General features: G+C 35.7%; 1 long non-coding RNA gene across 1 annotated transcript; it reads right to left on the bottom strand.

Moving 5' to 3' along the window:
• Nucleotides 1-18,476: 18,476 nt before the first annotated feature.
• On the bottom strand, nucleotides 18,477-23,801 carry LOC147361727 (uncharacterized). Its single transcript, XR_015137554.1, has 3 exons — nucleotides 23,646-23,801; nucleotides 22,937-23,046; nucleotides 18,477-18,694 (listed from the first exon to the last, which is right to left on the bottom strand). It is a non-coding gene; the product is annotated as an uncharacterized LOC147361727 (long non-coding RNA).
• Nucleotides 23,802-72,089: the final 48,288 nt, after the last annotated feature.

Raw genomic sequence — 72,089 nt, forward strand, 5'->3', positions numbered from 1 at the left:
ATGTCGACATTCACTCTTCCCATCTCTTGTTTGACTACTTTCAATTTGCCTTCATTCATGGACCTGACATTCCAGGCTTCTATGCAATATTGCTCTTTACAGCATCGGACCTTGCTTCTATCCCCAGTCACATCCACAGCTGGATATTCTTTTTGCTTTGACACCATCCCTTCATTCTTTCTGGAGTTATTTCTCCACTGATCTCCAGTAGCATATTGGGCACCTACTGACCTGGGGAGTTTCTCTTTCAGTATTCTATCATTTTGCCTTTTCATACTGTTCATGGGGTTCTCAAAGCAAGAATACTGAAGTGGTTTGCCATTCCCTTCTCCAGTGGACCATATTCTGTGAAATCTCTCCACCATGACCCTCCCGTCTTGGGTTGCCCCACGGGCATGGCTTAGTTTCATTGAGTTAGACAAGGCTGTGGTCCTAGTGTGATTAGATTGACTAGTGTTCTGTGAGTATGGTTTTAGTGTGTTTGCCCTCTGATGCTCTCTTGCAACACCTACCATCTTACTTGGGTTTGTCTTACCTTGGGCGTTGGGTATATCTTCATGGCTGCTCCAGCAAAGCGCAGCCATTGCTCCTTACCTTGGATGAGGGATATCTCCTCACCACCGCCCTTCGTGACCTTCAACATGGGATAGCTCCTGTAGGCCCTCCTGTGCCCGCGCAGCCACGGCTCCTTGGACATGGTGTTGGTCCTCCCAGCCACTGCCCCTGGCCTTGGTCATGGGGTTGCTCCTCTCCATCAAAAGCATTATAGAGAGAATATGTTTTTTAAAACCTGATGAGAGTACAGAAAGAAGATATTAGAAAAGAGTAAGGTAAAATCGAGTGGAAAATAGTAAAGGTAGACATAAACACATACATGTACTAAAAAACAAAATAAGGCAAGCATCTAATAAACAGCTGTGAGATAATTATTGGACAGTTATTATGCTCCAAAGTATAGTGGCTATACATGAACAATGTCAGTATTATATTGGATGACAGTGCTTTGAAAATTATTGAGAAATTTATATTTGTCTAGTGCTTCCTGACATTAAACATTTCATAGATTTCTGGGTACCAGTACTTTTCTTAGTTTTGCAAGGAATTCTGCAGATCTTATTTTTTCAAAATTTACAGATGTTTTTGTGAAAACAGAGCTTTCTTTTGACCTTAAAAGTCTTTTGACCCCTAAATACTGACAGCAATAACATTTAAAGATTAAATTGTCTTTCATGACAGGGAAATATGATATCTTATTAGTTTCTTCTGTTATTCAACTTTAAAAACAATTACTTTTGCATAGTGATTTTATGTAATAATCCCTTTCTAATGCAATGTCAGTTTATGTATTTTTGAACCATTTTCTCCAGGAGCAATGTCTCTCCTCTCCATAAAAATAAATAAATAAATAAATAAAAGCAAAAGTCTCAATGATTGTATCCACATTTTGTTTTAAATACAATTTATAAAACACCTTCAAATATATATATATATATATATACATGCTTATGTATGTCTATATATATTAAAGAAAGAAAATCATTTTCAATACAGGGAAAATTTTCAGACTGCATCATCTTAGATGATATGAGGGTGATTATTCTGATGTGCTTTAAAGAAGCAGTAATCTGGAGAAAAGGAAGTAATTGGTAATACCAGGTCAAAGTATACGATGTTCTATGTATGAAAATATTACTCTTCCACCCAATTTAAGATAAAATTTATGACAATTATTTCCCCTTCCCTATAAGTCCTCAATTTGATCTTTATAATTTATTTTTTAATTAAATTTAATTTGAGTTTTACTTCACTTATTTGACAACTTGATATTTAAATCATTGTTGCTTATTTCAAAAGAAAAAACAAATTATCTACAGAATATTCTCAAGAAATATGTTATAATTGGGAGCCACAAATGAGAGACTGAAAGGTGGAGGAAAATGGACATCACATTTCTGTGCTTCTGGAAGTGACTGATAATAGTAGTAGTCACACAAGGTAAGCAACAGTGACTGCAGAAGGCTGAAGACAACAACTATATTAACACAGTTGCAACCACAGCAGCAAGAAGATTGAATCCTTGCATCCTGCTCAGTAGCCGTGGGTACAGTTATAGCATGGCAACCTCAGAATCTCCAGTAACTCAGCAAGTGTATGGGCTCAGGAATTCAGGATAGGCAGCAGATTCCTGAGCTTGATGTAACCTCTCTTTTTCCCTTTTGCTCCTTTAGCATATGCCTACAGATAACAGGATCTTAATCAATTTTCTTTCTACTGGAACTATTAAGAGTAGTATCTCTTACAATGACAGGATATCAACTGATAGATGTGCTAAGGAACATCCCCATGGAATAAGCCATTAAATCTGAAAATCTGAGAGTACTTATCTGACCTGATTGTAAATATTGACCTTATCACATTTGGAAAATGAACCATAGGTAATCATGACATACACAGGCAAATGGTCATTTATACACCTAATTCCTGGGATAAAGTGACTAGTAAAGGCAAGACTGAACTAAACTGTTAGGGTGGATACTGCTTATAAGAATTATAGGATGTTTACTATTTTTGACTGTACTGGAGAGTTTACTTAAAAATAATACCAAAGTAGTGGTAAAAGAATCAACCTGCTGGATGCAGGAGATACAGGAGATATAGGTTTGATCCCTTTGTTGGGAAGATGCACTAGAGGAGGAAATGGCAATCCACTCCACTATTCTTACTGGGACAATCCCATGGACAGAGGATTCTGGCAGACTTACAGTCCATAAGGTCTCAAATAGTTGGACACGACTGAGTACGCACACCATGCCAGGCTGTTAAACTCTTAGATCAAGATCCAATCAGAGAAAAAGTTTGTGTGATGACACTAAAATAAGATCAAAATATAATCATGCAAGGCAAGTAGAATTTAGAGCATCACATGTGACTTACATACCATGTTATTTAGTAAGAACTGGGGACAAGAGGGTAGGAATTGAGGACATGTCAATAAGATTCCTATATTTCTTTTCCTTGATCACTGAAGAAGGCCTTCTTGTCTCTCCTTGCTATTCTCTGGAACTCTGTGTTTGGTTCAGTGTATCTTTTCTTTTCTCTTGCTTTTCACTTCTCTTCTTTCTTCAGCTAATTGTAAAGCCTCCTCAGACAACCACTTTGCCTTTTTGCTTTTCTTTTTCTTTGGGATCGATTTGTACACTGCCTCCTGTACAGTATTATGGACCTCCGCCCATAGTTCCTCAGGCATTCTGTCTACTAGATCTAATCCCTTGAATCGATTCATCACCACCACTGTATATTCAAACAGGCTTTAAGTCATGCCTGAATTCCTTAGTGGTTTTCCCTGCTTTCTTTAGTTTAAACCTGAATTTTGCTATGAGAAACTGATGATCTGAGCTACAGTCAGCTCCAGGTCTTGTTTTTCCTGACTCTATGCAGTTGCTCCGTCTTCAGCTACAAAGAATGTACTCAGTCTGATTTCAGTATTGACCATTTGGTGATGTCTATGTGTAAAGTTTATCTCGTATTGTTGAAAAATGGTGCTTGCTATGATCAGTGTGTTCTCTTGTCAGAATTCTGTTAGCCTTTGGCTTGCTTCATTTTGTACTTCAAGGGCAAACTTGGCTGTTACTCCAGGTGTCTCTTGACATCTTACTTTTGCATTCCAATCCCGAGTGGATAGGATATCTTTTCTTGGTGTTAGTTCTAGTAGGTCTTTTAGGTCTTCATAGAACTGATCAACTTCAGCTTCTTTGGCATCAGTGGTTGGGCCATAGACTTGAATTACTGTGATCATAACAAACTGTGGAAAACTCTTAAAGAGATGAGGATACTAGACCATCTTACCTATTTCCTGGAAACCCGTATGCTAGTCTAGAAGCAACAATTAGAACACTGTATGGAAGGAATAACTGGTTCAGGATTGAGAAAGGAATATGACAAGGTTGTTTATTGCCACCTTGCTTGTTTAACTTATAAACAGAGCAAATTATGAAAAGTGCTGGACTGGATGAGTTAAAAGCTGGAATCAAGATTGGCAGGAAAAATATCAACAACCTCAAATATGCAGATACTACGACTCTAATGGCAGAAAGCAAAGAGGAGCTAAAGAACCTCTTGATGAGAGTGAAGGAGGAGAGTAAAAAAGCTAACTTAAAACTAAATATTAAATAAAGCAAAACAAGATTATGGCAGCCTCATCACTTCATGGCACATAGAAGGGGAAAAGTGGAAGCAGTGACAGATTTCCTCATCCTGGGTGCCAAAAATCACTGCAGATGGTGAACTGCAGTCATGAAATTAGAAGATGATTGCTTCTTGTCAGGAAAGCTATGACAAACTTAGAAAATGTGCTAAAAAAGCAAAGATATCACTTTGCTGACAAAGGTCAGTATGGTCAAGACTACGGCTTTTCCAGTAGTCACCTACGGTTGTGAGAGCAGGACCATAAAGAAGGCAGAGTACTGAAGAACAGATGCTTTCAAACCGTGGTGCTGGAGAAGACTCTTGAGAGTCCCTTGGACAGCAAGGAGAGCAAACCAGTCAATCTTAAAGGAAATCAACCCTGAATACTCATTGGAAAGATTGACCCTGAAGCTGAAGCTCTAATATTTTTCCCACTTGATGCAAACAGCTGATTCATTGGAAAACCCTGATGCTGGGAAAGATTGAAGGCACAAGGAGAAGGGGGAAACAGAGGATGAGATGGCTGAATGACATCACCAATGCAATGGACATGAACTTGGGCAAACTCCAGGAGATGATGAGGGACAGAGAGCTTGGTGTGTGACATCCATAGGGTCTCAAAGAGTTGGAAATGACTGGGCTACTGAACAATAACAAGATAAAATTCCAAGTAATTAAGAAACTCAGGATCTTCAAGCCTTTTTTACCAATAGAATCAGCCCCTTCTACCTTGGCAACACAGTAGCTATTCTTTGCTTCAAATTTCTGTGATAATCTTATCCTAGGCAGTTACTTTATATGATTAATTTATTCTCTAATCTCCATACCCTGTTTCCCCTACCTTTCATATCCATTTCGAGAGAGCATGTACTAGTGCCTCTAGGAAACAAGTAGAAAGCATAACTTGGGAGAATAAAACTTATATCCTAAAAGATTTGCCAAGTTTTGCTAATTTATATGAGCAAAATCCTAGACATATTTTGTGGGGCTATATTCTAAGGGTTTATATCAAGAAGGACAAGATGTAGCATTAGATCAAACAAATATGTCTCTACCAATATTGTAGATGATGTAACAGAGATTCTGATTCAACTGTAAACTCAAGCAGTTTAGAATACTTCTTAATAGCTCAGTTGGTAAAGAATCTGCCTGCAATGCATGAGACCGTGGTTCAATTTCTGAGTCAGGAAGATCCACTGGAGAAGCAATAGGCTACCCACACCAGTATTCTTGGGCTTCCCTTGTGGATCAGCTGGTAAAGAATCTGCCTGCAATGCAGGAGACCTGGGTTCAATCCCTGGGTTGGGAAGACCCCCTAGAAAAGGAAAAGACTACCCATTCCAGTATTCTGACCTGGAGAATTCCATGGACTATATAGTCTATGGGCTCCCAAAGAGTTGGACATGACTGACAACTTTGATTTTCACTTTAACACTTTCATGGTTAATTGGCTGAAACCTGGTCTACACAGTGGCCCACATTAATAAATTAATTGCGAGAATTTCCTTGGTAAACTGGGAAGAAGGAATCTAAATATGTAGGAATATAGTCATCTTGGTGTGGATTCCTCTTTAATGATAGGTCCTAGGATACCAATCTGAAAATATTTGAAACATCTTGAAAATGTGTTGGCAAAAAGATCTCCAAAAACAGAACTCTAAGTTCTCTGTAGTTTATTCTTTGAACATCTGTGATGATAGTGGCCAATGTTTCCATTGACCTGGATTCTCTAATTTCAGTGGGTTTGATTTAAATCCTAGACTAACAAATGAAGCAACTGTGGTGAGCATAGGTCCAGAGAGACAATTGAAATGTTTTGACCTGCAGAGATTAATATCAGTGACTTAATTAACCACAGTATCCTGGCTGAGAGCCTATTATTGTATTATTTGCATATTTACTCAGAAAAACTATAAGTCTCATGAACACAGACTGCTGTTGAGTTACCATACAAGAGACTGAGCCAGAACTGAGCTAAGTCACAGCCTTTTTATGATGGTAATAAAATGAGAGGGTCTTATAATAATGTTAAAATCTAATATTTGATCTTAATGTAACACTGAAGCGACAATCTTGAAAAGGAATTAGTATCATTCAGAAAAGGATATAATAACTGATATGAACTTACTGTCCAGTTTTGAAGAAAATAATCACTTCTTTCCTTACATACAGATAGTTGCATCCTCTAGGGCAAAAGCATGTCATTGATATTGCTGTTATATGAAAGTTTAAAAATGGATAGATGTATTTACATGGGTATTGAGTAGCCATAAAAGAGGATTTAAAACAGAAAGTCCCTATTGCTTTTCACCTACACATAAACTATCTATATTTTTTTGTATTGTCAATTGATACAACATTGACAATGTGTATGTGCAGATGCATGCTTGTGTCAATCTTTCGAGAATTCAAAGTTGAAAATAAATCATCATTTGGCAAAACTAATATAATTATGTAAAGTTTAAAAATAAAATAAAATGTAAAAAAAAAACAAAATAAATCATCATAGCTTTAATAAAATGATATTCATAATAGCACATAATACTTCTTGGGGGGTATCTTGGAAATGTTTTAATAGTGTATAAATATATAACTTAAAGAGTTATAGGAAGTTTACCCAGTAGAAAAGAAGATGGAGGACAAAGATTCACCACAGAAAAAAGGGAGACCAAGACAGAGAAAAAGAAAAAGAATATATACCCATCTGAATGTGAAGTTCCAAAGAACAAGATAAGAAAGACTTTTTAAGTGAAACATGCAAAGAAATAGAAGAAATCAATAGAATAAGAAAGATTAGAGAGCTGTTCAAAAAATTAGAAATACCAAGGGAATATTTCATGCCAAGATAGGCACAATAAAGGAGAGAAACGGTATTGACCTAACAGAAACAGAATATTAAAAAAAGGTGACAAGAATATATAGAAGAACTGCACAAATAAAGGTCTTACTGGCCCGGATAACCAAAATGGTGTGCCTACTCACATAGTCAAACATTCTGGAGCATGAAGACAAGTGGGCTTTAAGAAGCTTTACTATGAATAAAGTTAGTAGAAGTGATGGAATTGCAGCTGAGCTATTTCAATTCCTAAAAAGATGATGCTGTGAAAGTGCTGCACACATAATGCCAGCAAATTTGGAAAACTCAGCAGTGGCCATAGGAATAGAAATTTTCAGTTTTCATTCCGGTCCCAAAGAAGGGCAATGCCAAAGAATGTTCAAATTACTGAATTGTGCTCATTTCACATGCTACCAAGGTAATGCTCAAAATCCCTCAAGCTAGGCTTCAGCAGTATGTGAACTGATGACTTCTAGATAGGCAGCTTTATTTACAAAAGACAGAGGAACCAGGAATCAAATTGCCAACATCCGTTGGATCACAGAAAAAGGAAGAGAATTCCAGAGAAACAGCTAATTCTGCTTCACTGACTACATTAAAGTTTTGACTGTGTTGATCATAACACACTGTGGAAAATTCTTCAAGAGATGGGAATACTGGACCACCTTACCTGCCTCCTGAGAAACCTGTATCTAGGTCAAGAAACAAGTTAATACAAGACGTGGAACAACGGACTAGTTCAAAATTGGGAAAGGAGTACATCAAAGTTGTATATTGTCACCCTGCTTATTTAACTTATATTCAGAATACATCATGACAAATGCCAGGCTGGATGAAACCCAAGTTGAATCAAGATTGTTGGGAGAAATATCAGTAACTTCAGATATGCAGATGACACCACCCTAATGGCAGTAAGCAAAGAAAAACTAAAGAGACTCTTGATGAAGGTGAAAGAGAAGAGTGAAAAAGCTGGCTTAAAACTCAACATTAAAAAAACTAAGATCATGGCATCCAGTCCCATCACTTCATGGCAAATAGATGAGGAAAAATGGAAACAATGACAGACTTTATTTTCTTGGGCTCCAAAATCACTGTGGATGGTGACAGCAGCCATGAAATTAAAAGACATTTACTCCTTGGAAGAAAAGTTATGACCAGACTAGACAGCATATTAAAAAGCAGAGATATCACTTTGCCAACAAAAGGTTGTATAGTCAAAACTGGTTTTTCCAGTAGTCATGTATGGATTTGGGAGTTGGACCATAAAGAAGGTTGAGTGCCAAAGAATTGATGTTTTTGAACTATGGTGTTGGAGAAGACTCTTGAGACCATAAAGAAGGTTGAGTGCCAAAGAACTGATGTTTTTGAACTGTGGTGTTGCAGACTCTTGGACTGCAAGGAGATCAAACCAGTCAACCCTAAAGGAAATCAACTCTGAATAATCATTGGAGGACTGATTTTGAAGCTGAAATTCTAATACTTTGGCCACCAGATGAGAAGAGTTGACTCATTGGAAAAGACCCTGATGCTGGAAAAGATTGATGGCAGTAGAACAATGGGGCAAGAAAGAATGTGATGGTTGGAAGGTACCACCAACTCAATGGACCCGAGTGTGAGCAAACTCCGGGAGATCGTAAAGGAGAGGAAAACCTGGCATGCTGAAGTTCTTGGGGTCACAGAGAGTCAGATATGACTGAGCAACTGAACAACAGGATAGAGACAATCTGAGTTATCAGGCATAACATTTATATTCATAAACTCTGGCTTTTCTTCTTTTTTTTAAATTTTATTTTATTTTATTTTTTAAATTTTATTTTATTTTTAAACTTTACATAATTGTATTAGTTTTGCCAAATATCAAAATGAATCTGCCACAGGTCTGCTCATTTACTGATGTACATGAAGTTCATACAGTTCCCCTTTATTAATATCAACATAACCTGGGTACTCCTGAAATCATCTATTGGTGAAATAGAAACTCAGAAGACCTATGAAATATTATCACTTTTCAATAGCCTTTCTCCTTTCTGATTTGAGATTTTCTAGACCATCACTTTTTTTTTTAATCTTTTTATTTTATTTTTTAACTTTACAATATTGTATTGGTTTTGCCATATATCAAAATGAATCCACCACAGGTATACATGTGTTCCTCATCCTGAACCCCCCTCCCTCCTCCCTCCCCATACCATCCCTCTGGGTCGTCCCAGTGCACCAGCCCCAAGCATCCAGTATCATACATCGAACCTGGACTGGTGACTCATTTTGTATATGATATTATACATGTTTCAATGTCATTCTCCCAAATCATCCCACCCTCTCCCTCTCCCACAGAGTCCAAAAGACTGTTCTATACATCAGTGTCTCTTTTGCTGTCTCGAATACAGGGTTATTGTTACCATCTTTCTAAATTCCATATATATGCACTTTTATGCAATCAAAGCATTTTCTGTTACACTTTTTTCTGACATTAAGGAGCAAGTCTCTGCTCTTACAGGGCAGGCACCCACTAGCACCTTTAAGGTATTAGGAGTTTTCAGTATTGTCAGATAGTTAAGCATTCAGGAGACTCTTTCTATACATGACAGGTTGAAAAATATTCAATTTTTGAAGTTATCTAAAGATATAGAGACCTTTCTGATTTTGTAATTGCATGGTTAAGCATTCTGATTTTCTCCACAAAATGAAAAGCACCCTGCAGTGCTTGCTTTAAACTATCCCTAAATAGTTATCAAGGACAATAACCACAATGAAATGAGAGTACTTTTACTTACAATTATCATCTCCATGAAAGGGGAAAGCTTCACATAGACTATTTGGAAATTATTTAATGAAAGTCTTCTTAGTAAAACAATTAAAATTTTCCCATTCTCACTGTCAGGCTCAAAAACTACAAGCAAAATGCTCCATTTGGTCAGCTAATTAAAAAGCTGTTGATGGTGGTGAGGTCATAAATCTGAAGCAGCCTGCCTTCTACTTTACATTTCTTTAAGAACAAGAGAATTGGGTAAGTTTTTAAAAAGACTTGAATTTTAGCAAGTGATAGTTTTTACTTCTTCTGCACATTCATAATCTTTTGCAAACATGTGAATAAAATGACCTGTATATAATGAAAAAAGATCTTCGGTTCAATTGTCAAATGCTTGTCAAATATGAAGGATCAGAGGAACTTTTCCTAAAGTCTAGATGAGAGTGTCCAAAATCAATTCCATGAAAAACTTCTCAGTCATCATTTACTCAAACCAGGTTCAAAAAGGTAGTCAGTTTTTTAAACAAATTTTAATTATTGCATATGTTCTTTCAAGTCAGTGAAAAACAACCACCTTTCGACCCATTGAGTAATTGTTTTCAATGTCTACAGAGGACACTAAGGTCCAATAGTTTTGGTTAATACATAGACAAGTTGTGCTGCTGTTGAATAATGTTCTTATTTTGGATGTGTCAAGGCCAAAATAGAATGCTTAATTTAAATATATAGCATTGTATCAGTTTGCTTTCCTTTTAGAGTTACCAAATTGGAAGACCTTCTCTACTATAAAACTGTTAAAACAAATTGACAGTCAATATTCCTAAACCTTAAATTAATTAATCCTTAGCAATTCCACTATTGCATTGTATGTGATCACTGGTTATTCAGCAAAGAAATGATTAGAGTGTTTCCTTAAGTGAATTTCAGATTCATATTAAACTTTGCAACATAGTGATGTTATTTGGAAAATAAATATTCAACATGCTTTATATTATTTTACTATTTCATTACTAAAAATGCAGTTATATAAAATATATATATAAATATTTATATATATAACAATATATATGATATAAATATAAAAATATAGTTATATAAAATTATATAAATCCTCAGATTTATATAATTCTGGTTTTTACAGGTATAACTAAAACTTAATTGTATCATGAATAATCAGAAATATTTTACTTTTAAAATCAATGAACTAATGAACCAAATCATGCTGTAGGTTGGTAAATAATTTTAACTAACAATAACAAGAAAAGTAACTTTAAAAATAAATAAGGAGATAATTTATCTGAAAACAATATGTCTGATAAGGGGTTAATACCCCAAATATGCAAATAACTCATATAATTCAACATCAAAAAAGAATGAAAAAAAAACGCAGTAACCCAACAAAAATCAGCAGAAGAATTCAATAGACATTTCCCTCTACCCCTAAAAAAAACCAAAAACATGAAGATGGCCAGCAGACACGTGAAAAGATGCTTGATATCATTAATTATCAGGGATATGCAAATCAAAGCCACAATAATATGCCACCTCATACTTGTTAGAATGGGTTTATCAAAAAACCTTTTGCAAAAAACAAGGATTGGAAGTTATGTGGAGAAAGAAAACACTGTGCACTGTTGGTGATAATATAAATTGGTGCAGTCACTATGCAAACAGTATTGGGGATTCTTAAAAAATATTGTATGATTTACCAATTCTCTTCTAGACATATTTTCAAAGAATGAAAAAACACAAATTTGAAAAGATACATACACCTCCGTGTTCATCGCAGCACTATTGACAATTGCCATGATATAAGCAATCTAAGTGTCCATCAAGGATGAATGGATACAGAATATGTGATATATATACACAAGATATATACAATGGAATATTATTCAACCATAAAAAGAAAGAAATATTGCTATTTACAACAAAGTGGATGGGTTTAAAGGGTATCATGCTAAGTGAAATAAACCAAAGACAAATATCATATGATTTTGCTTCTATATGAAATATATTTTTAAAAATTAACAAACATAACAAAATACAGTCATATATAAAGAGCAAACAGGTGATTGGCAGAGGAGAGGGAGATGGTAGGATGTATGGAATAGGTAAGGGAATTTAAGAGGTAAAAGCTTCCAGTTACAAAGTAAATGAATCATAGAGATAAATGTAAAGCATGAGAAATATAATACTGTGTATTTTTGAATGGTGACAGATGGTAACTAGATGTATTGTGGTGATTATTTTTGTCATATATCAAATCACTATCTTGTTTACCAGGCAGGAAGTATTATAGCATTGTAGGTCAATTATAACTCAAATATTTAACTAACTCTTAGAGAAATAGATCAGATTTGTGGTTACCAGAAGTGAAGGGATTGGCAAGGAGGGAGATTGGATGAAGGTAGTCAAAAGGTGCAACTTTCAGTTATGCTATAAATAAGTACAAAGAGTACAACCTACAACATGATTAACACTGTTCTATGTTATCTAAAAAAAATAAGAGAGTAAATTTGAACAGTTCTCATCTCAAAGAAAAAAAACTTCTTTCAGTTGTATCTGCGTAAGATAATGGAGACTTACTAAAATTATTGTAGTAGTTATTTCATGATGTAAGTCAATCATTATGCAGTAGAACTTAAATGTATACAGTGTTGTATGTCACTTATGTCTCAATAAAACAGAAAGAAAAAAAAATAACATAAAAAGTAAATGAGGAATCTACTTCTTAGGTAATCAGACTATATTAAATTCTGAAAGAAAAAAAAAAAAAACAGTTCATATACCTAGTCATACTATGATTTGCTAAGTAATGGTCTAATGCCGTAAAGAGCAATATTGCATAGGAACCTGGAATGTTAGGGTCGATGAGTCAAGGCAAAATGGAAGTGGTCAAACAGAAGATGGCAAGAGTGAACATTGACATTTTAGAAATCAGCAAACTAAAATGGACTGGAATGGGTGAATTTAACTCAGATGACCATTATATCTACTACTGTGGGCAAGAATTCTGTAGAAGAAATGGGGTAGCCATCGTAGTCAACAAAAGAGTCTGAAATGCAATCTTAAAAAGACTGAATGATCTCTGTTTGTTTCCAAGGCAAACCATTCAATATCACAGCTATCCAAGTCTATACTTTGAACAGTAATGCTGAAGAAGCTGAAGTTGAATGGTTCTGTGAATACCTACAAGACCTTCTAGAACTAGCACCCAAAAAAGATGTCCTTTTCACTCTGGGGACTTTCAAAAGTAGGGAGTCAAGAAGTAACAGGCAAATTTGGCCTTGGAGTACAGAATGAAGCAGGGCAAAGGCTAATAGAGTTCTGCCAAGAGAATACACTGGTCATAGGAAACACCCTCTTCCAAAATTACAAGAGAAGACTCTACACATGGACATCACCAGACGGCCAACACTGAAATCAGATTGATTCTATTCTTTTCAGCCAAAGATGGAGAAGCTCTATACAATCAGCAAAACAGGATTGGGAGCTGACAGTAGTTCATATCATGAAATCCTTATTGCCATTTCAGACTGAAATTAAAGAAAGTAGGAAAAAACCACTAGACCATTCAGGTATGACCTAAATCAAATCTCTTACGATTATACAATGGAAGTGACAAATAGACTTAAGGGACTAGGTCTGATAGACAGAGTGCCTGATGAAATATGGGCAAAGGTTCATGACCTTGTACAGGACATCCCTTTTACAGGGATCAAGATCATACCCAAGAAAAACCAATGCAAAAAAGCAAAAAGGCTGTCTGAGGAGCCCTTACAAGTAGCTGTGAAAAAAGGAGAAGCAAAGCACAAAGGAGGAAATGAAAGATATACCCATTTCAAAGCACAGTTCCAAAGAATATCAAGGAGAGATAAGAAAGCCTTCCTCAATGATCAGTGCAAAGAAATAGAGGAAAACAATAGAATGGGAAAGACTAGAGAGTTCAAGAAAATTAAAGATACCAAGGGACCATTTCATACAAGACGGGATTAATAAAGGACAGAAATAGTAAGGACCTAACAGAAGCAGAAGAAATTAAGAAGAGGTGGCAAGAATACACAGTAGAATGGTACAAAAAAGATCTTCATGACCCAGATAATCACGACAGTGAGATCACTCACCTAGAGCCAGACATCCTGGAATGTGAAGTCAAGTGGCCTTAGGAAGCATCACTATGAATAAAGCCAGCAGAGGTGATGAAGTTCTAATTGAGCTATTTCAAATTTTAAAAGATGATGCCGTGAAAGTGCTGCACTCAATATGCCAGAAAATTTGGAAAACTCAGCAGTGGACACAGGACAGAAAAAGGTCAGTTTTCATTCCAATCCCATAGAAAGCCAATGCCAAAGAATGCTCAAACTACCACACAATTGCACTCATCTCACACGTTAGTGGAGTAATGCTCAAAATTCTCCAAGCCAAGCTTCAGCAATATGTGATCTGTGAACTTCGAGATGTTCAAGTTGGTTTTAGAAAAGAGGAACCAGAGATCAAATGGCCAACATCCACTGGATCATGGAAGAAGCAAGAGAGTTACAGAAAAACATCTATTTCTGCTTTTATTGACTATGCCAAAACCTTTGACTTTGTGGATCACAATAAACCATGGAAAATTCTTCAAGAGATGGGCATACCAGACCACTTGACCTGTCTCTTGAGAAGTATGTATGAAGATCAGGCAGCAACAGTTAGAACTGGACATGGAACAACAGACTGGTTCCAAATAGGAAAAGGAGTACATCAAGGCTGTTGGAAAGGCAATGGCAACCCACTCCAATACTCTTGCCTGAAAAATCCCATGGACGGAGGAGCCTGGTAGGTTGCAGTCCATGGGGTCGTGAAGAGTCGGACATGAATGAGCAACTTCACTTTCACGCACTGGAGAAGGAAATGGCAACCCACTCCAGTGTTCTTACCTGGAGAATCCCAGGGATAGCAGAGCCTGGTGGGCTGCTGTCTATGGGGTCCCACAGAGTCTGACAGGACTGATGCAACTTAGCAGCAGCGGCAGCAGCAGTAAGGCTGTATATTTTCACCCTGATTATTTAATTTATAGGCAAAGTACATCATAAGAAACGCTAGGCTGGATGAAGCACAAACTGGAACAAGATTGCTGAGAGAAATATCAAAAACCTTAGATATGCAGATGACACCATTCTTATGGCAGAAAGTGAAGAAGAACTAAGGAGCCTCTTGATGAAAGTGAAAGTGGAGAGTGAAAAAGTTGGCTTAAAGCTCAACATTCAGAAAACTAAAATCATGGCATCTGGTCCCATCACTTCATGGCAAATAGATGGGGTAAGAGTTGAAACAGTGGCTGAGTTTATTTTGGGGGGCTCCAAAATCACGGCAGATGGTGACTGCAGCCATGAAATTAAAAAACGCTTTCTCCTTGGAAGGAAATTATGACCAAGCATAATAAAAAAGCAGAGACATCACTTTGCCAACAAAGGTTTGTCTTGTCAAGGCTATGGTTTTCCAGTATTCATGTATGAACATGAGAATTGGACTATAAAGAAAGCTGGGCACTGAAGAATTGATGCTTTTGAACTGTGGTGTTGGAGAAGACTCTTGAGAGTCCCTTGGACTGCAAGGAGATCCAACCAGTCCATCCTAAATGAGATTGGTCCTGAGTGTTCATTGGAAAGACTGACATTAAAGCTGAAATTCCAATACTTTGGCCTCCTGATGTGAAGATCTGACTCATTTCAAAAGACCCTGATGCTGGGAAAGATTGAAGGCGGGTGGAGAAGGGGACAACAGAGGATGAGATGGTTGAATGGCATCACCGACTCAATGGAGATGAGTTTGAGTAGACTCCGGGAATTGGTGATGGACAGAGAGGCCTGGCATGCTGTGGTCCATGGAGTCACAAAGAGTTGGACACGACTGAGAGACTGAACTGAACTGATATTGATCTATACTGATATAAAAATAAAAAATATAAGTAATTTGAAGATGCTATTGTGAAATTTTTTTATAGTTATATCCTTGAAGTTAAATAGTAATAATATATTATGTTTATAAACTAACCAGGTACTCCTTTGGAATATTGTATCATTAAGAATGATATAATTTTTATGATACCTTTTCTAGTTTGATGAATGTAACATTTTTCCAACTTAATAAATTGCTACCTATTTAGAAAAACTAAGTGTTGTTGCACAAAGACCAAAGGTGATTGTATCACTATTAATATTTTTAGCTTCAGAGAATGATTTGACAGATTAGAGGAGTAAATTCATAAAACAGAATGACTATCATGATCCAAATAAAATCTAATCACATAAAGTAAAATTATACTCTACCTTTGAAAGAAAGCCCACAATTTGGATTTAGTATTCTTATGAAACTTAAATTGCTCTGAAGATAATTTGTACATTTATATTTTCAATTTTATATTTATATTTTCAAAACAAAACCAGTTTTCAATAACAGGACCAGATGAACTACATACCTTCAAATTATTGATCTTTGAAAAAATAGAATTGTGTGCAATAAATTGATCTTTTATTCATCCTTTATTAAATAATTCACTTTTTCATTGATATATGATTTTGCCACTTAAATTTCTGGTTTTAAACTAGTAGGCATTTAAATATGTAGAGGAGAAGTGAACCTCAGCATTGTCTGTTTCTATTATCTTTGCTCTTGTTATGTCACCTAGACTCTTCCTAGTTCAGCAAGATAATACAATGAGATAATGTGGACTTGTTATCTCTTTACTTGTTAAAATGGTATAAGTAAAGTAGCTTAGTTTACAAATGTTTCCTGATTCACTATTAGAATATTCAAAAGAAACAAAGTCATCTCACCATAGACATAGATAGGGATAGAGATCAGCATTCTAAACTGACAGTTCACAGTTGCTCAAGTTATTATTAACATATTCTGCTGCATACATATTTATATTTAATAAAGAAAGAATTTTAGGTTGAGAGGAGTGATGAGGCCAAACCACATGAGAGCAAAGATTTAAAAGTGCTAAACCACTGGTAGACAAGGTGAAAATAGAGGGCAGGTCAAGGTTTCTTCCTTGCTCTTTCATGGGTAGAATTAAGCCATGTAACACTGTGCATGGGAAATGGAGATGATGAATTGATCTTCTGTGCAGAGTGTTTCTCCCATTAGTTAAGCCAAGTAATGAATGCTAGGAAAAGATAAAGAATTTTTTTTTAATCTTTTGAAGTCTTCATTCTTTGCTTCTCTGTCTTTGCGTGGTCAGTCAGAGGGGGTAAGAGTTAACAGTGGATGCCTAATCCAGACTTTGGCTCTGATTATTAGATAATTGCACAGTTAACCACCTCATCCCCATAAAACTTAGGCATGTTCTAACTCTTTGCTTTCAAATCTATAATATGGTGCATTTGCTTATGTGCATGTGTGCTTAGTCACTCAGTTGTGTCTAACTCTTTGTGACCCTATGGACTGCAGCCTGCCAGGCTCCTCTGTCCATGGAATTCTCCAGGCAAGAATATTGAAATTGTTAGCCATTTCCTTCTCCAGGGGATTTTCCCAATCTAGGGACTGAACCCGGTCTCCTGCATTGCAGGCAGTTCTTTACCATCGGAACCACCAGGAAGCCCAATGTGTATACCCAAATATCAATTCCATAGTGACAAGGAAGCACAGAAAAATATTAAACATTGCTTTTTCTGGGTCAGGTGACAGCAGTTCCAAATGATCACCTTTTAGCATCTTCATTCCACTTCATGCTGTGTGTTCAATCCATAAATGCTTGGTCTTTTATCCATTCTATGTTGGCAACATTCTCTTCATTTTGGGAGACAAATTGATACCTTGCTTAGAAATGACCAAAGTGGGTACCATTTGTTACAATGAAGAGCTACTTCAAGGATGACTTTTACTGAGTGTGAGGTGGAATTATAATAGTAAATTGAGAAGTGTTGGACTGCAAGGAGATCCAACCGGTCCATTCTAAAGGAGATCAGTCCTGGGTGTTCTTTGGAAGGAATGATGCTAAAGCTGAAACTCCAGTACTTTGGCCACGTCATGCAAAGAGTTGACTCATTGGAAAAGACTCTGATGCTGGGAGAGATTGGGGGCAGGAGGAGAAGGGGATGACAGAGGATGAGATGGCTGGATGGCATCACTGACTCGATGGACGTGAGTCTGAGTGAACTCTGGGAGTTGGTGATGGACAGGCGGGCCTGGCATGCTGCAATTCATGGGGTCGCAAAGAGTCGGACATGACTGAGCCACTGAATTGAACTGAACTGCACTGAACTAGTAGGCCCATGGGGTAATGTTTTTCTTTGCAAAATTATTGTTTTCAATTTTTGTAAGCTCTGCCCTAAAGAAAAAATGTAAATGGCATGTAGCTGAATTTGTATATTTTGTAAATTAAAATAGCAGACAATAACTGTAAATCAAATTAAGAAAGAGGCTATATAAAAAATAGTCCCAGAAATCCAAGAACTGATATTTTTACCTATTAAACAATGATACACAGGACATCTAGAAAATGTATATGACATCTGCAGAAAATATTAAAATCACTTGATCAGTCTTTAAAGAAATTTTGTTAGTGATCTCATTGACATTCATGGTTACATTTGGTACTCTGTGTAGGGCTGACTCTATAATGGCTAATCATCTTATAAAACACAAGTAATTGTTTAAATAGGCAAATAAGGCAGTAAAATGCACAGTAACAACTCTAATCTAACCAACACAATCTTAGAGTCAAATTTTATTCAAGCTTAGTAAAGCATTTTAATTAAAAATTGTCATAACACCTTTTTCTGCTACATGTGGAGAATTTCATATGTAAATTTACTTGTTTAAAAAAGTATACATGGGTGAAGGAGGGAGGAGGGCATGGCAGTCCATTCCAGTATTCTTTCCTGGAGAATACCATTGTCAGAGGAGCTTGGCAGCCTACAGTCCATAGGGTCCTAAAGAGTCAGAAATGACTGAAGTGACTGAGCGCACACACACACATGAAGTAGGAAACATATAAGACTTAATGACTTTTTAGGAAGTATATTTAAACTACTTTCAAATGTATAGATAAGAACAGAATTATTCAAGATATATCCTAGACCCTGCTCTTCAATACTTATTCTCTTGGAGCTTGGATTAGTTGTGGACTAGGTTAATGATTAGTTTACTGTTATGATATGCCGCTGAGCCCAATTCCAGAAACTACCTTTTATAAACTACACAAAAATAAATTTACAAAATTAAAAATTTAAAAAGCATGTTAGGTGAGATTATTGGACATCTTTCATAATTCCACCCTGTTTAATGTAATTCAAAGCAATGCACTTTAATCATCTATACTTCGAGATTACCCAGCTGTGTGATGCTTAACATATTCTTTTTGTAATACCGTTATTCTTGTTTAATGTGAATAATTACTTTTATTGACACATCCTTTGTATTTATAACATGCCAATGCTTTTTTGTTTTGTTCTTTTGCATTGAATATGTGAAAAGAAAGGGAAGTTTTTAAGACAGGATAAATGATGTGATTGATGCTAAGGAAGTAGGAGACAAAAAGAAGAACTTTTTGGTTTGTAGGCAAACTTGTTATTTATTTTTCTTGGGAAAAATCAGATCAACTGTAGGGTAAAAAAGCACAAATGATTTTAACAAAGATTTGAGAACTTTCAGTAGGTCAGTTGAGAATTATATTCTAAATATGGTGGAGATTTTTTTTATTTCCAGAATAGCATTTGTTTTCCAAGAGGAATAAGGAACAAGTATTAGAGAAGGTCCAGGAAAGTTAAAGGGACTTGAAGGCTGTAATATGACAACTGCTGAAGATTTGAGATGTTCCAGATGGGCTGGTTAGATGCCCAAAGACAGAACATATCAAAGAGAAACATTCCTGCTAGTTTATTCCTGTAAATCCCAGAAGGTCCACTAATGTGGGAGAAAGAAGGCCCCATGTTATTAATAAGCTTAAAAACAGATTTAAATTGATCTCCTTTAGGTTATCTGACTTATTTTATATTCTATTCTCTCCCTTGTGTTTAGTTTCACTGGGATTTAATCAGATTACCTTAAAATCTTATGAACCAACATTAAAATTTAGCATGAAAATAGCAGAAGAAGAGGAGAGTTTTCTGAGTAGGTTATTTCAGGTAACATGCCACAATTAAAGTGATGAAAATTCCTGAAGGACAAAGAGAACTGGGAAAGACTCACACTTGACACAAGGAAAGCTGAGTAGCCAGAAGAGCTAGTCAGAAGGACGGACCTGGGGATAAAAGCTTGGTAATAACTCCCTTAGGAATTGCAAACTGAAAATCCAAGGTTTAATACAAGCTTCTTTCATTAGTGTAAGTGTTTCTGCACAAATAACTTGTCCTTGCAATTCAGTTTAATCTTTGAAATTGGAGGAGCAAAGACCCGTTAGGTCATAGTGTTTGTCACTCCAGTGTAAAATAGAAGCACTGGCTCTCACATATAGATTTCATAAATTAATATCGAGATGGAAAATATGAAACTATATGAACATTTAGAGTGTGCAGTGTTTTCCTTGGATTTTTGTTGTAATTAAGACTTTGGGACATAGAATTTTTTCATAAAAGCTGAGACTGAACATGTGTTTGAGGGCTTTAAGGCAAGACAGTAGAAATGGTAAGCAACATCAAGGTGTAAGGACTCACAGAGAAGAGACTGACTTATTTACTCTGTAGCTTTGGTAATAATGCTTAATCCTTCTCTGCTGGAGTTGCAATTATAAATAGCAGTAGGATGCTATTTTAGATCATTGCTATGGAGAGCATTAGGCTATAAACTGCATTTTAAATTACTTCTTAAGTTTACTTGGTTCAGATAAATCCAGATGGTGTAATTTATTTTCCTTCATATACAATGAAAAGCAATAGTAACTGATAAAAATAAAATGATTGAAAGGCATATTCAGATAAGCAGATCCAAAATGCTCTGTTCTTATGGTGGCTTTTGTTTGTTGTTTTACAGTCAGGGGGGAAAAAAAAAGCAAGAGTTTTAAATCACTAACAACAAAGCACTTAGGTCCCAAACTGCATAAACATTACAGAAGTGTGCAGATATGAATTATCTGAAAATCGTTTCCATGCTTTTGTCACATTGTAAAACAATGTGACATTCATAAATAATTTTACACTCAGTGTTGTTCTGTATTTGAAATTTAAGTTGTAGAATGTCTTTTCATTTCTAATTTCAAATCACATTTATTTCACTTACCTATTCATTTAACTGACAGTGATAATATGCCCATAAAATATCGTTTGATCACTTGTATTAGACGGATGTTTTTTTGTTTCCATTCCCTTTTTCTGTAGGCTAGTGATATGTCTAGTGAGGCACCTATGCTGGGAATTGCAGTCAGTAGGCACTCTAGCAAAATGATGGGGAGCCAGAGGAAGCAAGAGATGGTTTAAGTGGTCAGTCAACTTAATATGTAGGTTTTTGACACAGGGAAGCAATCCAACCATGATTTGGGTACATGTATTGAATGTAAATAAGCTTAACTGGAAAATATGTTTTGATGATTTATATACTATTTTTTTTTTCTTTTCAGGGCAAATTAACTACTATCCTATTAGAATTTCTGAAGATTTTCCCTTGGGAGATGTAATGTTGGCTCTGTAACCTACTCTTTGAATGGTATATATATCAAAGAGGACAAAAAAACTCAAAAGTTTTTATGTGTTAATCTAGAAAATGATGTAAAATGAAAATGTTCATTTGTTCATGCTTAGTTGATCAGTCCTGTCCAATTCTGTGCTACCCCATGGACTGTAGCCCTTCAAGTTCCTCTGTCCATGAGATTTACTATCTGAACCACCAGGGAAACTTGTTTAAATAAAAATGTATGCAAATCTCTAAAGCCATCACCTTTTAGTTTTCTCAGAGACTGAATAATACGAATCTAAGCAGCAAGATTGCAGAGAAGACCATATAAGAGAACCATTCACCATCCTTCCTGTCCCTGAGAGGTGTGCAAGCAACAGGGAATTTTAACTTTAGAGAAATAGCAATTGCTTAATCAGTTAGGCAAAGCATTATAATTACAAAAGGAATAAGTGTTTTTGAGCAAAGTCTGGAGACTAATTGTAGTTTAAGTGATTAAGGTCTGCAAATAGCAGCTCTAGTTGAATACCAAATAACAAGCTTAAACTGTGCTCAGCCTGAGAGGAGCTGTTTGGTTATCTGAAAATTACTGTAGGAGATTTAGTTTAAAAAAAATTACAGATGAGATTTCCAAAATAACACCATGCAAAGTTTTAATGACAGTATTAATTTCAGGGGTTTTGTTAGACTCTCATGAAAATCAAACTTTTGGAAATTCCTTCATGACATTGCTATAAAATCCATGTATTCTAGAGCTTTAGAGATTTGTTTCTACACCTAAGTCATACCACCTTGAAATGATGTTGTATATAAAATGAGCTAGAGCTCTACTGTTTGTTTGTTTTGTTTTGTTTTTTTAGCCAAATAAAAAGTTCAAAACCGTGAAGGATTTAAGATACTGTCCTCTGACAAGTTAACAAGTTATCTTGCTACAGTTACACACACACACACACACACACAAAAATCACAGCACTTAGTCCAAGATCATCATAGCAGCACTTGTACCCACACAAATTCCCCCACAGAGGATATTTCGAGCTTCAGATGAGCTTAACATGTGCAATGAGGTTTATACCACAGGTGATAAGATCAGATCAGATCAGATCAGTCGCTCAGTCGTGTCTGACTCTAGACTCTTGAGAGTCCCTTGGACTGCAAGGAGATCCAACCAGTCCATTCTGAAGGAGATCTTTGGGATTTCTTTGGAAGGAATGATGCTAAAGCTGAAACTCCAGTACTTTGGCCACCTCATACGAAGAGTTGACTCATTGGAAAAGACTCTGATGCTTGGTGGGATTGGAGGCAGGAGGAGAAAGGGACGACAGAGGATGAGATGGCTGGATGGCATCACTGACTCAACGTATGTGAGTCTCAGTGAACTCCAGGAGTTGGTGATGGACAGGGAGGCCTGGCGTGCTAAGGGACCCTAATATTATGAGGGTCAGATCTTATATAGAGCATCTGTCAGATCCCTCCCTTTTAAACACTGGGGATAAAAATAGAGAACTTTTCTCTGGAATATAAAGAAATTATCCTTGGCTAGAAATAAAGACTTCTGGGTCTATTACCTTTGAAACTTGTGCCAATACATCCAAGGAAGAGGAGTCTTTAAATCTCTCCTGAGCAACTTGCTATCTTGAACTTCCAAGGCATGCTTGTCATTCAGTAATAAACCCAACTAAGATAAAATGTGAAAACACTCAATGAAAATATTTTCATTGTTTCATCCCAACAATAATTTTCCTCAATGTTGTTTAGTAAGTAGTCATTGTTTCTCCAAGCGGCTGCAAAGCAAATTGGTTGTATAATATATTTTCATATAAGCCTTAATTTGTTTTGGGTCCCCTATTAGGTTTAATTGCTTTATTTCTATTTTCACATTAATAGTTTAATTTCACACTATTCATGTTAAACCTTATAACAAATCATGTGACTTGATGGGGTAAATTGTTCAGCTTCATTTGTTTTAGGATTCTCTTGGCTATTTTTGAATTAGAATTAGTTGATTGATTACCATGAATGAAATTTACATAATTTTATTTACATTGAATTGAATCTATAAATCAATATTGCTAGAACTAATGCCTAATAATATTTAATAATCTTATTTATAGCATCATATTTTATGGTTAATATTAAAATATTTAAAATATAAACAAATTAATGGGTAGTTCAAAATAACATCTCAACTATCATGAATACAGTGTATAAAAAAGAGACTTATTTATTCAATGGAGCTTATCTTACAGTAGAAAAGAATAAACTACAATCACCTACTTGAACAGTCTTCCCAGGAAGCACTAGTGGTAAAGCACCCACACGCCAATGCAGGAGACATAAGAGACTCTGGTTTGATCCATAGTCAGGAAGATCCCCTGGAGGAAAGTACGGTAACCCACTCCAGTATTCTTGCCAGGGAAATCCCAGAGAAGCCTGTTGGGCTCAGACTCAGCTGAAGCAACTTAGCACACAGGACCCACCTGAACATAAACTTATCTCAACAATTAATACTAAATAAGTAAAACAAATTTCCAAGAAACATATTTTTTTCTAAAAATGTGTTGAGTATAGGTATGTTCCTTATCACATTTGGGACAATTTTGGTAAATTTGGTGGTGTTGCTTCTAGGTTAGTTGTTGGTATTTCCCTAAACTAGTCCTTAGACTACAGAACTTGAAGATATATAATTGACCCTAAAATTCACCTGGCAATTTAGGTGACAATCTGTGTTAACTTGTTGGCTTTATCCAAAAGATTTAAAAAAAAGAGAGAGAGGAGACAAAAACAAAGAAACAATTCTTTTTTGTTTATGCTGGAGGCAGTTTTGAGACTTGGAGCAAGCTGTTCACTGATTTTGGGCTCCTAACCTCCCACAGAAACTGAGAGATAAGTGGTACCATCTCCCTTCATTTCAAAGAGATGGCTCCCAGGTTCTTAGAAAGACTTTCCTGGGTCACCAAAGTGACAAAAGGCCAGCTAGAAAGACCTTTTATCTTTAGAATAAATTATATACATTTCAAAGAGATAAGAAAGTGCTTACAATTTTCTAAGGAAAATACTGGAAGAGAAGGAACAGAAGAGAGATCTTATTTTCAATAAAGAGGATTAATCAAGCGCTTATTTTTAATTTATATTTTTCCTTATAGTTGTGAGATAAAATACAAGATGTCCAGATAGATTTTAATTTTAGATAAAGACATTTAGTATATATGAGACATTTATGTATATATATGAGCTTTTCTGGTGGCTTAGATGGTAAAGAATCCACCTGCAATTGGGAAGATCCCCTGGAGGAGGGCATAGTTACCATGTGAGTTACTCACTCCAGTATTCTTGCCTAGAGAATCCCATGGACATGAGGTCTCAAAGAGTCAAACACAACTGTGCGACTAAGCATACATGTGTATGCATATATCTATCCCAAAGTATGTATGTAACAAACTTGGTAAATCTGTCCATTTTCATTCCAGCTTCTTTGTTGATGTGGTATAGAGAAGAAAATTCCTACCAATGCAGTACTTCAAGCTCACTCAACTAAAGCAGGTGGAAGATCCCTCCCAGAAAATCCCAGTGTTTCAAAGAGAATGCACTGAAGTTCTGATTTCTGATGCAAGTGTCATCGGTTAGATAATAATTCTTAAGAGGAGAATACAATAAAAGCAGCTAGGTCCTGGGTGAGACTGCAAGACACTTCACCTGAACAAACTTATGCAAATAGTAAATAAATACAAAAATCTTTTTAGACAGAAATCTTAGTAGGTTAAGAGAGAGACTTGAATCCAACTTAAAAAAAAGTTAAGCAATGATTGCAAAATAAATTTTAAATGTGCATACCTGTTTTGTACATTGCAGCTATTGGAATCCAACTAGAATACTTAAAATGTAGATCATTTTCTCCATGAGGATGAAAGAACAAATAATATTTGAAACAAAATAATATTTTTATAATTTGAACAGTTTGTTTAAAAAACATTTGCTACTTTCATCCACAAGATTAAATAACAGACTTATTTGCTATTATAAAATATTATTTGAATATTCCATTGTGTGGAATATTCCACTGTGTAACTCATAAATAATATAAAAATAATGATATAAATTCACAACCCAGCAAGACGAAGACTATAAATATGAATGGCCTTGTTTAGAAAACATCATCTATGAGTAGAAAAGAGGTAATGGGGAAAATAATTGAGGGCCTTCATCATTAGAAAGTCAGGTGTTTCTAGTTCAAGAAGTAAGGGACTCATTTAGGTAGATAATTAAAATTGAAAATTTAACTAAAGGAAGAAAAAGAAAAATAACATAAATTATCAAAACTGGAGGGTTAAAATTTCTGAGGATTGAAATGTGAGCAATTTTGATCAATATTTATTATTCAACCAGTACTGATTGTCAGGCACTATTCTATCACTGAGAATAGAGCAGTAAGCCAAGAGGATATGCATTTCTGCTTTTTCAGGGCTTAAAAGTCTAGTGTGTGGAGACAGATGCTAAAATATAAAAAAGGGAATTATAGTGATATAAAAATAGACCTAAAGTTCTAAAAATAGACCAAATTCTAAAATGGATATATCAAGTAACAGCAAATAAGTCTGTTATTTAATCTTGGGGATGAAACCAGGAAATATTTTTTAAACAAAATTTTTAAAATAGTTTAAAGGGTGAGGAGAGGGGGTGTGGAGAATTGGAGCAAAACATTATTGTTTTTTATTTTTATCTGCATCTGTAGTATTAGATTCTTGTTATTATGCACAAATATTTTAAGTTTTTAAGGAAAACAGAAAAGTGAATGATTCAGCAAAAGATGGCAAAAGAAACACTGAGAAAGATACCAAAAGCTCACATGAGGGTATTATTATGGAAACAAAGGTAGAGGAATTCTTTCTAGAGAAGGAAGTGATCTTCTGCCTAGTTCTCCTAGATTGATAGCTTTATTAGGAATACCATTCTGTATATATAGCCCTATGGTATTCATGTTGTACTAATACCGAAATGTTGTCAGATTATTCCAAAGCTTCCTCCACCTCAGAATGACCCTTCTCTAAACTCCCTGTCTTATTTCCTAGGCTGCAATTAAACTTCTGGACTAAGTTATTTTAGAGCTAAATATCTCTTCTTTCATAAATACATCAATTAAAAATTAAATTCCTTTACTTTAGGATAATGAGTGATGTGGCAAAGTGTATGTGTACTTATTAATGGAAAAAGATCCAATATTATAACAACTGAAAGTCACATAAGACCGGCTTTTAAAATAAAAATAAATGTAATTTATCTGACATAAATGTCATCTTGAAATTCTTGAATGTGGCAATATGAGGCAATATTCAAATTTTGTTTTCCTATAGTGTTTGTGACATTCTTTACTAAATTCATATAGAAAAGCATGAAATATTAATGTAAGAAAGTATATATTGTTGTAAACAAAATTCAGTTCAAAAGGGTAAGAATTAAAATATATCCAACTGTTGTATCTGGGTAAAATCACTTAGAGACACTTAGAGAAAAGTGTCTCTAAGACACAGATATAAGTAACAATAATTCTCATTTATTAAGAGCTTACCATGTGTCAGGTGCTCATAGAAAGTATTTGCATAACTAGAATTCCATTCTACAACACAATGAATTAGTATCCTTAAACTCAATTTACAGATAAAGAAACTGAAGTACTTTAGTTAAGGATTATTTATCTTGCAGAAGTCATCAAACTATTAAATAGTGGAACCAAGTTTTAAACCAGGTCATCAGGCTTCAGAGGCCTCACAGTTAACTGCTACATAAGCTGCCTCTCAAATGAAGATTTATCCTCTGGTGTAGTCTAGTCAACAGATAGTCCTTGATTTACAATGGTTTGACATGATTTTTCAGCTTCATGATGATGTGAAACCAACACACATTCAATAGAAACAGTACTTAGAATTTTGAATTTTGATCTGCTTCTGGGCTAGCTTTCTGCAATAAGTTTCTCATGAAGTTCAACAGGGCAGGGAGATGCTGCTCGCAGTCAGTCACATGATCATGATGGGAATAAGCAGAACACTAACAACCATTCTGCTTTTTACTTTCAATGCAGTAATCAATGAATTATATGTATACTGTATTATAAAATAAGCTTTGTGTTAGGTGATTTTGCTCAACGGGAGGCTAATGTAAGTGTTCTGAGCACATTAAAGTAGGCTAAATGGGCTACAATGCTAAGTAATGTTGAGGTATTAAATGCGTTTTTGACATATTATTTACAACATTACAGTGGATTTATCAGGATGGAACGCCATCATAAACAGAAGAAAATCTATGCAGCTGGATACTCTGAAGCGGTGCCTCAGAAACTTTAATAGCCATATAAATTACTTTGGTATCTGACTAAAATGGTCATTCTGGAGTTTTGGTGAGGTAGATCCTGAGCTTTCAAGTTTCTAACAGTTCCCCAATCTGTTACAAGTGTTGCTTGTCCAGCTCCAGCCTTTCTCAATCAAGGTTCCTTAAGAGAATGTAGAACTACATAGAAGAATTTTAATGGCTGTTTTCTAAAGTCTCCCAAGGACAATATATAGCTAGCAACTTCTGGATGCATAGAATATAATTCATTATACACAATGGAAGCATCAGGGAACCATGACTGAGGGAGAATTCATTACTAATTCTACTGTAACAGAATTCTGACAGTGTTCCTATCACATGGAGTGAGCATGGTAAAATAAAAAGGGAGAATAGATTAAGGTAAGTGGCCTAAGATTTTGATACCATTGTGTTATGGCTGTTTGGGTGGAAGGGAAGTAGCCTCATTAATTATCTATGATAATTTATCATTGATAAACTAAGATTCAGCTGTATTTCCTATCTAGAAGAACAAAAAACAGTTTCATACTTGGTTTTGTAAATGAAATAAATAAATGAATAATAGCTAACATATATATATATATATATAGAGAGAGAGAGAGAGAGAGAGAGCATCTAATTTTCTGCTTAAGAACAAAGATTCTTAAGATTTTTGATTCTTAAAGATCTAAAGATTTTTTAGATCTGTTCTAAAAGATTTAAATATATTAACCTTCTAATCTTTCAAACTGTAAGTACAAAATATGATCTGAAACCTGGAAATAAACAATAGATTACTAGGTGAAATTGAACTCTTTACAACTTTTTCATTAGAGTATTTTACAACTTTTTAGCAGCAGGGTTGTCTTGACTATTTTGTTCTGGTAAAAGGCCAGAAGTTATGGTTTCTATTCCAATTGAACATTAACAACTTTTGTATCCAACTCAATGTTCTTATTTTCTATAAATAACCTAGCTTCTCCAATGCTCTTTAAAAGAGTCATAATAATTTGCCTGTGACCTTATTAGTTAATGATTCAAAGAAAATCTTGGATGCATTTTTATTTTATATTTTTAGGAGAGTCATATTTTTAAACTTTTGGAACTTATGCTTTAACAGTTTTGGAAATAATCTGGGAAAATGCCCAAGTAGACATCCCTAAAATATTCAAGGAAACTGCATGGTTAAAGAAATGCACCTGTCAAGAAAGGTTCAGGGTCTAAGATTTTAGCCTACAAGTTAAAAAGTTAGCCAAACAGTTTTCACTGATGTTTGCAGAAGATATGAAACTCCTGGGACAAAGCAAAAGGCTTTATTACAGCACAGCAGGCAGTACAATTTCTGATTTTCAAAACTTCCCTTGCACCCTCATGTGGGATGACACAGAGATGAGCTTAGGTGAATTTTGCACACTCAGCGTATTTGTAACACAGCTAAGAAAGGAGCTACTTTTCAAGTAGCTCCTAGTAAACTTATCCAAACTCAGACCCTGAAGGAGGTACCTTCCTTCTCCTCTACAGTAAACAAATCTGTTACCTGGCCTGGAGTGAGGAACACACTGTAGCTTCTAATGTCACAGGCTCTACAAACATCCTGAAGTATTAATCTAGACAGGAAGCTGTTGCCTCTGTTTAGAGAACTTTGAGATAGGCGTGGAGAATTTTTTCTCAGCAGGTGCCTTATGGATTGTTTAACCCAGGCTGGTTTTATTTTCTTCCTTCCTTTCTTCCTTCCCTCTCTCCCTCCCGCCTCTCTCTCCTCCCTCCCTCCCTTTCTTACCCCCTTCCTATCTTTCTTGGTTCACAGACACTTGGAGTAAATGTCAAAAAGTGATAGTACTTGAACTTTGTCCCCTCCCTCCCCTGCTTTTGGAGTTCTTGCTCTTTTTGTTTGTTTGTTTGCTTGCTTGCTTCTATTATTATTTATTACAGGATACTGACTTTATTGTTTCTTTGATTCACATGGCTGATAACTTACTTCTCATCTATGGTAGGAATTTAGTTTAGCAGTGTTTAGTTTAATGATATGAACGTTGGTGATCTCTGTAAACAAATGATTAAGAACAACTCTCTGTAGAGTGAGAGATGACAGATAATCTAGTTTGTTAGTCTTTTCTGTTTGTTTATTTATGAGGTCCAATCAATAATAGTTTTTCTGTGTGCTAGGAAAGAAAACAGGCCTTGAGATTTGGAATGATCAGTCATTGTGTTTCTATATTTTCTTTTGACTTGTGGATGATTTTGTAGAACCAAAAATATAAACTCCCTATGTGTCTGTGAGTTTGTGTGTTCGTACTTGAGAAAAGTTTTTCCCTTTTATGTAAGAATGAGATTATTTCCTACTCTAAAATCTCTTGCATAAAAGGAGATCTCTTTTTAATGACTTACAGGTATTAACAAGTGCTTAAGTAAATAAAATATTCTCCAATTCTCTGAGAATTAAAAAATGTGAATCTTAATACTTTAAACATATAGAACTTTAAGGAAAAACAATCCTTAGATAAATTTCTGGATTAAAAAATATTTTCAAAGTCTACATTCATAGTTTAGACAAATCTTTAGACTGGTATAATAATTTTGTGTGTTTTGAAAAATATTAAACAGCTATGTGTGGTTTTTTTGAGGATAGTGCACATGTACACTGTATTTATTCACTTATCTGTAATACATTTGTGTTACGTATATTTTAAATGGGGCTTCCCTGGTGGCTCAGTCAAGAGACTAGTTAAACTGAATTATTGCTTATACTTGTTATATGATCAAGTAAGCTAACATGAATTATAATAACATAATAATGACAGAAGAAGTTTTTACATCACTATTTTTTTTTCTTTTTCATCTTAAACTATTTCCAAGATAGTTCGTCTAGTCAAGGCTATGGTTTTTCCTGTGGTCATGTATGGATGTGAGAGTTGGATTGTGAAGAAGGCTGAGCGCCCAAGAATTGATGCTTTTGAACTGTGATGTTGGAGAAGACTCTTGAGAGTCCCTTGGACTGCAAGGAGATCCAACCAGTCCATTCTGAAGGAGATAAGCCCTGGGATTTCTTTGGAAGGAATGATGCTAAAGCTGAAACTCCAGTACTTTGGCGACCTTATGCGAAGAGATGACTCATTGGAAAACACTCTGATGCTGGGAGGGATTGGGGGCAGGAGGAGAAGGGGACGACAGACGATGAGATGGCTGGATGGCATTGCTGACTTGATGGACGTGAGTCTCAGTGAACACCGGGAGTTGGTGATGGACAGGGAGGCCTGGCGTGCTGCGATTCATGGGGTAGCAAAGAGTCGGACACGACTGAGCAACTGATCTGATCTGATTTCCAAGATATTTAGGTAACTTAAATCTTTGGATTACTAAATTGAGTTAATTCATTATATAATAATAATTTATTATTAAATTGAGTCAGTTACCCCTTTAAAAAAAGTATAAAGGAGATGTGTCTATAAATATTTGTGTTAATGTATTTTTAAGTTTTTCTAACCAGCTAAAACATTTGATTGTGGCAGTTTGGAGCTTTCTACCTCATAGCTTTATCTGTCATTTAGGAGTAAGCTACTCTGATTAAAAATTCGTATGGGTAGTTTAGATTATAGGCTTTTGTGATGGCTCAGACACTAAAGTATCCACCTGCAATGTGGGAGACCTGAATTTGATCCCTGGGTTGGGAAGATCCCCTGGAGGAGGGCATGGCAACACACTCCAGTATTCTTGCCTGGAGAATTCCCATGGACAGAGGAGCATGGGTTGCCACGGTGCATGGGATCACAAAGAGTTGGAAATGACTGAGTGACTAAGCACACACACAGTTTAGATTTTACTCAGAGCAACTGCAACAAAGAAACAGAAGAGGCATGCAAGACAACAGGAAGAATTTTAATTTTTTCAAGGGCAAAGTAAATAGTTTTGTTCTAAACTATAGATATAGGTTGTCTCAGAATATGTAAAAGTATAATGAAAGATAAAACTTAAGGAAGTATAGCAAGTTATAAAAGATTATGAGTGGAGAAGGAATATTATTTGCCCTTATAGAAATGACAACCCACTCCAGTATTCTTGCCTGGAGAATTCCATGGACAGAGGAGCCTGGAGGGCTACAGTCCACGGGGTCACAAAGAGTCAGACATGACTTTGCCTGTGTGCACTGAACCAAATTAAGAGACATATTAGTTTCAATTACTATTGTAACAAATCATCACAAACTTGGCTTGAAAACACCCCAAATTTATATAATATTGCGAGTCAGAAATTCAAGTTGAATCTCACTTAACTGAAGTAAAGATTTCAGCAGGGCAGTGTGCCTACCAAGGTCTCTAGGGAAAACACTGTTAACTTGCATTTTCTGATTTCTAAAGACTATACCCATTCCTTGGCTCAGGGGCTCCTCGAAACCATCAATCATATCACTATGGTTTCTGCTTCTGTAGTCCCATCTCTCCATATCCTGGAAACTCACTTGTGTCAGGCATAAGCTAAAAGAGCCACAGGGCTCATCATTTTCTGTCATTCCTTGCTCAGGGGTCAATGTCCTAAGCTGCCAATCATTCAAATTCTAAAATATAATTTGAAAAAAATTTGTCGGGTTTAATTGTTTCACACGGGAGTCTTGAAATACTGTTAGCACTGTTTTTAGTAGTCTATTTTATATGGGTATATGACAAAGCAGGCCTGGTGTGCAGCAATTCATGGGTTCACAAAGAGTCGGACACGACTGAGCGACTGAACTGAACTCAACTGATGACAAAGCACTTTATCTTACTTTTAAAATTATCTCTAACCCACTATTTAAGAAGTTTTGCTTTTGTACACCAAAATGAACCATTTTAAAGTAATATCTGATTCTCTTTGTCTCTTCAAAAATCAAAAGCAAATATTTTTTGGCTGAGTCTTTTTATAAAAATGAGTGCTATACAGATCTATCCTCTGTCTTACCAGGATAAAATTGGACAAATCAGTGCAACCAAAGCTGTATTTGGACTGTTACATTTGAGACAAATTTTATCTAGTCAGATATGACAAGCATGTATTTAGGAATAGGGGTTTACTTAATATTTGGAGACAAATTCTGTACTATTCTTCCAAGAAATCTGACTTGCTACCTGGATTTCCAAGTAAATGCCACACTTTTAAAATTCACAGGTAAATTTCTTAGTAAGAAATGCTTTATCTGGTAATCTAAGGATTTTAATACATCTTAGGGAATCTCAACTAAGGAAATTTAGCCAAATGTATAGGTATAACAGTTGAAATCTGATGAAAAGAATCTTGAATCTTACTTTCACCAATAAAGAAGTAGTTATATAATTTGGAGAGTCAATCTAGGATTTCTTTTTAAGCTTTATACACATAGGTTAATTACTGACATTATTAGCTGCAAAACTTTTCAAGTCTGAAGATAGCTTATTGAATTAAGTAACACTCTTGTTTTATCTGTGTAAATGATCACTATAAATCTAATAAGGTCAGTTTTTTTTGTGTGTGATCAGAATAATTCTTGGCAATTGTGATCACAACAGGGGAAAATTGTGAGATCAAAAATATTCCCAACTTGAATATAAGTAAAAAGATAAGTAAATAACTGGTAATTATTCTTCATGCCACTCTGGGCGTATTTACTAGTGATTACCAACCCTCTCGGCTTCCCAGGTTGGTATAGTGGTACAGAATCTGCTTGCCAATGCAGGAAAATGCAAGAGACGCAGGTTCAATCCCTGGTTTAGTAGGAAGATCCCCTGCAGTAGGAAGTGGCATTCCACTTCAGTATTTCTTGCCTGGAAAATTCTTTGGACAGAGGACCCTGGCAGGCTACAGTCCACAGGGTGGGAAAAAGTTGGACACAACTGAGCACACACATACACAAGCACACACATACACATTCACACACATACCAACGCTCTAGGGGCAGTGGTAAACTTACAGAATTTTGCCTGATAGAGATGTAAATAATTTCTATACAATAAAAGAGATAACCTGAAATATTGTGATTTATGGATTTGTTGGATGCTAACCAGTTTTGTGTTTTATTCATCAATCTATCAATTTCATATCTATCTTTATTTCTATTTCTACATATACACTTAAATTCTCTCTAGCTGTTCATAACGTGTTACCACTTCCATTATTAAATAGTAGGTTAAATATCAACTCTGTCAGATGTTCACTTTATGTTTGTATAAGAGTAACACTTTACAAAGCTTTTCAAAATTACACACTTTCTATGAAAAAGTTTCTATTATTGCCCTCAATTTAAAGGTGAATATACTCATATATGGGAGAAGGCAATGGCACCCCACTCCAGTACTGTTGCCTGGAAAATCCCATGGATGGAGGAGCCTGGTAGGCTGCAGTCCATGGGGTCGCACAGAGTCAGACACGACTGAAGCGACTTAGCAGCAGCATACTCATATATTGTTAGGCTTTGTAACTATTTCAAGGTCACACGTACTGCACACTACACGAATAAAATCACCTTAGAAAAATAGACCCTATTTCATAATACCACCCTAGTGAAAAATTTTTGATCTAAAACAAGCATGTTTGCAAAATTTCCCCCATCCAAATTATTAAAATATTCTACACTGAAACAGAATGCTTTCAGCCTAGCTTCTAATGAAACTCTGAAAGCTATTTGCAAAAGAAATTATGAAAGCATAAATCTCATTTGAGACTGAGTCTGGCACTTGACTTTACTTGATACTTTTTATATATTTTGTATATAAAGGCCTCTTCAAATAAAACATGTTTTTTGTACTAAGCAATTTAATAAAAAGTGCCAATTGAATTGGAAACATGACTTTCTGCTACAACCAACAAGATTTGCACATTTTTTATTATGTTAGAGTAGAAGGAAATGGCAACCCACTCCAGTGTTCTTGCCTGGAGAATCCCAGGGACGGCGGAGCCTGGTGGGTTGCCGTCTATGGGGTCGCACAGAGTCTGACATGACTGAAGCGACTTAGCAGCAGCAGCAGCAGCGTGCATCTTAGATAGACCATCAATATTACTTGTACTAAACATAAAATTTCATATTTGGCATTACTTTGAGGAATCATAATTATAAAATAAATAAAATATTAACCTACTAAAATTATACTCCCAAATCATCATGGTGTCCCACAAAAATATAATCATAATATATTTAAAATCAGACACTATAAATTTCTTCAAAGGAAAACACTAAATAAAAGCACATTCTATCTAACAAAATTAATACTTATTAAGCTGTATAAAAATATTTATTAAAAAAAATGAAATCGCTTTCTCTTTTAGATGAATTGGTAGAATTTTGGAACTCTGACAGCACCTGTACAGCCCACATTGCCAAAAGAGTGAACAAATGCTACACTGATTCACTGAATGTACCCTGATGGAACAGCAATTTCTGAATGGCTTCTGCAGTATATATTCTTATTTGAAGTCAATGGAATATAGACTGTTCTTGTACTACATCAAAAGAATTAGTTTCTCAGGATTAGCACAATGCAATTCTCTGAATCCTCCTCTTCACTTTACTGTTTCTATGCGCCTGTTTGTTTATAAAATGTACTATCATTCACTCCAATTCATTAAAGAAATGCTTCAGCAGCATAGTTCTGTATAATTTTGAGCATCATTTTAAAAAACTTATGCATGAGAAAACTAGATCTGTGCAATTTTTTATTCAGCTTTAATACTTTCTATTGAAACGTATATAAGATTTATTTCAGGGCTGATTATGCCAAAATATGATTAAGCTGCTATAAAAGTGTGTAAAAGCAACTACACTTTTTATTAAATAGTTTCTTTTTTGTATGAATATTGTTTGTTATGGGGTAACTGGGAAGATGTTTTGCTATTTTCATTATGGAAAAATTATATCCAACTGGTATCTAGCATTTCCTTGCAAAATGTAGCTCAAAATGGAAATATATGGTGCCAACTGGCATGCACCCCAAGCCTTACCTGAATATTTTGATCAGTTATAGACAATGAGAGCCCAAAGTGCAACACATTGTTTTGGATATTCAGAGCATCACTCTGCATTGACCAATTATCTGGAACACCTTTGAACATTCAATGTTTTATAAAGAATTATCTCTGATCATACATTTGTCATTTAATCAGCTTTATTATCTATCAGGTTTTCCACACCTAATCTAATCTTAGTAAAACTATCTAAGTCAGATATTAAAACAGTCCAAATATCTGTGCATTCTGTGTCTGAAGCTCTCCACATTTACAAATAAAAAGCCCTTTAAATACAGTTGGTAGATTGTCAGTGGACTCATACTAGCTACTTCAAAATGTAGTGGAGAGAGCTTGAAAAAAATCTTTGAATAAGGTGCAAATTAGAATGATGTTTCCATGTTACTTGCTAGCCTTTTGTTCCAATTTTTCTGTTGGTTGCTGACAGCCAACTACACAATCACCTTTAAACAAATCAAGGATGACTTGATTTTTGTCTCTCCTCTCTGTTTCCAATATCCTGTCTGAATTTGTCATTTCTTTTATGATCTCTGCTGATCTTGAGTAACTAATTTCCACATTAGCTCATCTGTGTCACAGGTTTGTAACATGTGCTTTTGTGTTTGCTAGATGCTTCTCTCCAGAAACATTCATCACATGCACTATATAAAAAAAACAACCAAACAAAGCAAAAAGCTGGCCCTTATGCTTAATAAACTCACAGTCTAGAACAAAAACGTTTTGTGTGTAAGTTATGTGCTATGAATACATATAAATACAAAGAACACAACTACAAAAGAAGGATTCTTGTAGAAAAGAGGCTGATTAATTCAAAAAGGAAAAAAAATGTTCAGCATTATTTGTAAATTGCAAATTAAATGAGATAATATTCTGTTCAACATTATCAATAAATATATATTAGATAATGAAATATTACTTAACTATTACATTTTTTTAAATTGAGAAAGTTTGAATACATATATCTATTACAAAATGTAGTAAAGTAATATATTTAGCACTTAATTCTAGAAGGCAACTCAGATATAAATATTTTAAAATGTTCATATTCTTCATGCCAATAATTATAATTACATGAATATAACTTTAAGAAGTAATCAGATTCAGATAAATATTAATGAGCTATTATTTTTATTAAGCATCATTAACCTTATTAGGAAAATAGGAAATGAAAAATCAATAATATTTCATTAAACATGATATGACAATATGGGGCTATTATATTAGAATAGACTTCTATACAAAATTTTAAATTATTTTATAATAATTTTGTCAGATATATGATAAAATGTAAGATATAAAAAACTAGAATGTAAAAATTTTAATAGCATAATCTCAAGTACAGAAATATGTATGTGATGCACACATATGTTAACAGTATTTATTAATTGGTAATATGATTGCAATTAATTTTCATTTCTTTTATTTTGATGTATTTCCCTAATTTTCTATATGGGATGGACATATACTATTTCTAAAGAAACAATTATTTTTAAAATAAACTTACTAAAGGGTATCTGAGAATACTGTGACTGCTGAATTTTTGCTTTTTGCAATAAGTAAGCAGGATATTGGAAAACAGACATGAAAGAGACCAATGGAATAGCCTTAGGTGTACTGATGAATCTTCATCATGAAACATTATTTCACATTATTTCTCTGAAGTCACCTTCCCAGGTGAATGATAACATCCAGCTTGGGCTATGAGTGTGTGGGAAGGCTAGGTTTGTACAGACTCTGGCCTCTTCAAAGAATTTTCCACATTCAGGGAAGCTTTGGATAAATAGATAATATGATATAAATTGTGATGTAACAGAATACTAGCAGTGTTGAATTTTACCTGAGCTCTGTGATTATGAAAAAGAGAGAAGATTAAGAGCATTCTACCTATGTTAATACTCCATCTCCCCTGTTGCAGTCTTCTCTTTCCCATTCTTTGATAACCCTTTCAAAAAAGCCTCTCCTGATAAGCCTAGGTTTACTTTTTGCTTGATAGTATGTTAACAAAGGAATTGTGACTTAAGGAGATAACTACAAAATGCTATATTTCTTCTTTTCAGCTATGCAATTTCAATATCTATTTGTCCAAAAATATATTTTCCCTTAGATATGCTTGACTTATATTTTGAAGGTGGTTAAAACAATAACTAACAAATAGTGCATCATGTCTCCGTAATGCATTATCAACAAAGAAGTATACATTTGGCATGTATGCAGATAGTTTTAAACAATGTATATTTAAATAGTGTTTAATATATAAGTGGTATGGTATGTAAATAGTATGTAGTTCTGAAACTTTCACAATGTTTTTTACTAAAGAAGAAAGGTGAAGAAACAAGTAGGTGATTCAACAAGTAGATTAACTATTTAAATTTGTCAAAAATTAAAATTCAGGTTAATATTTTATGAAATTTACCTTTTCAATTACAAATATATATGATGATAAGAAAATTTTAACCTACATAGTAAAATACTTGAGATAAATTTTTAATTTCTGAGATATTTCTGAAACGGCATTAGAAATTTAGTCACATGCATTCAATTTCTGCCCTATATTATGTTTAAGAGAGACGATGATTTATACAGGGAATTTAAAAATGAATTATATCTAACTCCTGCCTTGGAGTGGGTACAATGGTGAAAAACAAACATTCTTAAGCTTCTATTTTGACACAGGAGGAGAAAGGTGGATTCACTAGTAAGTATTTTAGGCTTTGAAGGCAATAAAATAAGAAATTTTACATATGGAAAACTAAATGTTCAAGATAGCACACAAATTCTTAACTTGCTGTCTCCTCATGTGTACAATGGAGATGATAAGATAATGAGGGGGCACCTAATACAGTGTGACCCCAGGTTATTACAATGTGAATTGGAATACTATGGAGAGTCTAAGATATAGGGCAATGGAGACAGGGGGAAAAGCAGGAATATTTGTCTGAGAAGGCTAGTGAAGAGATTATATTAATCTGGATGTTGAAGTTTTAGATGAACATGGAATTACAGGCAAGAAAAAAGAGGAAAAGCAATAAATGAACAATGTTGTGAAAGCATTTGTCAGACTCATGAAATATTCACATCCTTCAGTTCAGTTCAGTCATTCAGTCGTATCCAATTATTTGTGACCTCATCCACTGCAGCGTACCAGGTTTCCCTGTCCATCACCAACTCCTGGAGCTTACTCAAACTCATGTCAGTGATGCCATCAACCATCTCATCCTCTGTCATCCCCTTCTCCTCCTGCCTTCAATCTTTCCCAGCATTAGGGTCTCTTCCAATGAGTCAGTTTTTCAAGTCTTTCAGTTCAGTTCAGTCGCTCAGTCATGTCTGACTCTTTGCCACCCCATGAATCGCAGCACGTCAGGTCTCCCTGTCCATCACCAACTCCCGGAGTTCACTCAGACTCCCGTCCAACGAGTCAGTGATGCCATCCAGCCATCTCATCCTCTGTCGTCCCCTTCTCCTGCCCCCAATCCCTCCCGGCATCAGAGTTCTTTCCAATGAGTCAACTCTTCGCATGAGGTGGCCGAAGTACTGGAGTTTCAGTTTCAGCATCATTCCTTCCAAAGAAATCCCAGGGCTGATCTCCTTCAGAATGGACTGGCTGGATCTCCTTGCAGTCCAAGGGACTCTCAAGAGTCTTCTTCAACACCACAGTTCAAAAGCATCAATTCTTTGGTGCTCAGCTTTCTTCACAGTCCAACTCTCACATCCATACATGACCACTGGAAAAACCATAGCCTTGACTAGACAGACCTTTGTTGGCAAAGTAATGTCTCTGCTTTTGAATATGCTATCTAGGTTGGTCATAACTTTCCTTCCAAAGAGTAAGTGTCTTCTAAATTCATGGCTGCAGTCAACATCTACAGTGATTTTCGAGCCCCAAAAAATAAAGTCGACACTGTTTCCACTGTTTCCCCATCTATTTCCCATGAAGTGATGGGACCAGATGCCATGATCTTCCTCTTCTGAATGTTAAGCTTTAAGTCAACTTTTTCACTCTCCACTTTCACTTTCATCAAGAGGCTTTTTAGTTCCTCTTCACTTTCTGCCATAAGGGTGGTGTCATCTGCATATCTGAGGTTATTGATATTTCTCCTGGCAATCTTGATTCCAGCTTGTGTTTCTTCCAGTCCAGCGTTTCTCATGATGTACTCTGCATATAAGCTAAATAAACAGGGTGACAGTATACAGCCTTGACGTATTCCTTTTCCTATTTGGAACCAGTCTGCTGTTCCATATCCAGTTCTAACTGTTGCTTCCTGACCTGCATATAGGTTTCTCAAGAGTCAGGTCAGTTGGTCTTGTATTCCCATCTCTTTCAGAATTTTCCACAGTTTATTGTGATCCACACAGTCAAAGGCTTTGGCATAGTCAATAAAGCAGAAATAGATGTTTTTCTGGAATTATCTTGCTTTTTCCATGATCCAGTGAATGTTGGCAAATTGATCACTGGTTCTCCTGCCTTTTCTAAAACCAGCTTGAACATCTGGAAGTTTAGGGACATATATAAAGCAGGGAAAGGTAAAGTCTATGAAAAAGGGAGCTGAATAAGGATATGAAGTTTATTATGTTTTGGATTTGTTGTATATTAAATACAGAATTAACTTTATGTTCTAAAGCAAATTCTATGCTTTAGAAATAAAACTTTAGTAGCTTGAAGGTATATAGATTAGAGTTGGGAAATTACATACACCACTTAGGGGTGTATTACAATTGTTCATTCAAGAGATAGCTAAAATCTTGACTATATCAGTACAAATAAAACTCAAGGAATAAGGGGAATGGTGAGTACTCTGTACTTAAATATAAGTAAAAATATTTTCCAGGAATGAGTGGACAGCTTTTCTATTTGTTTTGAGATGCTTTTGTAATATCCAGATGCATATATCTTAATTGTGGTTTTTGATAAGTGAAACCCTGACCTGCTGGCTGCTAAATTGTTAAAAGAGAACTGAGAATTGAAAAATAAACCACAGCTTGTACACTATACCATGGTTCTCAAAATAGTAAACTGAATAAAATCAAAGTCACCATGTTCATTGCAAAATATCTAACTCAATTTTTTTCTTAAAGCAGTCCTTCCAGAGGCATAGGGTCCAAGATGATCATAGAGAACTTGACCTAAGATTTACTCAGCACAAATTCATGGGTTCTTAGGGACTGAATATAAAAACAGACACTTATCAGCCATAAATGACAACAGAGCTCTGATTCACAAATTCTGCAACAGCCTAACCAGTGAGCCAAACCCACCTCTGCAGCAGTCAGTCCAAAACAATGACTGTCAGCTTCCCCAGTTTTCTTCCCTGCTTCTGAGGACCAGAGAAAACCAAAAGTGGTCCCCAAACCACTTACATAAATGCCCAACTTCTAGTCACATTGCCCCCAGTTTCCTCATGCAAACAGCCTCCTATCAGAGGAAAATTGAAGACTTTCCTTTATTTCTCTCTATAAAGAAAAGAATGAATGCTTTCTCACTGGGTGCCTGCCAATGAACCAATAAACTTCAAGTGATTCTGCCCAACTCCTTTGTTATAAACAACTTTGAATGAATAGCTTCTGTTTGTTCTCCTTTGTGTTTTCTTTGTTTAGAACTACAATTTAAGTCCACTGACCTCTGAACCATTCCTTTCAAGACTCTCCTACAACTAACTCGAGCACAAACCTTTCTAGTACATCTAGTACCCTTTCTATGCTATGAAATAGTTATATTAAATATCTCCTTTGTTCCAGGAAGTAGAGAATCTAGTTTTGCTAACAACTGTGTTTCTGATGGTCTTTGGCTAATGTGTATCTACAGTTGAATTGTTACTAAGTCACTCAGTCGTGTCCAACTCTTTGCAGCCCCATGGACTGCAGCATGCCAGGCTTCCCTGTCCTTTACCAGCTCAAAGAGCTTGCTCAAATTCATGTCCATTGAGTCAGTGATGCCATCCAACCATCTCATCCTGCATCAGTCCCTTCTGCTGCCTTCAGTCTTTCCCAGCATCAGTGTCTTTTCCAATGAGTCGGCTCTTTGCATCAGGTGGCTGAAGTATTGGAGCTTCAGCATCAGTATGAGTCCTTCCCATGAATATTCAGGGTTGTTTCCTTTACAATTGACTGGTTTGATCTCCTTGCTGTCCAAGGGACTCTCAAGAGCCTTCTCCAACACCACAGTTCAAAGCATAAATTATTTGGCACTTAGCCATCTTTATGGTCCAACTCTCACATCTATACATGACTACGGGAAATAGCTTTGACTATACAGTTGAATTACACAATTCAAGTGCAATACAAATATTGGGTGAAATGGCTTCCCAGGTAGTGGTAGTAGTAAAGAACCCTGCCAATGCAGGAGACAAGAAATTTTAGTTGAGTTCCTGGGTCAGGAAGATCTCTTGGAGGAGGGCATGGCAGCCCACTTCAGTATTCTTGCCTGGGGAATCCCATGGACAGAGGAATCTGAGGGGCTATAGTCCATTAGGTCACAAAGAGTCAGGCACAACTGAAGTGACTTAGCATGATTGGGTGAAAAGAAAAATAGAGTGAAAGGAGTTAAATATAAACATCACTTTAGAAAGGAAGGGTAGTTAACATTTCTTGAGTGCTTGATGTGTATCAGATACTATTAAATATTCTTTTTGTGTATTATCATGTGTAATTACTTTAGTCAACCAAGGAGTAGGGCACTAGTCCCGTATAAGGAGAATGAGAATCCAAAGTAAATTAAAAGAACAAAAATGTATGCACAAGTAATAATACAAATGGTTTTTGCACAGAGACTCTCTGATTCCAAAGAATTTAGTCAAAAGACTAAAATGCTTCAGAAAGTAAAATAGAATGAAATCTGATTAGATCACCTTCAATTCAGCTCTTGGTCACTGGTATGTCTGGTAAAAGCAATTTCACAATTGTGTTGGTGACCAAAGCCAGACTTCTCTAAGGACCTAAGGGAATAAGAGCAGAGGCACTGGATATTAATTTCTCAAGAAATTATGTGGGTTCTCAGGAAGTGCTAGTATTAAAGAAACCCCCTGCCACTGCAGGAGATATAAGAGACATGGGTTCAATTCCTGGGTCAAGAAGATCAACTGGAGGAAGGCACAGCAACCCACTCCTGTGGTCCCACCTGAACAATTCCATGAACAGAGGAGCCTGTTGGGCTACAGTCCATAGGGTTGCAAAGAGCTGGACACAACTGAAGCAAATTAGCATAACACAGCACCACATATGTATAATATGTGTTTTCTTGAATATGTATGTGTAATATATATATATGTATAGCCATGACATATGTACACATCCACAAATTAATCCAGACAAAATGAAAGTGAAGTCGCTCAGCCACTTTGCGTACGACCCCATGGACTGTAACCTGACAGGCTCCTCCTTCCATGGGATTTTCCAGGCAAGTATACTGGAGTGTGTTGCCATTTCCCTTTCCAGGTGATCTTCCCGACCCAACAATCGAACCTGGATATCCCTCACTGCAGGCAGACTCTTTACTGTCTGAGCCACCAGGTAAACCCAAAGAAACAGGTAATTTATTCATTTTTGTTAAAAGTTGTAAACATTGCAAAACCATATTGCAAACCTTGAAATCTTAATATTTAATTTATTTTTATGAAAGAACATAAGCAAGTATAAATTCTACATGATCAATTCCATTATTTCAGTTTACAAATATATAGTGCATAAAAATTAATAAGATATGACAAACTGAGCTCCAAATCTTTCAATAAAATCTAGGGAATACATTTCTTTTTGAGGTAGATGTATCAACATAAAGATTTCTGCTGCAAGTTTTCTTGGTTAGAAGAGAGTTTGAGTTTTAATCTTTTTGACATTCTTTACAGCAAGCCTATCTTCATCAAAAAGGAACATTTATTGAATCTCTAAGGTGTGTAAAATTTTAGCAATGATAATAAGAATCTTAAAAGGAAAGTCACCTTTAAAAAACCAACAAGGAAACATTTCCTTTTTTTATGGTCCAAACCTGATTCTGTTTATATATTCACTGTGAGTATTTACTGTTGTAGAACTAAAAAAGCTTACTGGTGATTCAGTTTCTCTGCTCATCTTATTGATTATAAATAAAACTTAAAATGACTCTCATCCTGCTAAAAAATCTTTGTGTTAATGATAATTTGTTAGCATAATAAACTTTGAATATGGTAAGCTCCAACTTCCAGAATAAGCATAAAAGATGATTGAATGCAAAAAGGTGACTAAATAGAAAGATGCATTGCACTGATAATTGGAAAAAACATTGTGCTTGAAATGTATTCACTTTAGAATGAAAATAAAATCTTACAAAGTCACATGGTTTTAGTTTCATAAAGGACTAATTTTAATGGAGCATTGTGTATCATAAAACAACCTTGGGATGTACTTCTTATACCATCCTCAATTGCCTGATGCGTGCTGTAGTCAAAATAACAACTATCTACAGATATTGTCATAGGCCATTTACCTTGCTAAAAGGATTTGATCTCCTTCAAGAGCTTCAAATATCATTCTTACTAACAATTTTTTCTATCTTTCTGTGCCTAGCCATTAGTCAGAGGTGCGATGTGGGAGAAAAAGGCAACCATAAGCATCAACAATAAAACTTGGTTTTCTGTGCATTAACCACGTTGAAAAAACAAATAAAATGAATCCACTGTCCAAAGTGCTTTTAGCCAAGATAAGCAAGCATCAGTCTTATGAGATGTATTTTTTATGAAGTATATTCTCCTATACGTTGATTCTTTTTCAAATGCTACCAAATGACTCTCAAGTACATTTCAACTTTATAGAGTTTTTTTTTTTTTTTTTTGAGGTTAGTATCATACTTGGAGGTGGAATAAAAACCACACTACCATTAGTGATAGGTCTTATATATGAAATCTAAAAATACTTGGACAACTAACAAATTGTATTTGAATTTTAAAATTTTAAATTTGTTCTCTTTCATCATCCTCCCCACCTCTCACCCTTTGGTAGTGACAAATTAAATAAATAGTAAATAATAAATCCAGGGATTGATTATACCTGAAATAACAAGCTTCTATGAAGACAGGGATATTTTTTATCTTTTTGATACATAGCATATCTCTGGAAAATAATCCATCATGCTTCCTGAAAGTGAAAGTGAAAGTCACTCAGTCACGTCAGACTCTTTGCGACTCCACGAACTGTATAGTCCATGGAATTTTCCAGGCCAGAATACTGGAGTGGGTAGACTTTCCCTTCTCCAGGGGATCTTACCAACCCAGGAATCGAACCCAGGTCTCCCACATTGCAGGCGGATTCTTTACCAGCTGAACTACGGTGAAGTATATTCAAAATGTTGAATCCACACAATCAGAAAGTTTCTTATATTTCTACAAAATTTATTTAATTAAAATTTGAATTTTTGAAGAAATAGATTTATAGCAAAACTCATAAAAAACTTTAGGGATGTATATCAAGATGCATCATGCATTAATTATCATAGAAATAATCAAAATAGTATTATAAGCCTGTTTTTCAAACTAAGACCAGAAAAATTAAGTAATTTTCCCAAACTTAAGCAATCTACTATGTGAAAAAGATTTTAAGATCAGGACATATATTGAAAAAATTTTATTTCTCTTTGCCCTTTTTCTCTTTTTATTCACTTCTTGCCTCCTATATCAAAAGCTTCTGTTCTTAGGAATGAAAATTTGAGTTATTATTTTTAGCCACTTTATAGGATTTTTGTGCCCAACATCCTGAAACCAAACTACTGTTTCATGAGAAAATGTATTTTCAGTTCTGAACAATCAGTATGCAAACACTTATTGGTTACAATTCATAGATATGACATAGTATATGCTCTGATTAAAAGATGGATCTAATATAAAATGTTCAATATGGAAACTCAAATAACCCTGAAAATTAGATCATTTGCAAGTGAGTCATCAGCAGGTATGTTTCACAGGGAATGGATTTTAAGCCTTTGAGTTATAAATTGTTTTATGGCAAGCTGTTGATACTGTAAGCACATCAGAAACAATGTGATGTTATTATGAATCTTGGCAGAGCCTCAGCATTCAAATTTCCTGTTCTGAAGCAGTAAGAATGACACTTCTCTTTAAAGTATATTAAAGGAAAAGAAGATATTATAACCATTTATATAGAAAGTAAAATAATGTTGAGATGGAGGAATATAGATAATGGTTGCTGAGATAGGACAAGTTGGATCCATCTTACTTAAAAACAATATTTTTTGGATTCTAATTTCACATTTAATTTAAGATGAATTAAATTTGTCCTTACAAATATTTAGCTTGGCTAGAGCATTATATATCAAACCCCAATAAAATGTAGCACCGATGTTTAGTGAAGGTATTTAATTTTTAAAACATGTTTGTTGCTTATGTTTTTTGAGAATAAAGGATAAGTTCTTTCACATTAAATTGTTTCAGAGTTAATCTGAATAAGTTTCTTTAAATATTTCTGGATGTATATCTGGCAATTTATAGAAACAAAATTTAAAAGTAAGAAACTTGTTTTAGGTTGGTGGAAACATAACTGCAGCTTTGTTTGCATTGTTGAAATTTACCATTTGATATTGGAATACATTATTAATAAATATGGTTGTTATACATCATTTTAATGTACATTTCTTGCTTTATATTTTTTGCTAATGACATTATTTGCTGTTCAGTTTTTGTTTATTTTGGACAATGGAGATGATGCGAGACAAAAAAGCAAATCTGAGCAATTTTCATATTCAATTTCAAAATGAGTCACAAAACAGCAGAGACAACTTGTAACATCAACAGCACATTTGGCCCAGGAACTGTTAATGAATATACAGGGCAGTGGTGGTTGAAGACATTTTGCAAAGAAAACAAGAACCCTGAAGATGAGGAGCACAGTGACCAGTCATTGGAAGTTCATAACAACCAACTGAGAGCAAATATCAAAGCTGATTCTCTTACAATTACAGGATAAGTTGCGGAAGAACTCAGCATCAACCTTTCTATGGTTGTTCAGCATATGAAACAAATTGGAAAGGTGAAAAAGCTTGATAAGTGGGTGACTCATGAGCCAACAGAAAATTTAAAAAGCCGACGTTTTGTAGTGTCATCTTCTCTTTTTCCATGCAATAACAATGAACCATTTCTTGATCAGATGTGAGATGTAAAGTAGATTTTATAGAGCCAGTGATGACCAGCTCAGTGATTGGACTGAGAAGAAATTCCAAAGAACTTCCCAAAGCCAAACTTGCATCAAAAAAAACGGTCATGGTAACTGTTTAGTGATGTCTGATCTACTACTGCTTTCTGAATCACAGTGAAACCATTACATCTGAGAAGTGTGCTCAGCAAATCAATGAGATGCAGCAAATACTGCAACACCTGCAGCTGATTTTGGTCAACAGAAGGGGACCCGTTCTTCTCCATGACAACACCCGAACACATGACACAACCAATGCTTCAAAAGTTGAACAAATTGGGCTACAAAGTTTTGCTTCATCCACCATAATCTCCTGACCACTCATTAACTGACTACACTTCTTCAATCATCTTGAAAACTATTCACAGGAAAAATGCTTCCTCAACCAGCAGGAGGCAAAAATACTTTCCAAGGTTCGTCAAATTCCAAAGCACGAATTTTTACACTACAGAAATAAACCAACTTTATCTCATTGGCAAAATTGTGCTGATTATAAAGGTTCTTATTTTGATTAATAAGGATGTGTTTGAACCTAAGTATAATGATTTAAAATTCACAATCTGAAACTGCAATTACTTTTGCACCAACCTAAAAATAAAATATGAATTATAGTTTACATTGTATAAAACTATTGATTATCAAAATTAGAAAATATTTAGTGTTCTTTATATCACTGTACTATACACTTACATATACAATACACCTTCATATATCCACACCCCAAATCTGAGCATATTTATTTTGTCATTTTAACCTGTAGAATTAGGAACCCTCGTAACAGCTTTAATTGTTAGTAAACAGTGTAGTAATCCTATGTGTATTTAAGTCATCAATTACAATTTTAACATACTGACATTAACATCAATAATCATTGAGTTTTCAGGGTTAACTTTAGAATTGTATATTATACTTTGGAATTATATTTTATATATATATTTAGAATTATATATTATATATTAGAATATATAATTAGCGCTTCCCTGGTGACTCAAGGGTAGTCAAGAGTCTAATTAAACGGAATTGCTGAATTAGTGGTCTTCCCTGGTGGCTCAGATGGTAAAGAATCTCTCTGCAATTCAGGAGACCAGGTTCAATCCCTGAGTTGGGAAGATTCCCTAGAGAAGGGAATGGCAACTTACTCCTGTATTCTTATCTAAGTGCAACTTCACCTAAGATAAATTAAATCTGTACTAAACGAAGAGGGAATTACTTTTGAAATTGCCATGAAGGAAATACTCTTATTTCTGTCAGTTCTTTAAATGAGTGTATCTTCACCTATGTGGTGCAACCATACAGGTTTTAGTAAGAAATATGGAGCTTGATGGTCACAAAGAAAATGTGCAAAAATACTGTATTAGTAAAATGTAATATAGTAGAAATTATTTTTCCAGTTTTCCAACAAAGGTCCGTCTAGTCAAGGCTATGGTTTTTTCCAGTGGTCATGTATGGATGTGAGAGTTGGACTGTGAAGAAAGCTGAGAGCCGAAGAATTGATGCTTTTGAACTGTGGTGTTGGAGAAGTCTCTTGAGAGTCCCTTGGACTGCAAGGAGATCCAACCAGTCCATTCTGAAGGAGAGCAGCCCTGGGATTTCTTTGGAAGGACTGATGCTAAAGCTGAAACTCCAGTACTTTGGCCACCTCATGCAAAGAGTTGACTTATTGGAAAAGACTCTGATGCTGGGAGGGATTGGGGGCAGGAGGAGAAGGGGACAACAAAGGATGAGATGGCTGGATGGCATCACTGACTTGATGGACCTGAGTCTGAGGGAACTCCAGGAGTTGGTGATGGATAGGTAGGCCCAATGTGCTGCGATTCATGGGGTCGCAAAGAGTCGGACACGACTGAGCAACTGAACTTAACTGAACTGATTGTGATGTAATTCATGTAATACATTGTGTAAGTTTAAGGTATACAAGTGATGATTCAAAAGATGTACATATTGTGAAATTATTAACACAATAAAGCTAGTTAATACATCTATCATCTTACATAGATGGTGTGTGTGTGTTCAGTCATGTCTGACTCTTGCAACTTCATGGATTGTAGCACACCAGACTCCTCTATCCATTGAATTTCCCAGGCAAGAATACTGGTGTAGGTTGCTATTTCCTTCTCTAGGAGGTCTTCCTGATCCAGGGACTAAACTTGCATCTCTGGCATCTCCTGCATTGGCAGGCTGATTCTTTACCATGAGCTCCACCTGGGAAGCTGTATCATCTTACATTGTTTATTTAATTTCATTTCCCCAAATATGCATTTATTACTGTAATTATATTATACTAATTCCTAATAATATTCAGATACTTATCAATGCAGACGTAAGAAAAGAAAAAGCTACTTAGCTTTATTTACTCAACATCAAGCCTTTCCTCTCCTCTTAAGGCTCTAAACAATTTGATGTCTATTCCCTGGACATTTTTCTACACAGGTTTTTGTGTGTCTTTGTCTTTTTTTGTGTGTCACAAATTAGAAAATATAAGTGGAATTATATATGCAGTTGCTGCTGCTGCTGCTGCTATGTCGCTTCAGTTGTGTCCGATTCTGTGCGACCCCATAAAGTGGCAGCATACCAGGCTCCACTGTCCCTGGGATTCTCCAGGCAGGAACACTGGAATGGGTTGCCGTTTCCTTCTCCAATGCATGAAAGTGAAAAGTGAAAGTGAAATTGCTCAGTCTTGTCTGACTCTTCCCCACCCCATGGACTGCAGCCCACCTCCGTCCCTGGAATTTTCCAGGCAAAAGTACTGGAGTGGGTTGCCATTGCCTTATCCGATATATGCAGTTAGGTTATTTTTAAGCGAAATTTCTTATGATTGTCTTTCATGTCAGTATATGGATATATACATCATTCACTGTCACCCTGGTATAACATTCCACACATATTTTCTTCCTTTTTTTTTTTAAATTACAAACAATGCTGCAACTAGCATACTTAAATACATATACAGTTTGTCTACAGGATAGATCCCTAGATAGACAATTTCTAGAGCGACAGGAAACATTGACTTAAATTTTGGTTAATACAGGCAATGTGGTTATACGTCTTTGACTATACTGCTTTTCATGTCCATCAGTGACATTAATAGAATTAATTCTCACATCTAAAATTAATTTAGGTAGAATCAACTAATCAAGTTTTAATTTTTGCCAATAGAATGGGAGAAAAATCATTCTTTCAACAATAATAATTATTGTTTTAAACTGTTTCTGATACCAGTGAGTATTTACAATGCATTTTAAGATTTATATGTCATGTATTTTTTATTGTTCTTGAGACTACATTTTTCTCTGACTTGTTCATGTTTCCATTAAATTGTTTTGATTATTTTATTTCAGGATGTTTCAAATACTTTATATTACAGATTTTATCTGAAATAGAGTCCTTATTCGTGAATATGTATTTTTGTAGCCCTTATTTTATTCTATCTTTCTTATTTCTCAGCCAATTTGACTCCACTCACCTCCAAATTCTAAAACAATTCACTAAAATTTCTGGAAAATTAATGGTAAAATTGCGTGAGTTTTTCATGCCAATTATGTGCTCATCTTTAAGTACAATCATGCATGTATTTACCATCTCACTAGGATTTGATGAGGGGATGGAATTGCATGCATTGCCAAAATGCATTTTTAACCAAGTCTGACATTAATGGCATATTTAGAATGCCATATTTTTCTGTTTGATTTAAGAATGTTTGCATACGCTCTTAAATGATATGTATCTTGCCTAGAATATCGGTTTCTTCATTTAGCAACATATAGATAAACTAACTTATCTAAGACTTATTTTTTGTATGCAAAGGAGATACAATAATTCTAATAATTCTAATTTATAATGCCGTAAGGATTAAGTAAGAACTGGTAGATAAAGTTACTCACGAAGTTCTAGAAATAGGCAAATTTGATAATATTTAGATTTTTTTTTTTTTTTTTTTGCTTTTGGTATTTATTTTTTTTTCTTTTTCTTTTTTTTTCTTTCTTTATTTTTTAATTTTATTTTATTTTTAAACTTTACAATATTGTATTGGTTTTGCCAAATATCGAAATGAATCCGCCACAGGTATACATGTGTTCCCCATCCTGAACCCTCCTCCCTCCTCCCTCCCCATACCATCCCTCTGAGTCATCCCAGTGCACCAGCCCCAAGCATCCAGTATCATGCATCGAACCTGGACTGGCGACTCGTTTCATATATGATATTATATGTATTTCAATGCCATTCTCCCAAATCATCCCACCCTCTCCCTCTCCCACAGAGTCCAAAAGACTGTTCTATACATCAGTGTCTCTTTTGCTGTCTCGTATACAGGGTTATTGTTACCATCTTTCTAAATTCCATATATATGCATTAGTATACTGTATTGGTGTTTTTCTTTCTGGCTTACTTCACTCTGTATAATAGGCTCCAGTTTCATCCACCTCATTATTGTATGTGTTTGGTGGTGTGAATATAAAAGGATGTCTGTGTTCATGTTTCTTCTCTTATTAAGCACCAGGAGCAAGCATTATATATGATTTCAACCCAAGGTATGAAGACATATAAATCATGATTATATAAACTTTAGTTAATGAAGTAGTAATCTTTTAAGAACAGCATGTGTATTATCTTACTTACAACTGCACCATGTCTTCCCTCCTTACCAAAATTTTACATCTTGAACCACTGTGAGCCAAGAAGGAAATGTGCACTAAAGGAACATGTACAGGGCTCAGCATGAGAGAAATTCGATTTGAATATATCACTGGTTTCTGGGAATAAAAATTATGAGATTTTGATTGCAAGAAGCTGATTACAGAGGAGAGCAGAAAGATACTGAGCATCTCTAGTTAGCTATGTTTTTTTTTTTAAGTGTTAATTATGTGTCACTCTTTATCTTAGTTTTTTCCTATAGTTTATATTGTCCCTATTAATACATAAGTGAATGCAAAATAACATTAATTGTCACTGAAATTATGAAGTTATACATAATTGCACTTAACTTCATAGTTTTCAAATGCAGAAATAAGGGTATGTTTACATTCAAAAAATAGGCTTAAGAAAAAAATAGATCTGTTAGTTGTGCATTTTTTCCCTTGGAGGTAAAATAACATTTTTTTTATTTTAACATGAAAACTTGACTTTGATATGTGCACATTTCTACGAATTCTTATGTTCCCATAGTAACAGTGATATATTTCAATGAAGAACAGTAGTATTTATAGATGAAATTCATATATCTCATAATTTAGAACTGGGGAAAATGATAATTATATAACAAAGAGTAAAACTATGACCTGATGACTATTCAGATTGTGCTGAATTTACTACCTAGTGTTTGACCAGAACCAACCAGGCAACTGTGAATTTCATAAGAGTGATGGTGCATTTATATAATCCATCAGAGTATTTTTTTCAGAATTTCTATACTTGTAAATCTGATTGCTGTGTCAGATGTGTTTTCAACCTGGACAGTGTCACTCCAAGGGAAAGAAAAATTATTTTTGAAGGGGCTTGTCTTTTATTGGGATTTGTGGCCTTCAGGAAGGCCACAGTACATAAATAGATATACAGTATATCTGTGATATTAAAATTTCATGGAGGAAACAGGGAAAATAATATTTAAAAAGGTGTTTTAGAGAGGAAAGAATTTAGAAAAAGTCTGGGAAACATTTCAGTAACACAATCCAGACAACAATGTATGGATAGTTATTTTGCAAAAAATATTATGCTCTGTCACACATATTGAGATGCATTTCTTTTATGACAATTTGAAACCCATTCAGTAACTTCAAGCTCAACATAGTGTTTGTAGGTCTGTGTATAAGACTTTGGTTTGAAGTTTTGATGTAGTAAAGCTTGTTTCAAAAAAGTACTCTGAGGTTTGTTTGACAATAAATGAGTAATAAAAATGATTCTTTAATGATATTTAATGAATGTAAATAAAAATAAATATTTGTCATTTTTAGAGCAATTCATATGAAATAGAGATTGCATAATTTATTTTTCTTTCGTCATGTATATTAAAGGTCTTTCTTTGTCTTTTTGGTTTGGTCATTGTATTCTAAATAATTAAATATTATATAAAGCATTTTTATTCTTCCTTAAACACTTCCATAAACAGGAATAATTTTTCACTTCAAGATTTCATTATGTTGTCTTAGGTTGCACCTGATTCAGGGACATTGCTGATCCAGAATTCATCCTCTGTATGTGCTTAATCACTACTAGATTGTGCTAAGCTTGAGCTATTGAATTTTCTTTCATTCTCCCAAATATAAATTGCATTATACTACTGACTATGCCTTTTAAATCCAAACTATCCCCATGCTTATGAAGTTTTCAATTCTTTCTTGTTGCCTTCTTTGTTAGCACATCACTATGAAGTGAGAACTGGAACATTTGCCAGGACTCTGTCACTAACTATGGATTTGTAATAAGTTGTTTAATTTTCATGAGCTTCAGCCATCTAAAAATTGAAATAAAAATCAGTCATTGCTCTGTTTTGTATCTTGTAGGATGATTTTCAAAATAACTATATAACTGGAATACTTTTAAGTTTAAAGCTAAAGTTTCCCCAATATAAGATTACCACTTGTTCTTTCTAATGTATACACATTGTCAATGATTTATAAAGTATGCCACAAACAGAAGATGTTTCAAAATTTTATTAAAGTGAGGTGGAGTGAATTTTTAGATACAATAAGCATGAACTTCTAAAGTTCAGGCCATAAACAACAAACCAATATTTCTTTCACCCTTGAGGCGATAAAGTGAAAACTATTATTTATATTAAAATATAATGAAAAATTTAACTGTTGATTCTATGACACATATAATAAAATTAATCTCTTGCATACTTAATAGGATATATTTTGCTTTACAGTTTATAAGAACATATATACATGTGTACTACAGATATGTCATGGAACATGCACAAATCAGCTATTGAAAATTGTTTCCAATCCTGAGAAAATAATAACTATTTCTACTTATTGAAACAGTATCTATTTTAGGCACCCTGTTGGTTTGTTGACTAAGTTTTTCACATTTCCAGTAACTGATTTAAAAAGTCATGCATAGATAATAAAAATTTCTTAGCATCTACAAAATTTTGAATGGCCTATTTTATTTGTCAAAAAGAGCTTCTTTTCTTCTCCCTACAGGAAATGGAGTAGATGTCTCTGCGTGGTATGGTTCCATCAAATCAAATGTACTTTGGAAATAAGAAAACATGTTCCAGCTAGATGAGAACCTAAATGTTAGTTGGTTGAAATTTTAATTTAATTTATTTTGGTGTTGGCCATATAACACTCCATATAATACTCCTGGACAAAAAATGGTTATCCAGTATCTGTTAGAAAATGTCTATTAATTGGACTTTTACTTATTTCAGAGGCAACTATTCCGAAAGTAGACATTTCTAATTTATATAAGCCCTATCTTGTATTTTTTTTTAGTTTCTAAAAATTCTAAGAATGTAAATCTTTAATGAAATATTGCAATAAAATCATAGCTGTATTTACAATTCTCCAACTATGAAAATTTCATTTTAACTGTTTCTTTTTATTTTTTAACTTTACAATATTGTATTGGTTTTGCCATATATCAACATGAATCCATCACAGGTATACATGTGCTCCCCATCCTGAACCCTCCTTCCTCCTCCCTCCCCATACCATCCCTCTGGGTTGTTCCAGTGCACCAGCCCCAAGCATCCAGTATCTTGCATTGAACCTGGACTGGTGACTCATTTCATATATGATATTATACATGTTTCAATGCCATTCTCCCAAATCATCCCACCCTCTCCCTCTCCCACAGAGTCCAAAAGACTGTTCTATACATCAGTGTCTCTTTTGCTGTGTCATATGCAGGGTTATCATGATCATCTTTCTAAATTCCATATATATGAGTTAGTATACTGTATTGGTGTTTTTCTTTCTGGCTTACTTCACTCTGTATAAGAGGCTCCAGTTTCATCCACCTCATTAGAACTGATTCAAATGTATTCTTTTTAATGGCTGAGTAGTACTCCATTGTATATATGTACCACTGCTTTCTTATCCATTCATCTGCTGATGGACATCTAGATTGCTTCCATGTCCTGGCTATTATAAACAGTGCTGCGATGAACATTGGGGTACACGTGTCTCTTTCAATTCTGGTTTCCTTGGTGTGTATGCCCAGCAGTGGGATTGCTGGGTCATAAGGCAGTTCTATTTCCAGGTTTTTAAGGAATCTTCACACTGTTCTCCATAGTGGCTGTACTAGTTTGCATTCCCACCAACAGTGTAAGAGGGTTCCCTTTTCTCCACACCCTCTCCGGCATTTATTGCTTATAGACTTTTGGATCGCAGCCATTCTGACTGGCATGAAATGGTACCTCATAGTGGTTTTGATTTGCATTTCTCTGATAATGAGTGATGTTGAACATCTTTTCATGTGTTTGTTAGCCATCTGTATGTCTTCTTTAGAGAAATGTCTATTTAGTTCTTTGGCCCATTGTTTGATTGGGTCATTTATTTTTCTGGAATTGAGCTGTAGGAGTTGCTTGTATATTTTTGAGATTAGTTGTTTGTCAGTTGCTTCATTTGCTATTATTTTCTCCCATTCTGAAGGCTGTCTTTTCACCTTGCTTATAGTTTCTTTTGTTGTGAAGAAGCTTTTAAGTTTAATTAGGTCCCATTTGTTTATTTTTGCTTTTATTTCCAGTATTCTGGGAGGTGGGTCATAGAGTATCCTGCTGTGATGTATGTCGGAGAGTGTTTTGCCTATGTTCTCCTCTAGGAGTTTTATAATTTCTGGTCTTACATTTAGATCTTTAATCCATTTTGATTTTATTTTTGTGTATGGTGTTAGAAAGTGTTCTAGTTTCATTCTTTTACAAGTGGTTGACCAGTTTTCCCAGCACCACTTGTTAAAGAGATTGTCTTTAATCCATTGTATATTCTTGCCTCCTTTGTCAAAGATAGGTTGCCCATATGTACGCGGATTTATCTCTGGGCTTTCTATTTTGTTCCTATCTTGTTTTGAATGAACTCACCTACCTGGAAAAATTACCATCTTACCATCTAGAATTTTCACATATGTTTCTTGACTACATACAAGATATCTATATCTTTCACTTCATATATTTGAAAGCAGCAACCGAAATGTCTGTTATCTAGATTATAGGAAACTCTGACTTGTAGTAAACATGAGTTTCAGTTACCATTGTTAATAAACCCCTTCATAGATCTCATTCCCTTGTGGCTCAAATGGTAAAGCATCTGCCTACAATGTGGGAGACCCAAGTTCGATCCTTGGGTTGGGAAGATCCTCTGGAGAAGGAAATGGCAACCCACTCCAGTGCTCTTGCCTGGAAAATCCCATGGATGGAGGAGCATGGTAGGCTACAGTCCATGGGGTTGCAAAGAGTCAGATACGACTGAGTGACTTCACTTTCACTTTCATAGATCTCAGCCTTCTCATGGCTTGCACAACTCAATGAAACTGTGAACATGCTGTGCAGGGCCACCCAAGATGAACGGGTCATAATAAAGAGTTCTGACAAAATGTGGTCCACTAGAGGAGGGAATGGCAAAACACTCCAGTTTTAATACCACAAGACCCCCATGAACAGTATGAAAATTCAAAAAGATATGACACCAGAAGATGAGTCCTTGACCCCCACCCCCACTCCCAGGTTGGAAAGTGTCCAGTATGCTATGGGGGAAAAGTGGAGGGCAATTACTAATAGCTTCAGAAAGAATTAAGCAGCTGACACAAAGCAGAAATGATGCTCAGTACTGGGTGTGTCAGGTGGTGAAAATAAAGTCCAATGCTGTAAAGAGCAATATAGCACAAGAGCCTGGAATCTTATGTCAAAGAATCAAAATAAGTTGGATGTGCTCAAGTGGGAGATGGCAAGAGTGAACACTGACGTATCAGGAAACAGTAAACTAAACTGGACAAGAATGGGCAAATTTAATTCAGATGACCATTACATCTACTACTCTGGGTACGAATCCCTTAGAAGAAAGGGTGTAGCCCTCATGCTAGAACTGTACATGAAAGAACAGATTGGTTCCAAATAGGGAAAGGAGTACATCAAGGCTGTATATCATCACCCTGCTTATTTAACTTATATGCAGAGTACATTATGAGAAACGCTGGGGCTGGAAGAAGCACAAGCTGGAATCAAGATTGCTGGGACAAACATAAAAAAAACTCAGATACGCAGATGACACCACCCTTATGGCAGTAAGTGAAGAGGAGCTAAAGAGCCTCTTGATGAAAATGAAAGAGGACAGTGAAAAAGTTGGCTTAAAGCTCAACATTCAGAAAACTAAGATCATGGCATCTGGTCCCATCACTTGATGGGAAATAGATGGGGAAACAGTGGAAACAGTTTCAGACTTTATTTTTTGGGGCTCCAAAATCACTGCAGATGGTGACTGCAGCCATGAAATTAAAAGACGCTTATTTCTTGGAAGGAAAGTTAAGACCAACCTAGACAGCATATTCAAAAGCAGAGACATTACTTTGCCAACAGAGGTCCATCTACTCAAGGCTATGGTTTTTCCAGTAGTCATGTACGGATGTTAGAGTTGGACTATAAAGAAACCTGAGCACCAAAGAATTGATTTTGTTGAACTGTGGTGTTGGAGAAGACTCTTGAGAGTCCCTTGGATGGCAAGGAGATCAAACCAGTCTATCTTAAATGAAATCAGTACTGAATATTCATTGGAAGGACTGATGCTTAAGCTGAAATCCAATGCTTTGGCCACCTGATGGAAGGAATTGACTCATTGGAAAAAATACTGATGTTAGGAAAGATTGAAGGCAAGAGGAGAAGTGGACAATAGAGGATGAGATGGTTGGATGGCATCACCGGTTCAATGGACATGAGTTTGAGTAAACTCCAGGAGTTGGTGATGGAGAGGGAAACCTGGCATGCTGTATTCCATGGGGGTCACAAAAAGTCAGACACGACTGAGTGATTGAAATGAACTGAGCCTTCCTGCTCAACAAACGAGTCCAAAATGCAGTCAGTCAGTCAGTTCAGCTGCTCAGTCGTGTCTGACTCTTTGAGACCCCATGAATTGCAGCATGCCAGGCCTCCCTGTCCATCGCCAACTCCCGGAATTCACTCACACTCACGTCTATCGAGTCGGTGATGCCATCCAGCCATCTCATCCTCTGTTGTCCCCTTCTCCTCCTACACCTAATACCTCCCAGCATCAGAGTCTTTTCCAATGAGTCAACTCTTCACATGAGGTGGCCAAAGTACTGGAGTTTCAGCTTTAGCATCATTCCTTCCAAAGAAATCCCAGGGCTGATCTCCTTCAGAATGGACTGGTTGGATCTCCTTGCAGTCCAAGGGACTCAAGAGTCTTCTCCAACACCACAGTTCAAAAGCATCAAGTCTTGGGTGCTCAGCTTTCTTCACAGTCCAACTCTCACATCCATACATGACTATTGGAAAAACCATAGCCTTGAGTATATGGACCTCTGTTGGCAAAGTAATGTCTCTGCTTTTGAATATGCTATCTAGGTTGGTCTTAACTTTCCTTCCAAGAAATAAGCGTCTTTTAATTTCATGGCTGCAGTCACCATCTGCAGTGATTTTGGAGCCCCAAAAATAAAGTCTGAAACTGTTTCCACTGTTTCCCCATCTATTTCCCATCAAGTGATGGGACCAGATGCCATGATCTTAGTTTTCTGAATGTTGAGCTTTAAACCAACTTTTTCACTCTTCACTTTCACTTTCATCAAGAGGCTTTTTAGTTCCTCTTCACTTTCTGTCATAAGGATGGTGTCATCTGCCAAAATGCAGTACTTGGGTGTAATCTCAAAAATGACGAATGATCTTGGTTCATTTCCAAGACAAACCATTCAACATCACAGTAATCGAAAACTGTACCCCAACCACTGATGCTAATGAAGCTAATGTTAACTGTTTCTATGAAGACTTACAAGGCCTGCTTGAACTAACATCAAAAAAGATGTCCTTTTCATCATAGGGGATTAGAATACAAAAGTAGAACGTCAAGAGATACCTAGAGTAACAGGCAAGTTTTTCCTTGTAGCAGAAAATGGAGCAGGGCAATTCAACAGAGTTATGTCATGAGAACAAACTGGTTATAGCAAATACCCTTTTCCAACAACACAAGAGACAACTCTAACGTGGACATCACCAGATGGTCAATACCAAAATCAGATTGATTCCTTTTTTTCAGCTGAAGATGGAGAAGATCTATATAGTCAGCAAAAACAAGACCAGTAGCTGACAGTGGCTCAGAGCATCAGCTTCTTATTGGAAAATTCAGCCTTAAACTGAAGAAAGTACATAAAACCACAATACCATTCAGATATGACCTAAATAAAATCTCTTATGATTATAGTGAAAGTAACAAATAGATTCAAGGGATTATATTGGGTAGACAGAGTGCCTGAAGAACTATGAAAGAGATTCATAATATTGTACAGGAGGCAATGACTGAAACCATCCCCAAGAAAAAAGGCTTGAAAGAACACTAAGAGGTTGTCTGAGGAGGCTTTACAAATAACTGAAGAAAGAAGAGAAACAAAAGACAATGGAGAAAGGGAAAATATGCCCAAAATATACTCTGGAATGCAGAGTTCCAGAGAATAAGGCAACATAAAAGTTCAGCAATGAATCTAAAACTCAGAATGCTGAGAGTGAAATTTGAATCAAATATAAATGGAGTTGTAGAGGAAATAGATGATTGGGAAAATTTTAGTGTCACCACTATTAGAGAAACTCTAGATTTGCAGCCAGATAAATTTGGTAAAGTCAAACTTATCAATATATCTTTAAAAAAAAAAAAAGTGATTGTGATGAAAAGGATGAAGAAACACCACTCACTGACACTGGCATAAACTTCACATTTAAGAAACTCTTGGAGATATTTCATAACATTGAAAGTGCCAAGTATAAAATGCTTGAAGTTAATCTCAATGTATTTAATGAGAAGGCTACTGCTGCTAAGTCACTTCAGTCATGTCCGACTGTGTGTGACCCCATAGACGGCAGCCCACCAGGCTCCCCCGTCCCTGGGATTCTCCAGGCAAGAACACTGGAGTGGATTGCCATTTCCTTCTCCAATGCAGGAAAGTGAAAAGTGAAAGTGAAGTCGCTCAGTCGTGTCCGACTCTTAGCGACCCCATGGACTGCAGGCTACCAGACTCCTCCGTCCATGGGATTTTCCAGGCAAGAGTACTGGAGTGAGGTGCCATTGCCTTCTCCAAATGAGAAGCCAAACATTGCTTAAACTGCATAAACTTCTTATGTTTTTTACAAAGAAATAAGACTTTAATTCTCTATATTTCCAGTATTTTATATTATAGTGTGATAAATAAATATTGACTTCTATACATGATTTTTTAAAATTTTGCATGCATTTATAACTGATAGTAGAAGAGTTTTAACGTTTTGCCAAAAGAAGTTATAGGCCATGTAACAATCACAAATTTTCCCATTGATTAACAAGATTGATTTGTTTAACTTGCAAGGTAATTTAACCATCCCATACTATAGTGCAAATCAGGGGCTTGCTGTAAATGTCCACACTTTCAGTACTCTTCTTGAGGCCCAAATACAGTGAGTGTATCAGCAATTCTTGTTCACTCAATCTTCAAAATATTGTTAAATCCAAATTCTCACCACTTCTATCTGCTTTTCCTCTCATAAAGAGTGGTGACAATTAACCATTATGTCTTGACTTTTTAATACAAAGTTTTTTTAGCTAATTGCTCTGTTTTTTTGTCCTCAGAGACTATTTATATCAGAGCAGCTGGAGTGGTTCTCTTAAAAGTGGAGCCTAACTGTTATTCTTCTGCCCTCTTCTCTCTCATTCAGAGTAATAGTCCAAGTCCTGGAAATATCCTGAAAAACTCTGTCAGGCTTATTCTCCTGAGCCTTTATCCCATTGGCCTCATCTTTACTTCAGCAACAGTCACCTCTGTAATGTGGTCCTCTTTCTATTTCTTGAGCCTCTGCAGATAAGTTATGGCCTTATGAAATTTTCCTTTAGTGGTATTCCTTCCTGCTTGAAAAGTAATTCAACTAACCACTCACAATTCAGTTCAGTCGTTCAGTCATGTCTGACTCTCTGTGACCCCATGGACTGTAGCACCCCTGGCTTCCCTGTCTATCACCAACTCGTGGAAATGCTTAAACTAATGTCCATTGAGTTGGTGATGCCATTCAACCATCTCATCCTCTGTTGACCCCTTCTCCTCCTGCCTTCAATCTTTCCCAGCAGCAGGGTCTTTTCCAATGAGTCAGTTCTTCACATCAGTTTACCAAAGTATTGGAGTTTCAACTTCAGCATCAGTCCTTCCAATGAATATTCAGGACTGATTTCATTTAGGACTGATGAGTTTGATCTCCTTGCAGTCCAAAGGACTCTCAAGAGTCTTCTCCAACACCACAGTTCAAAAGCATCAACTCTTAGGTACTCAACTTTCTTTATAGTCCAACTCTCACATCTACACATTGACTACTGGAAAAACCAAAGCTTTGACTAGATGGACCTCTGTCAGCAAAGTAATGTCTCTGCTTTTGAATATGCTGTCTAGGTTGGTTATAGCTTTTCTTCCAAGGAGCAAGAGTCTTTTAATTTCATGGCTGCAGTCACCATCTGCAGTGATTTTCAGCCTCCCAAAATAAAGTCTCTCACTGTTTCCATTGTTTCCCCATCTATTTGCCATGAAATGATGGGGGCAGGTGTCGTGATCTTGGTTTTCTGAATGTTGAGTTTTAAGCCAGCTTTTTCAATTTCTTATTTCACTTTCATCAAGAGGCTCTTCAGTTACTCTTCACTTTCTGCCATAAAGGTGATGTCATCTGTATATCTAAAGTTATTGATATTTCTCCCAGCAATCTTGATTCCAGCTTGTGTTCCATCCAGCCTGGCATTTCACATGGTGTACTCTGCACAAAAGTTATATAAGCATATATGTTAAATACCCACTCACTAGTCCTTCTTTTTCTCTCATTGCCATCAGGATTTTACCTAAATGTGACTGTCTTTGTAAGGCATTCTCTAATAGCAAGAAGAGATAAAAAAGCCTTCTTCAGCGATCAATGCAAAGAAATAGAGCAAAACAACAGAATGGGAAAGACTAGAGATCTCTTCAAGAAAATCAGAGATACCAAAGGGATATTTCATGCAAAGATGGGCTCGATAAAGGACAGAAATGGTATGGACCTAACAGAAGCAGAAGATATTAAGAAGAGATGGCAAGAATACACAGAAGAACTGTATAAAAAAGATCTTCATGACCCAGATATTCATGATGATGTGATCACTGACCTAGAGCCAGACATCCTGGAATGTGAAGTCAAGTGGGCCTTAGAAAGCATCACTATGAACAAAGCTAGTGGAGGTGATAGAATTCCAGTTGAGCTATTCCAAATCCTGAAAGATGATACTGTGAAAGTGCTGCACTCAATAGGCCAGCAAACTTGGAAAACTCAGCAGTGGCCACAGGACTGGAAAAGGTCAATTTTCATTTCAATCCCAAAGAAAGGCAATGCCAAAGAATGCTCAAAATACGACACATTTGCACTCATCTCACATGCTAGTAAAGTAATGCTCAAAATTTTCCAAGCCAGGCTTCAGCAATATGCAAACCGTGAACTTCCTGATGTTCAAGCTGGTTTTAGAAAAGGCAGAGGAACCAGAGATCAAATTGCCAAAATACACTGGATCATGGAAAAAGCAAGAGAGTTCCAGAAAAACATCTATTTCTGCTTTACTGACTATGCCAAAGCCTTTGACTGTGTGGATTACAGTAAACTGTGGAAAATTCTTCAAGAGATGGGAATACCAGACCACCTGATCTGCCTCTCGACAAACCTTATGCAGGTCAGGAAGCAACAGTTAGAACTCGACATGGAACAACAGACTGGTTCCAAATAGGAAAAGGAGTATGTCAAGGCTGTATATTGTCACCCTGTTTATTTAACTGATATGCAGAGTACATCATGAGAAACACTGGACTGGAAGAAACACAAGCTGGAATCAAGATTGCCGGGAGAAATATCAATAACCTCAGATATGCAGATGACACCACCCTTATGGCAGAAAGTGAAGAGGAACTCAAAAGCCTCTTGATGAAGGTGAAAGTGGAGAGTGAAAAAGTTGGCTTAAAGCTCAACATTCAGAAAACGAAGATCATGGCATCCCATCCCATCACTTCATGGGAAATAGATGGGGAAACAATGGAAACAGTGTCAGACTTTATTTTTCTGGGTTCCAGAATCACTGCAGATGGTGACTGCAGCCATGAAATTAAAAGACGCTTACTCTTTGGAAGGAAAGTTATGACCAACCTAGATAGCATATTCAAAAGCAGAGACCTTACTTTGCCAACAAAGGTTCTTCTAGTCAAGGCTATGGTTTTTCCTGTGGTCATGTATGGATGTGAGAGTTGGACTGTGAAGAAGGCTGAGCGCTGAAGAATTGATGCTTTTGAACTGTGGTGTTGGAGAAGACTCTTGAGAGTCCCTTGGACTGCAAGGAGATCCAACCAGTCCATTCTGAAGGAGATCAGCCCTGGGATTTCTTCGGAATGAATGATACTGAAGCTGAAACTCCAGTACTTTGGCCACCTCATGTGAAGAGTTGACTCATTGGAAAAGACTCTGATGCTTCCAGGGACTGGGGGCAAGAGGAGAAAGGGACGACAGAGGATGAGATGGCTGGATGGCATCACTGACTCGATGGATATGAATCTGAGTGAATCCGGGAGTTGGTGTTGAACAGGAAGGCCTGGCGTGCTGAGATTCATGGGGTCACAAAAAGTCAGACACGACTGAGGGACTGATCTAATCTGATCTGATCTGAACCATATTTTAGCTACCCAACACTTTCTCCCAACATAGAAGTAGTATGCAAGAAGACACCCAGGGAAAAATGGGCCAGAAATATTGACATGTCCAGGGGAACTGTAAGAGATAGGAATCTCAGGAGAACTGTTCCATGATTATAAATATATGTGTAAGATTATTCTCCTAGTGAGGGACTCACCAACTAGATGTGTTTTAGGGTTGAGTTGGTCCTGTATTTAAAAGAAATTCATTAGATATAGAATTGCTATCTTATTTATAAAAGATGAAGATATTCTCAATAAAAATGAATAATTGAAAAATATTTTACTAGTACCATTTTGAATTCAAGACACTTTTTGCAACAATAAATTGATACAGATGAAAAAATAGAATAAACATGTACTACTGAAACCAAATAACACACATATTTTAAGGAATTTAAATTCAGACTTTTGAGAAGATAGTATTTAATACTTCAAGTCAAAGGATCAACACAGAAAATTCAAGTAATATAAATGGTGAAAAAAATTATCATAATTTGACCAGGTACACAGGGTCCTCATTGTTTCTTCTACAAATGAGATGGTGTCATCTGTGGGAAGGCAGGGAAAATGGTTACACATGCTGTCTTCCTGGAGGAAGCACTAAGTGCAGGACATGATCAAGAGTCAGGATATATACATCCCAATGGCTACCATTTATTTCTTATCCATGATGGAATGAAGGATTCTACCTCATGAAATCTGTAGCATTATTTTGCTCTTTTAAATTTCTTGTTTATATAACAGGACTCTTGGAGATGTAGCAGACATCTATCCATCTAACTTTCTCTATCTCTATCAGCTTCCAGGGTAGCTGAGCTGGTAAAGAATAAGCTTGAAATGCAGGAGACCCCAGTTCAATTCCTGGGTCAGGAAGTTCCCCCAGAGAAGAGATAGACCACCCACTCCAGTGTTCTTGGGCTTCCTTGGTGGCTCAAATGGTAAAGAACTCTGCCTGCAATATGGGAGACCAGAGTTTGAACCCTGGGTTGGGAAGATCCCCTGGAGGAACAGCATGGCAACTCACTGCAGTATTCTTACCTGGAAAATCCTCATGAACAGAGGAGCCTGGTGAGCTACAGTCCATGGGGTCACAGAGATCAGACAGGACTGAGTGACTAAGCACAGCACACACACACACACACACACACACACACACACACACACACACATTCTTGTTCTTAATTGAAATTATTTATTTAAAAAGCAAGGTTACACTGAGGAAATTAAAAGCTAACTGGATAGATGTTATTTAAAATGTGGCTTACTGCCATTCTATGTATATTATCATATGTGAAACGGATCGCCAGTCCAGGTTGAATGCAAGATACAGGGTGCTCAGGGCTAGTACACTGGGATGACCCAGAGGCATGGGATGGGGAAGGAAGTCGGGGGGGGGGGGTATTCAGGATGGGGAACACATGTACACTCATGGCAGATTCATGTCAATATATGGCAAAACCAATACAATATTGTAAAGTAATTAGCCTCCAAAAAATAAATCAATCAATAAAAAATAAATAAAATGTAGTTTACTTTACTGGGCCTAGATTATAAAACCAGAACAGATACTGGAAGATAGGAGTGCTAGCATTCTTTATTGTACACTGTAAAGAGATGACTCCAATGTCCTTAGCTTAAGGAAAGACATTTCTGAGTTGTAAAACCTAACAAGATGCTAAGAGATTTACATCTCAAAGAAGCAGAAAAATAATTTATAATTGCTAGTTTATGAAGCAAATTCTCTAAGAAAAGGGTGACATGAGACTTAATAGTCTGAAAGAAACTTGTTTAAAGTTTACTCATGCTGAGTGGAACATTGAGGTGGTCTCAATCACAGGCCATAGTGATCTAAGGAGAGGGACTGAAAAATGTTAAAAGAAAAAAAAACAGTAACAATGATGATGGTCTATTTTTATGTATCAAGCACTGTGCTAAGCTCTTTTATATGGGTACTTTAATCTTTTAAACTAAACTTTTGAGGCAGTGACTATACTATTTGTGTTACACATCTTCCTAAATTTTCAGTGAGGTTGTCCTGGCAAACCCATCCTAAGTTGAAAATTAAGTCAAAACTCCATTTAGTGCACCTAACCTGCTTAGCCTCAGTTCAGTTGCTCAGTTGTGTCTCGACTCTTTGCTACCCCATGAACTGCAGCACGCCAGGCTTCCCTGTACATCACCAACTCCTGGAGCTTGCTCAAATTCAAGTTCTTCAAGCCAGTGATGCCATCCAACCATCTCATCCTCTGTCATCCCCTTCTCCTTGTGCCTTCAATATTTCCTAGCATCAGGGTCTTTTTCAATGAGTCAGTTCTTTGCATCAGGTGGCCAAAGTACTGGAGTTTCAGCTTCAACATTAGCCCTTCTAATATATATTCAGGACTGATATCCTTTATGATTGACTGGTTTGATCTTGTAGTCCGAGGGACTCTCAAGGATATTCTTCAATACCACAGTTCAAAAGCATTGGTTCTTTGTTGCTCAGCTTTCTTTACGGTCCAACTCTCACATCCATACATGACTACTAGAAAAACCATAAATTTGACTAGATGGATCTTTCTTGGCATAGCTGAGCCTGGGCTAGCTTAAACATGCTCAGAACAATTGCATTAGCCTGAAATTATGTAAATCTTCTAACACCTATTTGTAAATCTTCTAAAGCCTATTTTATAATGAAGTATTGAATATCTTATATAATTTATCAAATGCTATAGAGAAAGTAAAAAGCAGAATGGATATATGCATCCAGAATTGTTTTAAATGTTAGGCTTGTTTACTTTTGTGATCACATGACTGACCAGGAGCTGCTGCTTGCAGTTGTCATCCAGTCTCACAAGAAAGTGTCTTCCACATATAGCTATCCTGGGGAAAAGATCAAAATTCAAAGTATAGTCTCTTCTATTCTGTAGCCTATTTGAAAGTCTATAACTTTCCCACTATTGTCAAAATTTAATATTGTACTAATATTATTTACACACAAATAAGCCTATATATATTGAGTGAAAGAATGAATCTGTGGGAATTATACAATATTTGGAAAAACAGTGGCCTAGGATACATCTGTAGAAATAATATTGGATCTAACAACCTCTTCTGTCAAGTTTTCCAAACTCATAACCTAATCTTATATCTCTAGATCTCAATAATACAATACTGAGAAAATCTGAAAATACAGAACAGTGTAGAAATAAAAAAAAGTATAGTCTGTTGGATCATACAGTACAGCATTTTATTATAAGTAAAATGCAGGTTTCATTTCATATTAAATATATTTATGCTATCTGTTGCAAACAGTATTGTTTAGAATAAAACAAATGTAATGCAGACTGGAGAGATGGAAGTGGAAGGTAGTGAATAATTATTTAGCCATCTTTAAATGTTTGAACAATCTGTCTTGCAAAAAAAATTACATTTATGTTATAAGCTTAAAATGTTGGAAGCAAGATTAAATATGTAAATTAAGAGTATCTGGTTTCTGTTAAATATCTGATTTCCACTAGACTTAATATTGCTATACTGGCTAAATTAGAAATAAATGTCTTTAAAGTCAGAAACTTCTCCATTATTATATGTATTCATGAAAGATTTTAAATGCAGAATTATAGGATAGAATAGAGAATATAATAGGGAGTGATTTTTAGATTTTTAGTCACTTTTAGATTCATGAATTTTGATTCTGTGTCACTTTTGTTATCAAGATACATTCATTGTACCTTATTCTCTCTTGGCTGTATCAATAAAATCAACTTCAAACAAATTTCAGAGCACTGCAATCACAGTAACTCTGTGCCTGGGATTGGAGGGTTATCATATTCATTTTTAAAGCAAAAAAGGGACTGTTTTGGATAGGGAGTAAGCTTAATACATCACTACAGAAGGAAGAACTAAAAGGAGACTTTAAAATTCAAATTTAAAAAAGAAGTTTTATTATTAGAAGTTTTTATCTTATTTTACATGTGGTGGATTCATGTTGAGGTATGACAAAACAGCAAAATTCTGTAAAGCAATTATCCTTCAAAAAATAAATTAATTTAAAAAATAAAATCATATGTGAAATATCAAGTTACTCATTCTTGGAAGATTTTTTTAAAAAGAATGAGAAAGAACCTTTCAGAATTTTGTGACAGAATTTTGCAATTTGGTAAAATATTTGGCCTGATGATATCTAAGTTTATTCTAACATTAGGATTCATGTTTTGTATTCTTCTACATTATAGAAATAGATATGATCTAAACATTCTTTCTAGCAGATAAGAGACTTCCCCTGTGTAATGATTTTTCAAAACACCATCTGCCTTAAGATTCTATTACTGTGTAGCTAATGATATACTGACATGAAAATTAGTATGCCACCTGGTTTATGCAGTTTTTGAATGAACCCAGCAGTACTTTGTTATGAGGCAAACACAATGGTTCAGTTGTGCTAGACAGCCACCGTCCATTATGTTAGTAGCTATGATATATATCACTCTTGCACCTCATGCTTTTATTTAACAGAAATAAACAAAACAAATATGGCTCTTGTTCATGCACTGGATCAATAAAGTGGAAAGGCCCCTTGTAGACTCAAGTGCTATTACCTTATTATTTGTTTTCCCCTTCCAATGTTTAAAATCATACAAGACATTATGTGAAATGGATTTAAATCTCCTATTGAGGTTATACAATTTGAGAAGTTAATGATTATAATTTAATGCATTATTTTTAAGTTTAGTAATCGCAATTTATTAAAAAATATTTTGTTCATGTTTAAATAGTTTTTGTAATATAAGTAGAATGGTAGTGATGAACTATATACTAAATTTTAAGAATAATTCATTTGTGATGCTCTTAGAGTATTTTTCACTTTTCTAGAGATGGCACATTCATGTGTCTTTTCATGATGACAGAAAAATATAAATAAATATTGTAAATGTGAATGCACTTTGGCTTGAAATGCTATATTTTAGTGAAAACATCATGTTTTTCACATTTTAATTTATGCTTTGACACTTTATCACCATGGAGCAGATATGCAAATATATTTTAAAAAATGAGAAGATTTTTATGTGGAGTGCTAACAGTGACAAAATTGCCCTTTTTGAGATGATAAGTTATTTAAAAGTTGCAGTCATCATCTTAGTTCCTTAAATTTTATTTCTAACAGCATTGACTAAGAATGGAGTAGTCACAATAATCACAGTTAACTTTATTCCATGGTTATTATATGATTTACTATACACAGCACTTGACATCAAATTCTGAGTAAAATTTAGAAATAAATTATCTCCTCTATCCTTCCCCTTTTCCTATCCTTACTTTATGGATGAGCATATCAAGGCTAAATTGAGTGAACAAAATTATTTTGTTATTGGACAGATAGGAACCTTGTTTGTGGGTGATGGCAGGATAGTGAGAGAGGTTTATACATGGAAGAATGGGCAATTAATGTAAAATGAAAAAAATGGGAAGAAGTAAGGCCAGATAACGAGGGGCTTACACACCATGGTAAAAATGTCAGACATCATTCTGTAGGTGATCAAAAACTATTTTAGTACTGTGAAAAACAGAAATACAAGATTAGATTTTAATGAGCAAGACAGACCAAGTTCTGATATTACAAAGTGATAGATGAAGGAAGCAAAGCAGATATTAGGACAGAGAATGACAAGTGGTCATGACACCAGGGGACTTAATTTGGACATTATAGTAGAGAAAAAATCCTTTAAGGAGGTGACATTTGAGCTGAGACCCTACTAATGAGACACATTTAAGCTAAGAATGCTTAGAATGAATAAGTCATCTGAAAATCTTGTTGAAAATGTTCTAAGTAGAGGTCAAGGAGAGTTCAAATATCCTTAGAATCAGAACAGTTTGGTGTACTTCTTTAAGGACAAGCATATGCCCAGTGTACATGAAATACAGTAAAAGAAGGAAGCATGATTGGAGATAATGTCTGAGATCAAAGACCAAGTCCTGTGTATATCCCTTTGATACCATACTTAGTAGTCTGAATTTTATCCTAATAGCAATGAGTGTGGAAAACCAATGGGATAATGGTTGTCCAATAGCTGCCCTAACCTGAGCTCTTAGGTACATGACTGACCCATCAATCAGAAAAATTAACACAGGAAAAATAGTAGGTAGAAACATGAGCAAGTGAGAAGCAGAGAAAATGAGTTCAACTCTGAATATTCTGAGTTTTAAGTGCCATTAAGCAATTAACTGGAGAAGTCCTTTAAAAATCACATTCTCTGTGGAAAGAGTGAGGAGACAGCAATTGGGTGGTCATTTGCAAGTCAAGGAGAGAGGCCACAGAAGAAATATACCTTGCTGGCACCTTGATCTTCTATTTCCAGCTTCCAAACTCTGAGAAAATAAATTTCTGCTATTTATACCACTAACACACTCCAGTCTGTGGTTCTTGTTATGGAGATGCTAGCAAGGAATACAGTGCCTTCCTTACTTGTACTAGTCTTTAGATTAGCATCTCTGGTCTCAGTCCATATTTTCCCCAATATGCCTCCATCTTTTGGATTTTCTGTTCTATGTGGTCTTAATTCTGATAGTTTGAAATAGTACACTGATGTTTGAATAATGTAAATTTCAAATCTCTGGTGTCATTCTGTAGTAATCATCCATAAATATTTTAGACATTGGCTTAGATGAAAGTAATAATGCTGTGATGATAAAAAATCTGCCAACAGATGTAATTAGATTCCATGATACAGTGAACACAATGCTTGACTGAAGGGGCATCAAAGAGATGAGCTGGCATGAAGCCAAGTCTAATAAAGAACTATTAAATAAGCATGAATATAATGCCTTGAATATAAGTCTAAAAACTATATTTATAAAGTAGAGATAACACATCCAAACACACCACATGAAATGCTAAAAACAAAGTCTTAACTATTCTAACTATTTCAACTGACTGTTACTAAAATGTTTATCAGTGCTATTAGGTTTGTAATTAACACTGATGTGAAGTTAGATGCATTGGAAGCAATGGCCATTTTTTTTCTAGGCTACTAAAATTCTAGCTGCTAAAACTTAAGAAAGACATTAATCAACCTAACTGTATCCAGAAAGCAGGAATATGGATGTTGAATAGCCTCAGTATCAAGTACACAAGGAGAGACTGGTTGGGCGGTAGGATTTTACACTGAAGATGAAAAAAACTGGAGAGTTTCATAATAGAGACTCAAAAATATTTAAGGACTGTCATTGAGACATTTATTTTTTTTTTCAAAATGATCACAAAGAAAGCATTTAGACTAAGGGAAAGAAGTTACAGTCACAGAATGGATATTTAATAGTTTATAAAAAAAATAAATTTGCTTACAATCTAAAAAGAGTTCTGCCATTGCTAGGGCTCCAGTTTTGGCTGAGTAAACGTTGCTGCTAATGTCTTAAAGAATAGTAAAGCATCTACTGAGGATTTTAAAATTAGGCTCCATGATCCTTGTGTGTTTTTCTGGAGTTGCTTAATGAACCACACGCCACAGCATGGGTGAGATGAAAGGGGCTGAGTAGCTGGATTTCTCGAATTTTGTCTTATTGCAAACATAAAAGGCTTGCTTTTATGTGCATCACATGCCAGACTTCTGACTTTTCCTATCTTCTCTTCCTCAGAATTCACTCACCACTATTGGGGTCCAGACAATAAAACCAAAGCTACCTCTCTAGAGACTAGAAAAAGAACAGAATGGGACTTAGGTTGCAAAACTGTTGGAAGGACTGAAATATTTGAAGAAGGAACGTAGTGTTATCTGGAAGTCAGCAGCTTTAGGAAACTCCCACCACGCTGAAGAAGCAGGTACTTCCCTGATGCAGGTGCCACAGGCAACCAAGCTTATGTTCTGTCCTTTCAAAGTCCCATTGCTTCTGATTTTTCTTGACTAGTACTTGGGGCTTTGTACTGGCAACACACCCCAAACTTCAATGGCAAGGAAGCCTAAGATGTGCAATTTCTGGTGGTTATAGTCAAAGCATTACAGAGGGGAGGCATTATGCTAAAATGATAGAAATTCTAAACTGATGACATAAACTCATCTACTATGGAGAAAATAGAAGTAATCACACAGGAACCAGTTCCTGCACCTACCAAAGATGCATCAGCCTATGTACACCCTTATTCACATCTTTGCTTCCCTTCTTTTCACAGTGCATAGTTATCAGTTCAGTTCATTCGACATTTGTGTCTGAATCTTTGTGACCCCATGGGCTTCAGTACTCCAGGCTTCCCTGTCCATCACCAAATCCCAGAGTTTACTAAAACTCATGTCCACTGAGTGGGTGATGCCATCCAACCATCTCATCCTCTGTTGTCCCTATCTCCTCCTGTCTTCAATCTTTCCCAGCATCAGGGTCTTTTCAAATGAGTCAATTCCTCGCATCAGGTGGCCAAAGCATTGG

This window comes from Bos grunniens, chromosome 12 (assembly GCF_055505025.1).
Source record: "Bos grunniens cultivar Pamir isolate PY7600 chromosome 12, Bosgru_T2T1.0, whole genome shotgun sequence".
NCBI classification, from domain to species: Eukaryota; Metazoa; Chordata; class Mammalia; order Artiodactyla; family Bovidae; genus Bos; species Bos grunniens.